Here is a 72,089-nt window from a genome sequence, read left to right on the forward strand (position 1 = left end):
TTTTGGCCTTAAATGATCACATATAGACATGGATGTGTTTTCACAATTGTGTTTTTGAGAAAGACACTAAACTCTTGGTTATTCCAGGGAAACGGGATAATGTACAATAAACAGCCCATCATTATTGGAAAACAAATTCCAACATTTGATCCCAGACATGAAGCATAAATGGACATAAATAAATGAAGTTGAGTTGAAATAACTTCATAACGCAAGAAGAAAAAGAGCATACAAGAGACACAAAAATATCAAAGTTATAGGAAATCACTTGCTAGTATTAATGCATAGAATAATGTTAAACGTTGAATGTTGCAATTGACCTGTTTAGTTGCTTTGACATATGGACCCTGCGATCTGCACTGGATGAAGGCTCTTCCACCCAAACACTGGTAGAAATTCCCATGTTCAAAAACACAACAATAACATTAGTTCTGGGAAGTGTGCTTATCGTTTGCGTAGAGTTCTCTGATTAGGGCGCTAAATGGGAATCAGACGATTTTTAGACTAAACAGGAGTTTACACTGAACATTATCTCTGGCTTTCTTACTGATGTTTTTGTCCTTCCAGGATCTTAATTAAAGCTGCACTGCTGAAATGTTGACGTAATGTAGGCTGACTAGCACTGCCCATAATATCAGTGCCAGTACCAAATCATTGCTTTGGGTCAGACATAAAGCATGTTCAGTGCCTTGACTTCCTCGTTGTGTCACTGTCAGCTTAGGTCTTACTGACGCTAGGGCTGTGATATATCATGACTCTGTCTTCACGCCAAGGCTTGTCAGCAGCTCATCAGTCCGCGGCGTCACCCCTAAATGAAGCCGCAGGTGTTGCTGTTCCTTTTAATATTGGCTTGAAGGACTGAGTCATGGCTCATTCAGCAGCTGAGGGGACTGTGTGACCAAGTTTGAGCTTCACTGATTTGTGCATGTCAAGGAGATTTCATATTAGATTATTTAAATGAATGTATATTTCACTCCACATAGAAAAAAAAAAATCTATTGCAACTTCTGTTTAATGCTGACTTCATTGGGGTCATGTTAATGAATTTATGCACACGGGCAAACAGGCAAACAGCCTTAGTGGTTATAATCATGTGCTACTAATAGAAAGGGATGCTCTTAGACAGAGTGACCCAGAAACTGCAGAGTTGATATCACACTCTTGCTGTCTCAACAGTGCTCACTTGAGCCACTTAACCTTTGCCAGGAAGGATTCCCCCCACCATCTGCTGAAATCATTTTCTGTTCCTGTGCATCATGATATATCAGTGTAGGCATTACAGCACAAGTCAAGGTTAGCTGAAAAGATATTTCCTCTTGTGAAAAGTGTTTTTGCTCCGCTCACTGTAAACAACATTCCGATCTCATCCAGAGGCAGCATGGGAGGAGTGTGTCTGCTGCTTTTGCTATACAGGCCAATAGAAGCGTTCAGCAGCACACAGCACAGAAAATCAGAAAACATATCTGTGTACATTTCTGCAGCTCGTGCTGAGCCATGAGGTTATTTTGATCACATCGCACATGAAATCTGGCACAATGTGTCAATGGATGAGAAACAACACTTCCCCAGTGATGTAATAATGTGAGCCTGCAGTGCAGCAACCAAAATGTTTTTGTTTTTTTAATCTACTAATTGAATGTAACACGTATGCTAAGATTACCTTGTTTTGAAAAATGAACACTAAATGTGATGTTCTGGACAAATCCCATTTCCCTATTTTTAATCAGTTTCTCTGCCTTGTTTCGGTTCTCTGTGCCTGAATTTGTTGAGACAGCTATTTAAAATTAACAACATGTAATGTGACCTTCAGTTCCCCTTTTAAAACATTCAACAACTTTAGGGTTGCTGTGCAGAACAGATTTTGACATACTGTTGGTTTTTACTCACAAAACTTTTTTTACACTCATTTTAAAAATGTATATAAATATATATTACTCCATTACTCCAGGCTTCAGTGTCACATAATCCTTCAGAAATCATTTGAATATGCTGATTTGCTGCTCAAGGAACATTTGTTGAACAAAGATGTTGATCCAGGAACATGTACTTGGTGAAATCACATTCATCCATATGACACATTATAAGCCTTTTCTAATACTTATAGGTAGTGCTTTACTAACTGTGACCCACAAGACACCAGAAAGTTCAGTACATCTCTGCTTGTATACAAATAAATTAGATTTAGAAATAAGGAGCTGTTGGAGTGTCCAGGTTTAGATTTGCTCTCTCCGTGTTTATGTCTTACCCAATCTTCACAAGCCCAAGACATTGCCACGGTCCATAAAAGGGCTGACACCTGCATTTTACACAGAACAGGGAAGAGTCAAGACACATCAGCCAACAGGGGATGCTGGCATGAATTCACAGCGTGATCACAGCATGCTCAAGCTATGAGGTGGAGCGTGATCAGAGTCAACCACCAATCAGAAGTCAGAGACATTTCAGCTACAGTTGAGACTGAGTGTACACAAATATAGGGGAAGTAATGTTCTCAGCCTCAAGCCAGGGAAGGATGACGTGGGTGGGGGAAAAAAACTGCAACTTGGCTGAACGAAGTGAGGAAATGGAACATTTAGAGGAATCTGTGGGGGTATCCACATGTGCATGGGTCAAAAGAGCGACCTCATAAATAGAGTTTGACTTCTGCCTGCTCTTTACATTTTTTGGAATTTAGCATAATGTTTGTCCTCTAAAATCATTGATGTTTGATAGTTCAGAAAAAATAAATAGTATTTATAAAATATTTAATACAATAGATTTTATTATATTATTTTTATTGTATTGTATGATTTTTTATAGTGTATGATGTAAAGTCAGTGCCTCAATTTCACACAGTAGTTCATCATAAATTAATATGAACATGATAACTAACATATGACAACCACAAAGGGACATTTAGAACATTATATGTAATTTATTCTTTGCTAGCCACTTGGATTGATGATACTTTATCTAATGCTGTGAAAGTTTTACATTTTTGTAAGTGTTGAAATACTTTGAATGAATTGCAGGAATTAAACTGCACACCATGATAGTTGTAAGCCAGAGGAACAGTCAGTTTCAGCTGAAGCTTATATACATAAGCACAACAGAACATATCGCTTTATCACACATAATGATGTTGGAAAAGAACAAACATTTGGGATTCCTTCTTCAAAATAAGATTCATATTAGAATCTGACCTTCTAATCTGTACTGACTGTTCTAATTGTACTATATTGGTTAGAAAATGCAGTAGCCAAACAGAAAAAAAGGGTGTGTGAGAGAGAAACCAAAAGATAAAGAAGGAAGACAAAAAATACAGGAAATCCCGAGCATGCATTAGGTGGATGAAAGCTTGCAAAACACTGGGTTCAACCAATGACATGCATGATTATGTATGTTTAGCCAATCAAAGGAAGGCACAGTTATGCAGCCAGACAAGAAAGTTGATGTCATGGGCTTGGAAATTTTGAACCTGAACACATGTAACTTTATAGCGGGACTTTTTGATCACAGCAAGTTAAGTGAAAATGAGTTGTCTCTGAAGAGTACTCAGAATTCCCATCTAAGTTTAGTCATCGTTTGCGACAGGCTGGAGCATAGCAGATCAAATTAAACTGAAATTGTGGTTGAAATTGTTTATTCTGTCTATCAACCCTGACTCACTTAACCTCAGATTCTGCTTCTGAGCTCAGAGAGTTGGCATTAGTACAAATTATTTCCCCTTTTCCTCGAAACCATTTCATGCATGTGAACAGTGGAGCTGTTTTTGTTTTTTTGTTACTGTAGTACTGCCAAGTAAGCCCAGAGTTCAGGCATACCAGAGGCGTTTTGTGTTGGGAGGCTGGGAAAGCCATATCTGGCCTCTGTATGCTACACTGTAAAAAAAATTCCGTAGTTTTTACGGAAAAAAACTGGCAGCTGGGGTTACCAGAACAATTCCGTAAAATATACAACAAAACAGTAATTGCTTTTACCGAATAACATGTACATTTTACAGTTTAAACCAGCATATAACACACTGGAGTTCTGTTATATTTACTGGTTTAAACTGTAAAATGTACGTGCTATTCTGAACAACATGTCAATTTTACAGTATAATCCAGTAAATATAACAGTAAATTTCAGTAATATGATATAAAGTTAATTTACCGTCCTATTGAAGTATTAATATCTGTTTTGTACACTGATAACCACCAATCACAGCAGTGATGAGAGTCACATGATCAATCAAAGCTCATCACAAGCAGTTCTTCCACAAGAAAGTTAATACTAATATATATAGAAGCTGCACAGTGTCATTCACACAAACATTAAACACCATCATGGTAACACATGAAATTTTAAAAATGCAATAAACATTAATTTAACAACATTAAATGTAACATAAACCCCTAATGTACATAACTGATTAGAAAAAACGAAGAAAACTATGAAGAAACAAACATAGTTATTTCAACAAAAATACATCAAATGTGAAGTGTCACAGGGAATTGTGGGAATGTCAATTTACGGTTTTTCACTGTAAATTATACAATGAGTTGTTTTTTCACTTTCAAAAACTGTAAATTTAACGGTATGTTACAGTAAAATTACATTAAATGTACCGTTAGATCTATCACAGTTATTTACCGTATATAGTACAGAAACTTTCTGTTAACCAATTAACAGTTTTTCACTGTAGCATTTTTACAGTCTTTTACCGTTAAAATTACGATCATTTTTTACAGTGTACCGAAATGAACACGGATTGTTTTTAGGATTTTTCAGTTTACCGTTTGGACTACACAATGCACCTAATGCTTGGTTTATGACAATAACTATACTCAAATTCTCCCTAATTGTCCCCAAATCCCTGTGAATGTTTTTAGTCTGGATTAAACTTATTACAATGATCTGCTCTAGATTTAACCAGATAACCTTTTTCAAAAGCATTTTATTGTTTTAGGTCAGTCCTGAGCTAATGCTAATGTATAAAAGTTATAAGAGATAAGATGGCAGACTCTAAATACTATATGCTATGTGGTCAAAATATTAGAGTGTATATGTAATATGATGATTACACATACCGAATGACATGTAACACATTAACACGGTAACCACAACATTAGTTTTTCTTTGAAAGTTCAATCTATCAGCTTAGTAAATGGGAGTGTACATTCTCTGAAATCTAACGCAATTTAAGAATGACCAGTGTAATAAAGTTTTTATTGTATCTGAGGAATTCATGACTTAAACAACTAGGCTACTTATTTCCATTTTCATAAATGAAGGAGTTTTTACATTGCAGCTGACTAATTTCTCCCTGATTGGCTGGAAGGCACATATTGCCTTCATATCCTTATTAGTTTGCACATGGATGGTTACTCTGTACTCATGTTTAGTTCCAGCCCATAGTTCACACTTGCTGGTGATGAATTATTAATGCAGTGGTTAGGTTTAGTCAGAATCTTAGGAAAGAGAATACTGGTGTGACATTACATGATGACGCACTAGCACAGTGAAACTACACCAGCTATGGGAAGCAGGTATAAAAATAGCTTCAAATATCATTTACTGATTGGAAATATATTTTTTGACATCTATATAATTAATTGACAGATTAATTAGCCTGAGAGGCATTCTTCAGTTTAGTTAAACTATATTACTAAATTAAATATATACATTAGTCAATGTTATCAACTAAAATACCAAATACCCAAACTAGTTAAAAACCATACTATTTAGAGGGGTGTTTTTAGCTAGAAACTAGAAATCTATAGCTTTAGCTAGAAGGCTATAGCTAGAGTTAACTCATGGTAACTCTTATAAAATGTGTGGACAGAGAGAGGGAGAGAGAAACATCCTAATCTCACATGTCAGATACATGATTTTGTATATGTGTATCTTATATGTTATGTTACGCTTTTATCCAAAACATTTTACAGTGCATTTTAAGGCTTGCATTTGATCAGTATGTTCCGTGTTTTCTGGTGACTGAATCCACGAATGTCAGTTTACTGGTGTCATGCTCTACCAGTTAAGCTGCAGAAACAGGTTACTGAACTGGATATGTTTCACCTTCAGTGAAGAACAAGCAGCAGTTAATCATGCATGTTGCTTCCAATCAAGTGTAGTCAATCAGTATTTTACATGACAGAATAAAGAGAATACAATAAAATAGGCCAAGTGATAAAAGGTACATTTACAGTAAATTCATTTAATTGAAAACATAAAACTGAAAAAGCAGCAGTAGATCACCAAAAAATGTAAATTCTGCAATCATTTCCTCAACCATCTTTCTGTCATTCCAAACCCATATGACATTTGTTTTTCCCCCACAGTGGAATACATAACTGGAGCTTTACGACACAAAATCACCATAAAAGTACTCTTCTGAATCCATATGATAGTTTTGTGTGAGAAACTGAATGTAAGTATTTAATGATATGGTATTTGCTGAACTGTCTTTACATTTTGTCTTTGGATCAGGGGTGCAGAGTTTAGCAGGCTTTCGGAATTGGACATTTTTCATACTGTCCATACTGTCATTCAGTAAAAAAAAAAAATTATAATAATAATTAAGGAAATAATATCACAACATAAAATTCAGCATAATTTTCAAAATACAATTTTCAAAATGTGACGTGGACATGTTTTTGTGATGGTCCCCCTTGTAGTATTGAGATGCCTGTGTATACAAGTTTTAAAAGGGAAAATGGTGTGTTGTGATTTATGCTTAAAATGGGCACCATACATGTAAGGATTTGGTCTAAATGTCAGCGTTCCTATGTTTCATTGTGTTTTTTCCCTGTGACCCAGTTTAAACTTTGCCGCATTCATGGAGAGGGTGCTGGTGCTGGTGAACAACAACTCCCTGTTCACCATTGGCTTGGCAGAGGACCACACCAGCCCCACTCCACATCCAGAGACCTGTCATCCGTCGACGACTGGCACAATGGAGATAAGAGAGTCCACCACAGGCAAGGGAGACCTGCCTGCCACGATCGACGAGCCTAATCCAACAGAGAGGACAGGAGAGGACATCGACCTGGAGCCTGCGCCCCTCAGAGAGTCTGACCAAGTTGCGTGAGTCGGAAGCTCACTCCTCGGAAGCTCCAGTCCAGTGCCAGTGATGGGCTCTTCGGCTCGTCTGCTACACCTGGGTCTCCATCTCCTGTAGCTGCATCTCCATCGGTGTCGTCTGCTAAATAATAGACAATTACTTGTTAACTAATAATAAATTGTTACATTTGATTTTATTCTGACTACTTTTATTACGTTGTATCCATTGTTTCCGCAAATCTGTGTCAGGTTAGTAACAGACTAAAGTCCAGTTTTGAGTGGAGCATAGGGCACGCCAACTAATGTACTTATACTGTAAAGGCTAATAAAGAGAATTTCCGTTTAGGACAACAGAATTTTGCTCGACCAAACTAAATAGAGTGAGCCTTACCTCTGTTTTCTGTCAGGACCACTATCATCAAATACGATTGACAGTTAGCATACAGTTAGGATTGGCGGTATGGTTCTGTTCTGGGCAAGAACTCCCTGCGCATGCAGCCTAGCATGGATAAGAGCAGGGAGAGCAGCAATAACCCCCCTTAGGGTAAACAGAACAGAACCAACATGAATGTATTGCAGACATCATTAATTCAAGATTTTAAAGTACAAATGAGAATTTAGTCTGATTCAAAGGGGAATCAGAATCAAATCCTGACTGCACGAGAGGAGGAGCTGGGGATGGAGGAGGGTAACTACTGAGAAACATGATAGATGTTGATAATACTGAAGGAGCTTATGTATACAGTGATAGGCGTCATATTCCTATAGGTAGACGTGGATCAGCTGAGAGTCAGCTGATGCCAGCTTGACTAACGTGACCTGCCAGAACTGACGCTACGTTTGATTATTGTAATATTACCCTAGCTAGTGTACATGGAGAACCATGAAATAACTAAACCAAAACTACTATCAGAGAAAGTAATGTTGGTCAGCCTATATCTATAGCAAGATTCATGACCTCTGACTAGAGATAGAGTTGCTTTAATTCAAGTGTATACATATCTATGGAAACTAAACAAAATACGTTTAGAGAGAGTAAGCATGAGAGCAGGCCTCTAAATAATAGTCAATTACATCTGTCCAGTGACCAAGACTCGCGAGTTTGTGATTGTGGGGTCCGCGTTAAACGGCCGCCGCAAGACCCTTAGCGACATTGAATGAACGAGTAAAATACGAGTAAAGAGTAAAATGGAATAATCAAATGTTTAGATAAATTATCATATAAATGACCAATAACTAATTGGCATTCCAACCTACATTCAAGGTCACGATAAAATGGAGTCAGATAAAAGTAAATTGGAATTAAATTACTTACGGAAATGACCGAACGTGAAGTAATCCTTCACCTGCTTATCGCAAACTGTCGTTGGGCCGATTGGGTGGACCTTACACCTTCTTTCCCCTGTGGAACTCATTTGTACAATCTAAAGCAGGGTTTATCAAACTCGGTCCTGGAGGGTCACTGTCCTGCACAGTTTAGCTCCAACCCTGATCAAACACACCTAGCTGTGAGTTTCTAGTGATCCTGAAGACATTGTTTAGCTTGCTCAGGTGTGTTTGATCAGGGTTGGAGCTAAACTGTGCAGGACAGTGGCCCTCCAGGACCGAGTTTGAGAAACCCTGATCTAAAGCACTTTTTTAAGTTTTACCAATGCATTACTCACTTTCCATACCTTTAGCAATATTCTAAACAAATAGAGTCCAAACAAGATGGAAAAAGATCGAACTGTCATGCATTCATTCATTTGTACATTAACAGCTGAATTTGTGTAAGATGTTGCACTACAAATATAATAGCTGTCACTGAGAATACTTATTCCTCTAAATAAGTATGAAATGGATGTGTGTAGTTTACATCAGTTTTACGGTTTCCAAACATAGTTTGGAATGGATTGGATGGATCATTGTAGCCTCCCTTTGTTTCAGCCATTGCTCTTGCATCCAAAAAGTCCTAAAGAATTTTTATGCAGTTATCTTCAACCAGGGATTAGTCTCATGATGAATGCAGGGCAGAAACTGTCTGTGGACCAATGAGAAGTCCTGTCCTTCCCGTGCTTGAGGTGTCTGTCAGTTGTCCTAGCATCCTTATCTGATGGTGTTGGACCGCCAAGTCCACCTAGATCCAATCAAAATGTAGCAAACCTTTCTCCACTGTTGCAGTAAGAGAGGGCCCTGCAATAAAACTGGAATGTGCGGTTCCATGTGGTAGAACGTATTCACGTAACAAGGTCAGCGTTCTTTGTTTCTCATATGATGTGCATCACATGCTTGTATACAGAAGCTCCAATAAAGCATTATGCTATGATGAGGAGCTACAAACAAGCAGAGGAAAAAGAACAGCCGGCATTCCATTACCGAACAGGAATATGAGATGAGTTTCCATTACTGTAGGACAATGGAGAATCACCTTTGTTCCACATGGCTTGATGCCAAGCTTGCATAATATGACATCAAGACAGAGATGCCAACCTTGCAATGTCCCTACCCGCTCAGCACCTGACTCTACATCTAAAACGTAAAAAAAATATGCCACTTATGTTTTTTTTATATAACAAAAATTGACCCCTCACAGGCCTTTCAGGACTGTATTTGGAAAGGTGGGATATAAAGAGAAAAGAAGCTAAAACAGAGGGTGAAAAGAGGTGCTGCAGCAATGTACATAAATAATGGGTTTTTAAATCATGTATATATCCAGACTCCAAAAATAAAATTATGAACTTGTAAATGAGCATAATATCTGTCAATAATACTAACATCATTGTTTGTTTGTTTTGAACAGACAAGTGTGCAGTCAGTTTACTATGTCTATAAAGATCAATATACAGTCTATAAATATCTCTTGTACTATTCCCAGACTGGCTGGCATGGCATGCTAATGATGGAAACAAAACAAACAAGCATTGAACTGTATCAGACAGACGTCTGAGCTGTCCTGGGTGACAGGTGACAGAACTCATGAGTCGTTTGTTGCACAATTTATTTTTGAGCTCTCTAATGGAACATTGTTCAAACAGGCGCATATGACGTTCAGCGCTAAAAAGTCTGAGCGTCTGATGATAAACATATTGTGTACATACATCATTAGTTATAATTAAATTACGGGAAGTCCTTTGCGTGAAACTGTTGAAGAGGCTGTGTATTTATAAGGCAGAAAAGAATGAAAAGTCAAGTGGGGTGCTGTTACTGTTTAGGAAATGACTTGATTTTCCCACTCATGAATGGCAGATTAAGGATTGGCTAAGAAGCAGTAAGAATTAGGGGAAAGGTGAACGGAAGAGAGCAATTTTTGAGGCTGTCACATGTGACTTCCTGTTTTTAGAAGCAGTGTCATACAGCAAGCTCGGGTTTCTTATGATGGACTGACTGGAGTAATATACACCATTCAAAATAAAGGTTCTTTATGGGTATTTCTCCACACAGTTACTTTAAGTTATTTTAAGAACTGTTCACTGAAAGGTTCTTTTGGGAACCAAAAAAAATGGTTCTTCTTCTGCATCGCTGTGAAAAAAACCCTTTTGGAACCTTTCTTTTTAAGAGTGTGTAGGGGATAATTTGAGGATGTAATCATAAATTGATGACTTGATGATTTTTAGTAGTGTGGTGCTTACCCATGCAAAACTCAATGCAATGGCAACGTCTTGGGTGCTTTTCAAGCCATTTCTATGCAATTAAGTTTTTAAAAATGTTTTAGGTACGTTGCTTGGGTGTTATGGGTGGTTAATAATCAATCAACAGAGCGCTTTCCTTTGTCCCTTCACAAAAGTCCAATCACGTAAACATCTTCTGTGAGCATGATTTGAGGTATCTCTCATGCCTGTAGTTAACTGATAAGACTCTCTGTGGAAAGGAGGTGGAGGACCAAATGTCCCCACAAGGATATTAATACCAGTAAATTTTGACCTAGTGGGGACTTTCTTTTTGGTCAGCTTATAATTCGCACTAATTGATGTTTTTTTGAAAATGTAAAAATGCAGAAAGTTTTTTGTGATTGGTTTTGGGGTAGGGTTCGGGTTAGTGGATAGAAGATACAGTTTGTACAGTATATAAATCATTACGTCTACGGAAAGTACCCATAAAACCAGGAAACCGAGTGTGCGTGTGCATGTGTGTATGTGCGTGTGTGTTTGCGTGCGTGTGCGTGTGTGTGTGCTGCGTGCGTGCGTGCGTGTGTGTGTGTGCTGCGCCGTTTATGTGCTCGCCCTAAAGTTTCGAAGAAGGGCAGAACTAATTTTCCATTCTCAGTTTGGCTTAATGACTCCATGAATAGCATTTCCATTATGGGAAATGGACGGAGCAACAATGCTGGTAAGTAAAGAGAAAAAATGAGAAAAAATGGATAAGAGACTGTGTGTGTACAAAACATTTAGGCTGATTAGTTTAGGCTACATCAAAGATATTCTCCTAAATCTCCAGCATATTTGACAAGAGAAAATACGCCTGTCCAGTTTGGCCATAACAAATCATCACTGTCTGCAACCCAGTGCTGCATTTCCAAGAATTGACAATGACACAAGAGAAGGTCCCTCCATGAGGAAACATATTTACCCCTGTACCCCTGACTATACAGAACATTTAACCATGCATGTGCTAACCAGCCAAGAGAGAGCCAATAATACTAGCTAGACAAAGAATAGAAAGAAATGGGTATGGTCAAATATTCTGAAATATATTTGATACTTAAGCATACTAAAATCTGATTCATTCATTTAATTATTATTTAATGTATTTCTATTTATTTAATTTTATTTACAAATTAATTACATACAATGATTTCTAAGTAAATAAAATTAAATAAGATTATTCCATTTAATATACATTTATGAAATACATTTGAATGAATAAATAATATACATTAAGAATAAGAATAATGATTTTTTTTTTATTCTTATTTAATTTATTGATTAATGTTTTTTGCTAATGTAAGCATCACTATTAGCTCCTAGGAATTTGAACAAACATAACTCATCAACTATTTGTGCTACTCACATTTTCTTTAAAAATAAATCTATAGTTTATGTATATGTCATGATTCCTGTCTTGTGTTCCCCTTGTCTTGTGTGGACTTGTTATTTCCTGTTCTGTGCCATGTTTTGTAGTCCTTTGTAGTCTTTCTTGTTTATTAGTCTCCCCAGGTGTTTCTTATTAACCACGCCCCCTTGTTACTTAGTTAAGCTTGTTTGTCTCTGTGTATTTATAGCCCTTGTGTTTCACTTGTTACCTTGTCAGTTGTTGTACATGTAGGGGTGCTTCTAGTTCGGTCCTTCTCATGGTTTTGTTTCTTTGTCCTTCGTGCTCTTTATTATTTGTACTACGTGTTTCTTCATTAAAACCTTGCTAATAGATCCTCGCTTTCTCCGGCACACTAGAGTATATAGGTTAAGCAAGTGACATTTCTCAGGTATAGAAAAATCTATAACCTCTGGCTGAATACTAGAGACTGAGTGCTAATGGTTTTGACATGTCTGGTCTGTAACCAACTGTATGCTTCAGGCAGTGTGAAACTATATGAATCTATTAATCCATAGTAAGCACACCAGTAATCCTGAACTGAAACTGTCTCATGGCTCTACAATTTTATTCAAGGCAAGTTTAAAAGGTTAATGTGCTGATCTGGTGTTAAAGATAATGATAATCTATAAAAACGTATAGTTTTAAAAAGTATAAGCGGCTTTTATTTACATTTTTAGAGGTGAAACTGCTGGTTTGAGAAAGAGCAGAGGAAGAGATTGTTATCACCAGTAGATGAACTTTCACATTGTTTAAAAGATTCTGAAAAACTTTTCCAAATGCTTCTTACGGTCATTGACTTCTTATTTGTGAAGCTTTAAATGGCAAGAAAGGGCTTGTTTCCTCCCAGAGGTCAAGAAAATATTTGTTTGAAGTCAGAGGTCAAGAGTGTCTGACCTGTCTGTCTAAATATTCCCACTGAACTATTTTCAGGCATGAAACAATTGATCTGTTTGCTTTTCGGCAATAGGTGCAAATCTACATCAAAAGTGAAAGCCCCCAGAACTGTGCTTAATTGTATTAAATGTGAACTTGTAGTGTACTTCAAATCTTCAAAGTATATTTTTAACTATACATGCAGATAATTTAATACTAATGAAATAAAAGGCCAAGAAATTTGCTTTCAGTGAGATTTTTCTGTTTTGGGCGCAGTACCAAACTTTTCCACTATTACATCCAGACTCCATTGGTGACCATATAATGACTCTTTCATTTCCATATATGGTTTGAGTGATCTGAACCATATATTTCCATAATTTTCATACTATTTATCAAGTAGACAGAAGTAATATGGGCAGTTTGACAGTATTTGATTTGAATTCAACCTCCTTTTACACATAAAAGACATGCAGAAAGAACGTGTGTTAGGCCTAATAGCTCACAGACGCATTATAAATTGAGAATCTGTCATTTGTTCTTTATATTTATATTAATATCTTTAATATCTTATATTTAAATCTTTTTATATCTTTATATTATATCTTTTTCTCTATCTCTATCAGTTTGTGAAATTACAGCAGAAAATTATCTTAAATGTAATTCTGTTCCCTTCATAGTTTTCATTTAACAAATATTCCAGCTCATAAAATAATTTTCTTTATTATAATTAGCCTATAAAATTTATTGAAATGTATTAGCTTCTAATTTAAAACAATAGGCTACTAAATGTTAAATAAAAGGAATTTTTAATTTTCAGAGGAACAGATTTATGTTAGGACAGTCATCCACAACCTCAAATAAGGAGATAATAGAGGATTCGGTAACACTTTATTTTACAGTGTCCTTGTTACATATGTTACATGTACTTACCATAGTAATAACAGTAAATTATGCATAATTACATGCAACTATCCCTCAACCAAACCCTAATCCTATAGTAAGCTTGTCTGCTTAATATTACTCAGTACTTACATAGCCTATATAAATACACTGTAACAATGACACCTTAAAATAAAGTGTAACCGAGGATTCTATTAAAAAAAAGTGCTAAGAGAAATTCAAGTTGAAAGGAAATATTCAGTGACTGAAAATTGCTAAAACAAATTTTACTATGCATGTAAATTAAAATCTGAACAAATTATGGGCTAAAGTAGGCCTACATAAATGCGTGCTGTCTGAGAGAGCGAGACAGCGAGAAACATATTTGCCTAACATATCATACAAGGTTTAAATAAACATATTAAGTAGAAATATGTATGATCGCGTAAAATCTTATAATCACTTGACACGCACTCATTGCGTAGTGATTTGGTTTGTGAGGGCTTTAATTTGCTGTCTATCCCTTGGCCCAGCTGTTATCCAGTAGGCCTAAACGGCACAAGGATTGAATGGGTCTGCCGAATATTTTTTCTTATTAAGCGGTAGAATTCGTTATTCATTTTGAAGCCATTATCCGTTTCCGAATTAGGAATTTGGGTCCGTAGAAACAGTGAATCTTCAATGTTTTCACGTAGGCTGTAGGCCACTGAGCACGTAGCACATGTACCTCTGCTCCTGAGGCTGTTTCAGAGGTGTAGTTTTAGAAAATAATGCTAAGCATTTCCCAAAAGGCATGTGAAAGGCATCCAGCATATAATTGAACACAAGACGTGCCTTGTCTGGTCTGCCTGGTCACCTGGTCATTATGCATGGGCAATTATCAATGACACCTATACCTCCCCATGTGTTTAGCACATCTGTTTGGCTGGTCATGGTATATCAAGATCACAGTCCCATATACCCTTGTGAAAAAGAAGTAAAATGAAAATGAAATAATATATTTTAAAATAATGCTTGAATGTGAACTGAATGTTTTCAGATCCTTAATGTATGTTAATTTAAAATGTATTATAGTTGACATTTATATTGAATGAAATCAGCTGAACTTTAGAGTGCTTTTTGACCCACCTAAGAATGATTTTTTACTTAAGTGTGTTAAGAAACAGTCATGAAACTGTACTTTCTTTAAGTGCACTTAAAATGAAAATGCTGTCATCATTTACTCACCCTCAAGTTCTAAACCTGTATGAATTTCTTTCTTCTGCTGAACACAAAAGAAGGTATTTTGAAGAATGTCAGTAACCAAACAGTTGATGGACCCCAGTGACTTCCACAGTAGTAGTATTTTTTCATTCATTCATTGGGGTCCATCAACAGCACCAGCTCCTAAAAATAATACTAACTTCTGTGAAATTTGTGGACTTCAAAGTCAAAATCTCAAACACTTGGTACATCCACTTGTCCTTGATGAGGCTGTGCTATGTACTGCATCTGCAACGTACAACAATATATTATGCAATTCAGAAAAGAACAAATAAACATCTCTGAAATAACCTAATGTCAGTTACACAATCTGGGGGGAAAAAACACACTGTTGTTTGCATTCAAGAGTGTACCAAAATACAAGAAACACTGGATTTGTCAGTTTAACCATGTCTAGACAAGAGATTTCTCCTGTCAAACCAGCGTATGGGTAATATGGGCTGAATTAATCTGCTGGGAACCACATATTTTATACAGATATAAGAGAGGAAGATTTAGATTTAATATTAGTATTAAAGCAGCCATGTTGGGAGAGGGATTGCAGATTGGGCAAGTGCATTAAAAATGACAGGGTTTTCCTGAGGTAGATGAACAGAAAGCATACGAAGGAGAGGACAGAGAGGGGCTCATTCAGCAAGTGTTTTGCACAAGATAAACAGTTTTGCCCTTATCGCTTATTGCTCTGCGACAGCAGGGCACGTCTCAACAAATGCTTCATGCGCATTAGAAAGAGAGCAGCACAAAAATGACGTTAATGACTTGACCCCTCTCCAACTCTACAAGACTGTAAGAAAAACTGCTTAAGCAAAGAAAAACAAGGTATGAAGGCTGGATCTGATTCATGTGATAAAAAATTGTGCAGGGTGTCTACTTGGAATCAAATTTGGATCAAATTTAAAACATTTTTCAAAATTCAGACCAACAGTGTTGAGTGTTTTGCCATTTTTCTCGCAAGAGAATGTAAACTACATACAAATTAATTATCACAAATAAAAACACCAACATTATGGGTAATTTAGATGTGTTTTACCAGTACCAGGGTCCTTGAATCCCAAGCAACATCCCTGGTTTTATTGAATAAGCCTCGTTTTCTGTCATCGATCAGATCCTGGTGTTTGCCTTGAACAAACATGAACATCCATGTCTGTTTACCTTGCATTGATTCAAAATTCACTTTTGGTCTCCTGTTTCCACATTTAAAGGGAAAGTTCACCCAAAAAATTTAAATTCTGTCACCATTTACTCACCCTCAAGTTGTTTCAAACCTGTATACATTTCTTTGCTCGGCTGAACACAAAGGAAGATATTTGAAAGAATGTTGGTAACCAAACAGATCTTGTGCCCCATTGACTTCCATAGAAGGAAAACAATATGGTAGTCAATGGGACCCGAGATCTGCTTGGTTAGAAAGATCTTCCTTTTTGTGTACAGCAGAACAAAGACATTTATACAGACTTGGAACAATCTGAGAGTAAACAATGACAGTATTTTGTATTTTTGGGTGAACTATGCCTTTAAATCTTCTCTTTAGCCAAGCACTGAAAATAAACAATGACCTGTGACCGCGAAACGATGGATTTTCTATCAGCAGAATTGTTTTTGATTGGAGAAAGAGAGCTTTTAAGGGTTTGTGTAATGTGTTGCTATCTTCTCCATCTGACACAGTCTTTATCAGTAAAAAATGAATTTTTGCATGTGATAAACCTCCACCACAATGCTAATGCCAAATAGATGTTTGAATGGTCAATTACTGGCCCAAGTCAAGAGCTCACTAACGTGTTCTGACATACGGGTCTCTAGATAGACCTTCAACGCAAGTACATGGGATTGTTTTGCTCGTTTGATGAGCTAGGCGGAAATCACAAGTTTGATTGTTTAGAAAATAAAACTTCCACTCAATAAGTCACACGATTTGAGGTGTGATTAATGCCCATAGCACAAACTGGACGGGTTTTAAAGTTTAATACTTCAAAAAGCCTCGGGACTACAGATGAAAATTAGCATTTATGCTCTAATCTGGCTCATTTACAGTCTGTACAGAAGATTGTTCATTAATGTGCACTGTCCCGAATAAATAAATAAAATCCCAATTTCCTAAGAATACACCACTAATTAATCATCTGTTACAATAAGCATTTGATCTCTGATATTGATTCGTAAAATGTCTCTTACAGCCTGTTTGTGGTTTTATTTTATGAATACTTCAACTGAACAAAAGAACACAGAAATTATTATATCATCTTAAAAGTTTTATTGAAAATGCTCATACAAAAAAAACACTTTAATTTAGATACAAAAAGGATACTTTGCACGATTTATAATAACAGTAACAGTCATCTTACACTCTATAAGAAACAAAACAACACACAGACACACACGAGAAGTTAAGGAAGATATTCACAAGTGAATATGTTGATCAAAATGTCTTCAGGATATGTCTACACACAGTGCAGGTCTCGCATATGAACATGGTCAGGGCTTGAAGTCCAAACAGACCCTAATTTTGGCACTTGAAGTATTAATTTCTTTTTTGGCCTAATGTTCAAGTCCACAGCGGAAGAGGCAACATCAGTGGAGCCCTTTCTTAGGACGAGGTTTTGAACGCATTACAGTACAGAATCTTGAATTAAACATGCAATGCCTGATCCCTCAGCGAACAATTTTGGAAGACAAGAGAAAATCAAAACGAAAAACAAAGGAAATCTCCCTGCGAGTAAGTTATACAGTAACTTGCATCCATAAAAAGTGCATTCAAATGAAAAACAAAACACTGGTTCATTACAGACTGACACTGCATGATTTTCCTTGATGAAAATATCGATATACTACATTTCTTCTTTACATTTCAGTTACTTAGAATAATATATCTGCCTAGCACATTGGCTTCATAACCAACATTAAAAAAACCCAATAAAAAACCCCAAATGCATTTCTACAAATTAAATCTTTCATCCCCACAAAAAAAACATTGGGTTGTAATGGAATGATAACAAAAATAAGCTGATTGCTATTGAATGATATGTTGGGGACTATTGGAAAGTACAAGAACACCAATGGGGAAAGTCTATGTGTGCTTAAATGGCTATAATGCGGCACAATCAGTTTGCACCTCAGGCAGTAATCTCGAATCGCCAAACAGTCTGTGCGCCCTCTTTCAGACTCTGAAACAGCATCAAAAGTATGACAGAAACATGTTTAACTTAAATGATGCATTATATAAGATGGCTGTCAGCAATGCAGGCACGAGTGAGCTCGGACTTCACTCCTTTTTCCTCTGAACTTCGACTAGCTCATCCTGCAGAGGGGCCACTCGGGTCCCAAAATCCTCCGCTCCATCTTCACTCTCATACATCCATACGACACTTCTCAAACCACTCTGATCCGCATGGTGAAAGCCCGGAGTGCTTAAAGTGGGAAAAAACCCTTTTATGATGGGCATTCAGTTCAGTTCTAGAGCTGTTGGGTAGGTTCAGCAGACAGGAAGCATGCGGGCATTTCCGTTGAATTCCTCCTCCACCTAAACGACAGAAAAACAAGAAATTAGATCAGTTTTTATGTTGATATTCAATAGCGACTGGTATTCATATTGTATACACTAAAGGTGCAATCACATTAGTACTATTTTGGTAAAATTTCGATGGTTGGTCAGCACCATGTTGCCACGTGACCAACTAAACCATGAGCAAAATCTGCATTGAGAACTTCTCCGCCCTCATGTCAAACTCCCAAACGTGCAAATTCTTATTGAAATTTCACCAAGCAAAGGTAAATGTGACCACACCTTTGGCGAATATACTTTACACTCACCTCAGAATAAGTGGGGAGTGGGGGGAACTGGAATTGGGGTGCGTTCATGAAGATGGGACTGTCTCCTCCATCATAGTCATCCAATAGAGGTGTAAGAGGTTGATCTAGGCTGCAGTCACGTCTAATGTCACAGTAGCTTGGTGGGGCGGATGACGGCATTCGCAGGGACACCCAGCTCGCCGACGCTGTGCTGACTGAACCATCCTGGCTGCTCATACTGTTGGTGCGGCTACCAAAGCCATTGTAGGGAACGGTCCCAATAACCAGAGGCAACTCCAGAATCAACTTATCACTGCCAGGGATGTGCATATAAATCTGTAGATAAAGGAGAACAAAGAGATTTCAATAAGTGCCTACTTAGTAGATGAAAAACACAACATCATGCAACTACAGTAACTGCAATATGCAAAAAAACAAACAAAAAAAAAACACCTCACCATGAGCGCATATTCCACTCGAATGATGTGGCAGCCTAAGATGGAGGGCTTGATCTTAGGCACACGAATGCTCTTCCCTTGCCAGGCATCGCACATGCCGGAGATGATATGGTTGCCACGCACTGAGGAGAGTTTTTGCCTGAAGACTTTGGTGCGGTTATTGGCCTGGTAGGTGTGCTTGGCGATGATCGCCGCTTTTGGTACCACGATGCGAGAGCAGGTGTTCTCAAATTTGGCATCAATGCAGATCTCTTCGCCCTCGCAGAAGCCACGCCTGTCAATCTTGGCGTTCAGAGAAACCTGGCCATCGGGGATGAACATGCAGGTGACCTTCTTCTCCTTCATGCCTCCAGTAGGGGCCTGGTGATTTATGAAAAAAAAAAAAAAGATTAACTTGATTAACAGAACAGCAGCCTCTAGAATTTGGATAAGCCCAACCAAAAATTATGAAATTTGGCCTAAATCTCATCTGTTTTGATATCAGTCTAATAAAAGATATTAATATGAGGAACTCACCAGCAAGTCTGGAGTGTTGACATCCAAGGGCTCTTCAACTTCAAAGTGTTTCTTACACTCAAGGGCGGGCTGAGAGGGTCTTTCCATCAGGGCCTTCACAAAGTATTGAACAAACCCAAATTTGCCCTTGTAGGAAGACACCAGTTGCCTGTTGGGAAAATTACATTTGTATTAACTTACAGGCAAATGTGACTTAAACGGAAATGAATGCCTAGAGCTTGCCAATTAGAATGCTTACCCTTGTTGAGGAAGCTCAAAGCCAAAGGAGTATTCGTATTTGTTGCCAGGACGGAGAACAACCGAACCATCTGTGTCTGTGAGAAGCAAAGATAAGTATATTAGTTTTGGACAGTTTCAAGAGATCTTCAACAAATGAGACAAAACAAACCCACTAAAAACTTTAGCAAAGGAATCCCCTCATTATGAATCTTACTTTGCTTTCAGTTAGGAGCTATTGTTTATATGTTTTGCATTTGACATGACATTTAGGACCACTTTCAACAGTGTAATTATAGAAGATCAGTACAATGTAAAACATATGCTTGTAAACAATAAGTTTATTGTATCAAATGTTTCACTTAAATGGTAGCACTTTATTTTACAGACCTATTATCCATGTACATACTGTAGCTGGGTAATTCTAGGTCCTAACCCTGTCACTGAGCCTATCCTTTAAACCTAACCTTAACTTATGTTACCTTAAATTACCCAGTACTTTCTTAGGAAAGTACACTGTAAGTACACGTACTGTAAAATAAAGTGCAATCACTTAAATGTTAGTACACAGGCTAGTAGTTGAAGACAAAGTGTTAACGACTTATTTTAGAATATACAGTATTTCACAATGAACTGCCACATTTCAACATCAGCATCATCCCAGCAAATGCATCTACCAGAGCAAAGTAAACATTAAAAGCAAGATAAACCGTTTTAAATCACCTGCTGGATGGTCGTCCAAGTAGACAACCTCTTCATACTTCAGATAGTCAATTTCTTCACGGCATCTCTGTTTCCCTTTCGCGTACTCCACTTTAGCGCATCCAACTCCCACGACCCTCATGGCCATCACCTTGGTCACCTCCGAAACCTCCACCAAGATCTTCCCAGCCACTTTATCTCCACTGCAGTAAAATGTTTTGGATGGATCGTTGAAAACGATCTCAAAGGCCTTGACTCTTTTTGTCATCGCTACCATAGTGATTTACAAGCTAAAAAGAAGAAGGAAGATACGCGTCTCTAAGCAAATAAAAGTTGGTAAATCAGCCAGATATTTAGTAGTCCTTCAAAAGTGCATCCAGTCTTCAGTCCAAACGAATTAAAGTTTGGTAGGGAATGAATTGCAGACAATTAGTGATTTATGCAAATTCAAAATTCACACTGCTGGCTCGCATGGTTAGTATAGAAGCTTTGTGCACGCTGGGCTAGGCTAGGGTTTTATACTCAGACACTTCTGCCAGTGACTCACTAGACTTGTTTACCATTTCAGCTGTTCATGTGGAAGTGGAATGCACTGGATGGCTCAGCGCATGCACAAAGCTCCCATTGGTCGAAATTAGGTGTTTATGTCGTCACTGGCCAATCAGCGGCCAGAAGCGGCGCGTGGACACCTCGTGGCTGAGAGCGCCGAGCGAGTGCACAGCAGCTGCGGGAAGGGAGGAGGTACTGAGGAGGAGGAGTTGAACCTGATGATGAGACGTCTCTGAACAATGCAGTGATGTTGCGAGGGCATGCCCAACTATTTGGAGAACCAATGATAAATTCAACTGAAACCTTAAATGTGAGCTACGTGCAACGTTTGGTTGTTGATGAGTACCAGGACACAGGGAGGAGAGAGAAAAAAGGCGGTTTTCCCTTGAAAAAATAAAATAAAATTGGGTGTGTTGAAGGAAACTGATGCCCCTGCTGGTACAAACTAGGTTAACATCCAATGAATAAAAGGCACTTGACTATGTTTACAGAATTAGGGCTGAATATGTATGTGGTTACGCATTCAGCACATTTTTGTAGGATTTATTATGCATTTGTCCTGTGTGAACAATTGAATGCACTTTTACACTTATCAAAATGTTTGTCATAGGTCCTAGACGAAGTAAGTGCACCCCTACCTTTGCCTTGGGAGAGAGATTCTGCAGGGTTTTGATACATACTACTGTATATGATATGACATGGCATCACAGAGGGGACTAGCACACTCTTGTGAATGTAAGAACTTTTTTTTTTTAAATAAAAATAACACAGATTACATTTCTTGAGTTTTTTCTTTATTTACATTTTTGTAAAAAATAATTATAAAAACGTGCCATGTGTTATCTTTAGATCACAAAAGGCAATTGCATACATACAGCACCTGGAGCCTGGACCTCTAAACACCATAGCTAAACACATGTAGGGATTACTCTGACTCCATCTAGTGTTCAAAGAAATATAGGCTACTACAATATTAGAATGTTTTTCTAAAACTTTTGAGAAGCAAATCTTAATTTATTTATTTTTCAGATAAATACTGTTTTTTTTCTTCTTGTTGTTTTTCTCCAGAATATGGATTTGATGTGTAACTTGCAGAATAAACTGTGAAACACATTGACCCAATAGACCATTTAAGCATGCCATAAAAATGAGAATGTGATGTTTGTTGGGTAGTTGATCCGCTGCTGCCACAGAGAACAACAGCGCCTCCTACTGGAACAAGAGATCAAGAGATTTTTGGGTTGAATGAAACATTGGCTCCCTCTGCTTTTCATCCTCGTTTATAGCACAATCAACAGAAGGCATCCTTGTTTTTTTGGAAACATTACTATTTTTTAATGTTTGATTGTTTTTCAGCACATTAGAATCATTTCTGAAGGATCATGTGACACTGAAGACTGGAGTAATGATGCAGAAAATTCAGCTTTGCATCAAATAAATGATAAAGTAGCCTATATTAAAACAGAAAACCATTATTTTTAATTGCAATAATATTTTACAATATTACTGTTTTTTTCCCCCTGTATTTTTGATCAAATAAATGCAGGCTTGATGAGCATATAAGACTTCTTTCAAAAACATTAAAAATAGTAATGTTTAATGGTGTATATACTCCAATGATAATCTTTCTGTATGTGTCCATTCCATTTTAAAAATGTATTCTCAAAACTTATCCAGTGTTTCAGGGCATATTAATGAGCCAGCTGTGCTTTCAAATTCAGGAAACTAAAAACTAAAAATAAATAATACTACTAATAATTACTTGACGCTCTATAATGTGGTGTGATAAAAATCTACTATTACATTTTACATTACAACATGCAAGTAATGTCAATCTTTTGAATAAATCTTTCATGTTTGCAAACCACCGTTGAAATGTTTGTAATAATTATATCATTAAAAGGTTGAGGTATAATTGTCACATGTAGCCTGCAGTCTATTGAATATTAGTGTCACTTTGCCGTTTTATAGTAATAAGCAAGGAGTGTTTTAGCGTACTCCTTTAATAAGTAGTTGAAAAGATATCATACAAAATACATAATTTTAATAGAAACATGGGTACCACCATAGACTGGGAAAAAAGGGTACCACCAGAGACGGCTCTGGTACCACACAACAGTTGCCAGTAGGAACCACAGAGCGCAGTACTTCCAGGTGAAAAGTCACTCAAATATGGCTGCTCCCTTGGAGTTGTTCTGTTGGAAAGGCGACTATGGATTACCTTCAGTAGATATCGACTGTTTAACTGTGCTGGTAAGAAAAACACATCGGTTGGTTGGTTATCACATTAGTTTATGTTTTATGCTTTGCGGTATTTGTAATAAATGTGATGTAAGTTAGTGTGTCGGTTGTCAGGAAAGATGGGAGGTGACTTCCAGCACGCGTTATTGATGGTGCCAAAATCGCACACACATATCTATGGGTTCAGTCTTCAAACTCTCATATGTCAAACCGTTGTATTTCTGATAATGTACTGAGCGGTCGTCCTTTTGGTTCAGTGGATGGGGTACGTCAATTAGCCTACAGTAATTTAAAGGTATAGTTCACCCAAAAATGAAAAATTATGTCATCATTTTCTCACCCTCAAGTTGTTCTAAACCTGTATAAATTTCTTTCTTCTGCTGAACACTAAAGAAGATATTTTGAAGAATGTTGGCAAACCAAACAGTTGATGGACCCCATTGACTTCCATAGATTTTTCCCATACTGTTTGGTTACCCATATTCTTCAAAATATCTTCTTTTGTGTTCAGTAACAATAAGTTTAACAACAACTTGAGGGTGAGTAAATGACAGAATTTTCAACTTTTCAACTCACTATTTAAAGCATCATTAAATGAGATGTATTTTTTCCTAAAGTTACACCCCTCCCAGAGATGCTGGGTTTTCAGATCTACTATATAACTTCCATTGTTTTACTAGAAAGAACGAAGACATCAATAATAGTGTGAAGTGGCTCTATTATCACTTGTCTTTGTTTGTGTATACTACTCATTGTGGATGACAGTAGAGAAAGACAGGATTATCTGCCTGTCCGCCACAGCTGTCTAAACAACCAACAGTTTGTGTATGCTAGGGAGTGAAGGGTCCCTTAGTGTAGATATCCAAACTCGCCAAACACAAAAACAAACAGTGTAATCGAGAGGTTCTCATGTTTCTCGGCAATGACAAAAAAAAACTTTTATGTTACTTCAGGATAAGGATAATAACTGAAACTTTTCAACATGAATGGACATGCAGTGATCCAGCTATTTATTCAGTCTGAGTTTATTTTTGACCGTGTAACTTTGAAATAACTTCAATGAGTGTTTCACTAGGAATCGATTGCTTTTATGTAACTAGGGAATTATACAAATCAGGTAATGGCACAAATGTAGTCAGTACAGTAAGAAAGACAGTATAAAAGCCTAAACACCTGTCTAAAGCCTAAACACTCTCAATAATTAAGCCGTTTGGATTTTCTGAGCAATATGATGTCATATTGCTCAGGCTCCGCCCACAACCGCTGACGGACTGTCCCGTATTAGCATATTTCCACCCTGTATACTGTCCTATAATATAATCCTATAATGTAGAGCTGCTTGATTCTGGATAAATTGAGGATCACAATTGTTTTTAAATAGAGATTCTCCCAAGATAGACAACTCAACACAATAACATGCACTGACCTATTTTTTCATTATTGAAGAATCAGCATTTTTGTACAAATTTCTTGAATGAATGATTATTTGACAAATGCATTTTTCTAACAGTCACTTGGTGCACATACTGGTGTAACAATTAATGTAATGATACAATCTTTATTTGAAGCATCAAGGTACTTTCAAAAGATGATTTAGCCTTTTTTTTTTTTTTTTTTTTTGATGGCTACCGTTAGACATCCCTGTTTTATATCCAAACTTTTATCCCAGTACTTCTGAGAGGGGTCAGCCCTATGTTCTCACAGCCCTATGTTCCCACAGCCCTATGTTCCCACGGCCCTATGTTCCCACATTTCTAAGAAATCTTTTTTTACTGAAAATTTTGAAAATTAGGCCCTATGTTCCCACAACCATATGTTCCCACAGCCCTATGTTCCCCACAGTCCTATGTTCTCTCATTTAACTATGTCCCCTATGAAGGGTAGGTTTTAGTGCTTGTGCTGGTACAGGGATAGCCCAATTACATCCCAGACAAGTCTCCCTCCTGTGAGGGGTAGGTATGTTAGGGTTAGGGTTAGGGCTGTGGGAACATAGACATGCTCCCCTTCTGAGATTATTTGAATTACTGTATTATTTTATTATTTAATTATTGGATAAACTTGATACAGTCAGTCATATATTATATTAGGATATGCAATGGTAGAGCCTTTTTGTAAACATTTACGTATCACGTACAGCGTTTGTCCGATCAGTGACACTGATACCGCAAATATGCAAATAACTTATTTGAAATAAGAATGTTAACCCAGGGTTTAGGAATGTACAGTGAGCAATGTGAAACATGAAGGAAGATAACCCAGGATTCCGGTTACCTGGGGTTTAGAATAACCCAGGGATAACTATTTTTAGTGTGAAAAGTTTCACTTTTTTTTTGGTCTTCATTAGTCATAGTTTCTGAAAAACATGAATTTTTTTGCTCTGTGGTAGAAATGATATAGGCAGCAGAGGTTTTTGCAATGGTGACGACTTTCCTCTTTTGTCTAGCCTAAACATTCTCATGGAGAACGGGGTGGTTTATGGTTTCTATGTCTACAGAAAAGTCATCACAGAGGCTCGAGTCTCCAGTTGCTCTTATGTTGAGTAGATTAAAGCTATATAAGCAGATGCTGGGAAAGGGAGCTATATTTATTGAAAAATGTGGATGGATCACTATCACAAAATTGCTTTGGTTCAATTGGTTAGATAAAACAATGTGTAAAAAAGGCCAAAAAATCATCTGGATTTAGATTTAAAGCAGGGGTGAGTTCAGTCAATGCGCTGGTACTGCTTTTTCTTATTTTCTGAAGTTTGACACATTCATTTATGCATTTGTCAGACGTTTTTATCATAAGCGTTTTGTATTGCATTGAATATAGCCTATGCTTTTTTTCATTAGTTCATGCATTTCCTGGGAATCAAACCCATGATATTGGCGTTAATAGCGCCATGCTCTACTGTTTGAGCTACAGGAACACTTAAGTGTCTAGTTAATATAAATAATATTTTCCAGTGAAATTGGGTCTTTTTTTATTGGCCTGAACAAGTCCAACCCGATCTCATGAGAAAACATAGGCTAACTTCTATGTTTAAAAAATAAGCATGAAGGTCCACCCCTAAACCTAACCCTCAGTCGGACGTAAGCAGTTTGTACGGATGCGTACAAATGAGATTATAGGAATTCACGACCAATTCACCAAAACTTAAAATAGTGTCAAATTCCTATGATAGGTTGTTGACAAGTCTTTTACAGGGATGGGTCACAATAGTTGACTAGCTGACTACCAATAAAACTCTAAAACATGCTTTGAGACCGCTGTACTTGATGTACCAAAATGACTAAAAGTGAAACTCAATAAAACATTTTTTTTTTAAATATAGGCATAAGACATTAAAAATTAATAATAATTAATTAATTATTAATAAAAAAATATATATTAATACAAATTATTGATACACACAGACAGACTTGAAAACTTGAAATGAGTTCACACATTGATACTGAATAGAACATCATTTTTTTTAACGTCCGTGAAGTAGTTAAAAGAAGCATTTATTTAGAGAGTAGGCTAGACGATTTCAAAAGCACCCTTTCGAGCTGCTCAGACCGCAACATAAATGTGCAGTCGATGTTAGAAAAACATGAATGAAGGTTTTAAGACCAGTAGCACATGGATAGGGGCAGCTGGCTTGTGTGTGAGATTGAAAAACATAAGCATTACTTTAACTGCATCCAGACGTTTCTCAGGGCACTTCTCAGGTTACCAGCTGGGCTTGCAGCCATTCAACTCGTAATCTTAAAGATGTTGTATTAATGTGAGCCTGTTTATTACTGCTTTAATTTTTTACTGTGTCCCATGATCTCATCTTGTATTTTGGATACATGATTCATTTCTGTTACAAACATGCTATTATACTCACTCTCTTAGTTTTCCATAAACAAAGAAAACATAACTCTATGAATTATTTTCCTGTTAAATGCCTTCTCAGCACAGCAGTCAAGAGCCACAAACCACACTGGAATTTACAGAGCGGCAGCGCTGTTGTTTGATGTTCTTTAGTAGTACATTCGTGATGGGTTGGAAATAAAAGAGATCAGGTCTCTCTCATCTGATCTTTCCTACTTACCTTCGTCTATGTTCGGGTGACTTTCATAAATTCCACTAAGTGTGAGAGCTATGATTGGCGTCTTCATGTTCAATTTAATACAGCTGACTGCAAAATGTTGTTTACTATCCGGACTTGGAGTGAGTCCAGAATTTGATCTCCCCATTGGCAAACATAAAACCCTCCCAGGCACTAACTCAAGTCAGCACATTTTTGGACGGCACAATTAGTGACTTACCCGTTGAGCCCCCACAGAAATGTCTCAATAGCAATGTAGCAATGCTGTGATGATCCAGCCCTACTATTACTCATCCGTGTGAAATTTTAACTCCTTTGAGGAGTAATGACAGACTTTTTATTTTTATTATAAATTAACATAACTTTTTTTTTCCAAGTATATATATTTTTTCTTCATAAAATGCATAGCTCTAGTCTTATGCTGAATGGTCATTACAGCGTTCCACCTGTGCCATTATTCATATTATATTAGGGTCAATGACATGACTTTCATTTTTATGCTCAATACATTAAAAATGCAATTCACACACCAAGGTTATTGTAGTAAACTAAATCTAAAGCCATTGAAAAACTGTGTTATTGAAATGAAATAAACATTATCTGAGACCAAATATAATTAAACAGAATTAAACTTATTTTGTCAACTAGCTGTCAAGGCAACACTTCTCATTTTCTCTCATTTTCATTGTTTAACTTTAATAACACAAAAAATAAAACTGAAATAGAAATTAATGAAAACTATATAGACAATTAAAAAAAAATACAAAAACACAACAAAAATAATAAAACTTTTAACTAAAATGAAAAATATAAAAATTAAAAACTAATTCAGAATATTAATAAAAACTATTATAGTATCTCAATGGTACTAAAATAGCACTGATTCACACATAAAATTTCTTTTTTTTTCTTTATTTTAAAGCGAAGATTAAACAAATGTTAGGATTTTATATATATATATATATATATATATATATATATATAATATATATATATATATATATATATATATATATATATATATATATATATATGTATATGTGTAAAATTTTTTTTTATTTTTTTTTTTAAGGCCAAAAAGTACAGAAAAAGACTTTTACTAAAAAACATGTTCATATATTGCCTATAATGTTATTATTATTATTATTATAGCCATAGCATCTTGTATGTTTATATGAACAATTTTAACAATGTTTGACTTGTTTGATTGCTTCTCCAGGGTCCAGATACTTTACAAATGGTTGTCATACTTTGTAAGAACTACTCATGTTTATATGAAAAACTGGATCAATTATTGGAATTTTACTTCCAGAACTCAACTGTTGCACTCCATTGTTTTATTTGCATCTTGGGAATAAATAACTGAGTTTATTCCATGTTTTCTCTTTCTCTTTTTTTCTATTAAGGCCTATGCCAAGTTTGCTGGAGCTCCTCTCAAAGTTCACAAAATCACCAACCCATGGAGAAGTCCTACAGGTGAGTTTACCACTGCAGTGCAGAAACCTAAATTCTGCCAGAATTATGGTTCAGTGGTCATCTGATACATCAAGCTTCAAAAGTGAGCTACTGCCAAGGGCTGAAGACTGAATGACAGCTTGTATGATGGAACCTTAGAGTGACCCAAACTGAAAGAGGGTGTAATGAGCTGAGTTCAACAGGTCATAGGTCAATGTGTCAAGCCTCCACTGACTTCTAGAACCCTGTGTGGAGTGTGTTTGATCTGAATACACGTGCACTTAAGGCAGTGTGTGAAATATTTCTAAAATTTTCTGCTGCAGGGGTTAACATGCGAGTTGTTTCCTCCTCCAACAGGTACTCTGCCTGCTCTGAAGACTAGGGAAGAAGGAAGCATCTCCCAACCCAGTAAGATCATCATTCATCTCCGGAAACAGGTGAACGACCCCCCCTCAACCCTCAGAGGCTAACAACCTTTGGGGGCAAGATGAACTCTCTCTCTCTCTCTCTCTCACACACACACACACACACACACACACACACTCTCTCTCAACAGGTGAGGATTAGACTCTAAAGCTTCTCAGCATCTAAATCAAGATCTGCATCCTCAGAAAACAGGTGAAGGATTTTCCTTAAACCAGTTTATGAGCAGATGCTAAGTAGATTGTGAAAGGGTGTTGAGTGATGTAAAGACAGCTGTTCTGAAGCTCTTTTAAAAGGAAGTTGTTAATGATAGTAAATATATTTAAAATATTAAAATATTCTATTTCAATTATTTTTTTGTTCTATTGAACTTTATGAAGAAAAAATGAAGAAAAAAAGTCAGTTTCCACAAAAATATTTAGCAGCACAATTGTTTTCAATATTAATAAAAAGACTTAAGCAGCAAATCAGCATATTGAACAATTTTTGAAGAATCATATGACACTAAACTGGAATAATGGTGGCTTAAAATTCAGCTTTGCCAGCACAAAAACATATTACATTTTACAGTATATTCAAATAGGGAACTGTTATTTAAAATTGTAATACTATTTGTTTTTTCTGTATTTATATCAAATATATTCATCCTTGGTGAGCATTGGAGAAAAACATCTTACTAATCTCAAATGATACTGCATAATTCATTACTGCTAGTTTATGTAGAGAAAAACCTAGAATAATAAGTCGATCCACTGACGGTCTTCTTTCATAATATAACACCAACCGATTTTTTACACTATTGAATATCTGTATGCTAATGATACATAAAATTCAAAAGATTGTTACCTGACATACAAATGGAAATCCACCCAGAAATCGCAGTAAAATTATTATTGTACAATCCTAATGGAACATTTGCAGGATATTTTAAAAGAGTACGACAGTATTCTTGACTTTGTTGGTCATATTGGTTGTTGTAGCTGTCATGAGACTGAGAGCGTTTTCCCAATAACAGCTTCTGGTTTGTGTATTAAAGGCATGAGCATAAGCGTTTATGGCTTGTTAGTGGTGAACTAAGAGCATTCACAGCATGTCCGAGTTACTCCCATGAAAGAACTCTGGAAATTGACTAATTTTATTGCTTAACCTTTCCCATTATTATATCCATTAATCCTTGAGAGAGTATTTTTTGGCAATGTAGTAGACATTCAGAGATGTCTAAACACATCATGGTCAGTTACATTCACTGCTAACATTCACATTAACAACTGCTGGCATACTGCAGCTGCTGCTTTGATTGTTAGTCACTGCTTATTTCACCCTTACAGTAGATGAAGAACGCAATGCAATCCAAATGTGATGAGTGCTTTTGAAAGTTGCAGTTAAATAATTGTCTGTATCTTGTTTCAGAAGTACAATGCAGACTATGACCTATCAGCAAAGGAGGGTGCCGATACGCTTGCCTTTGTCTCTCTACTGGAGGAGAAACTGCTACCTGCACTGGTGAGGAGTGAGCAGCAAAAGACAAGGGCGTTTTCACACCTGTTAGTGAACCTGGCGCGTTTTCTCCCTTAGTTCAGTTCGTTTAGGCATATATGAACATGGCCACATCCGCACCGAAGAAATCGGTCTGAGATAGGCTGCGTTTATCAAAAGTGTCGTGAGCTAAGTTGATCGTAGAGCGCATTGGTGGCAATGGTTCTACTATCAACTTTGGCTTATGATGCTTTTGAGAAACGCAGCCGTGGTCTCGGCCCACTTAAAAAAACTAAAACTGGAGTGGTTAGCTTGTGGAAAGAAAGCAATCCGACCCAACAGACCAACGAACCAGGCTGTATCACAAATTGTTTACGAGTAATTACATAAGTTGCATAAAAAGCAGCAGTGTTTGTATTGCTAATGCCACTCGAAATGAATCGTGGGTTAACCTAGAGCAAAGACGAAGTGAAAAGCCTAATTTAAATTTGGTCGGATGAACAACTGTCCAAAACGCACGGAAACACAGAAGTTTAAAAGAGATGTGCTTTAATCGCTCCGTGGAACAGTGTCGTGCGTAGGCTAAAAAAACTTTGTCAACAATACATACATAAAAGTTTGAGATTCACTTCGCAAGATTGGGAGTTTAGAAATGCTGCCTTGAGATAGCAAACCAAACCATGAAGAAATTGCAACATTGTAACTATTTGAACCAAGCAAACGATCTACAGGTCTGAAAACTCCCTAAAACAGATAAAAAAACATATTCAAAGCCCTTATATTGTATCCAGTATTTTCTGTTCATTACAAAGCTATTTCTCTTTGTACAGTCATTTGTACTCTCTGCATGATGACACCGTTCAAATGCTAATGTTTGATCTTTCACTGTCCCCCTGCGGACATCCGTCATGTTTACTGATGCGCCGCACATCCTGTTTTTCCCTTTAAAACTGTAAAACGGAGACATTAACAGTCTTAGTGGAACTTAATTGGAGTTATGAGAAACTTCATATGTCTCTGAACCATTCTGTCTGGGTAGGTCTACACACTGTGGATAGATTCGAAAAACTATGTGGATGTTACACGGGGCTGGTATGCAGAAAACATCCCCTTCCCTCTCAACTTCCTGCTACCCAACCGCATGCACAGCCAGCAGCTGGAGAAGTTGAGACTCGTGAGGGGAGACGCAGTCCTGGAGCCCGGTGAACAGCTGGAGAAAGAGGTGAGATGGGAGGAACAAAGAACTAAAATCTTCAGCGTGTTACAATGTTCTCCTTCCGTGATTTAAAATTTTAATTTAAAGGAAATGCTTTGAAGAAATATGTGACATGAAAAAACATACAATCTACACTACTGTTCTAAAGTTTGGGATCAAGTAAGATTTAAAAAATAAAAAATTAAGAAATGAATGGGTTAGTTCACCCAAAAATGAAAATTCTGTCATTAATTACTCACCTTCATGTCATTCCAAACCCATAAGACTTTCGTTCATCTTCGGAACACAAATAAAGGTATTTTACTGTTATTTTACCATTGATAGCCTATGCAACTACCACTTTCAAGCCCCAGAAAGGTAGTAAAGCCATCATAAAATTATCTCTAAAGCGTGTTGATGAGAGCACCATGACGTATGCGGGTTGTGTTGACCTGAGAGCAGATGTTGTTGCGTGAACGTGCGTTAATATTTTGTAAATAAAGTGGTAAATTAGGTTTTTTGGCTTGTTTTTCACAAACAAAGCACTCGCGTTGCTTCATAAAATTGAGGTTAAACCACTGGAGTCATATGGATTACTTTAATTATGTCTTTACTACCTTTCTGGGGCTTGAAATGAGTAGTCCCGTAGGTCATAAATGGAGGGACAGAAAGCTCTCAGAGCTTTCCGAAAGCAATTTAAGCGTTGTTTTAGGTGACTAGTCTGTAACAGGTTAGACAACCTTTTTAAAAAGCTTTCACTATTTAAGTGTAGTTTAACGCTAATCGATACAATAAAGGTGTAATCTGCTAAAGTAAAATCTCATCCAAATTCATGTCATTAAGGCCTGGTTTCACAGACAGGGCTTAGATCAAGCCAGGATTAGGCCTTCGTTTTAATTAGGACATGCAAGTGGCTTTTATAAACATTACTGGTGTCTATCTTGAGACAAAACAATGGCACTGACATATTTTAAGATATGACAGTGCAAGTTGCTTTCAGTTAAACCAGCTCAAACATGCATTTTAGTCTGAGACTATGCTTAAGCCTTGTCTGTGAAACCAGGGGGAAGACATTCTTTTACCTTATCTCAATATAAGCTGCTACATTCACACCATGAGAATTTCTATATGTGGGCTTTGTTTTTGACAGTCTCTTGGTGGTCTACATTTGTTTCAAAGACACTCCTGAGTCCTGGACCATTCTGCAGGATCTCCGTCATATGTTTACACAACATAGAAAGAATTGGGTCAGATGACTCATTGCCATGGCAACATGTCTTCATGTTATCACTGCTTTGTTGGGTTTAGAGGAAGGCTTTGGAAAAGAGTGTGATTAATTTTGAGTTATGAGCAAAGACAGATGTACATGTCCTTTTTTACAAAAACATTGACAGCAGTTTTGATTGATCAACTTAATCTTTGTGTTTGTGTTTCTGCTCTGTAGCTTTATCGTGACGCATTTGAATGTATGACCCTCCTATCGCAGAGACTGGGCTCACTAAAATTCTTCTTTGGAGACTCGTAAGCAACACCAATTGTGTGTAATTGCATAATTTGTGCATGTATGTGTTTGTGTGAGAACGTGCGTATGTGACCATGATGTTTCATGTGCTTCCAGTCCCTCGTCGCTGGATGCGTACGTGTTTGCACACCTGGCTCCTCTGTTGAAGATCAAACTGCCTAATGGAAAGCTTCAGCAGCATCTCAACTCTCTGAACAATCTGCAGCAGTACTGCTCCACCATCCTAGAACTCTACTTCCCCTCTGATGCACGAGGTGGATATTGCTGTATTATATTTTGTTAAAGATTTTGATCTTGGTAGTAAGTAGTATCATTATTTTTATTAGTAGTAGTAGTTAATAAATATTATGAAGCTAATACAAATAATAATACCAAAAATATTAAATTATTATTTAATGTAATGTTTAAATTAAATGATTAATAATGCATTATTATTATTATTATTATTATCAATAATATTATTATTAGTAGTGGTAGGAGGACTAGAAGTAGGCATAATACTAATATTATGTATATTATATTAATGTAATAAGTATTACTATTATTAACAACAACAACTATAATAATTAATAATTTAATGTAAAATTTTAAGTTAATAATGATAAATTATAATAATCATATGAATATTAAATTAAGGAAAGTTTTTGGTATTATTCATATAATATTCACATGATTATTAATACATTTTATTATTATTAATTTAAATTAGCCTTAGAAATTAAATTATTATTTTTTATAATTATTATAATTACTATTATTATTATTATTATTAGTAGTAGTAGTAGTAGTAGTAGTAGTAGGCCTAATATAAACATTGTTATATTAATTTAATAAGTATTATTAATAACAACAACAATACTACTACTACTACTAATGATGAAAATATAAATTATAAAAATAATTCAAACTATTATACCTATAATAATTCTAACATTTAAATTATTAATAATACAAATTATTATTAATTATCATATGAATATTATATGAATAATATTACGAATAAGTATTATTATTCATAATAATAATAATAATAATGCTGATATTAAAACTTAATCATTTAATTTTAAAAAGGTTAATTTAAATTGATAAAAAAATCATATTATTATTATTATTAGTAGTAGTAGTAGTAGTAGTAGTAGTAGTAGTAGTAGTAGTAGTATGAATATTATATAAATAATAATACCAAAAAAGTTCATTTAGTTTAATGTAATGCTTTATTATTATTACTAATCAATGAATATTTTAACTTATTTTAATAAGGTTCTAAAAACATTGATGTAAATCTAATGTAAACTAAATGAAGTAAAATTAGATCTGAGCCTCCTTTCATGACCGCTGATAGTGTAAATGCAGAGAACTGGGTTCTTTTTATTTCTGGTCACTTTATGGTCTATTTAAAGGGGTCTGAGTTTGGTTCAGTTATAGAGGACTCAAATAACCCTTGACATTTTTGCTGAAACTAACTTAATTAAACTTCACCTCCCCCCCCCTTTTCAGAGGCACCAGGTCACAAGATTCATGTTCAACCTCATAGCGGCGACTTCGACAATGAGCCCCACAAGCGCCGTAACCAGATTCTTTCTGTTTTGTTCGCTGTGGGAGCCATGCTGGGTTACGCCATCTTCACTGGGATTGTTAAGATCAAGCGTGAGCAGCCACAGCTGAACAACTCTAGCCATGATGACGAGGATGAAGAAGACGAGGACTAAATGCAAAAGGAAAAGTGGGATGGGTGCCACTAGGGACAAGTGGCGCACATTCTAGCTCACCAGCCATTGAGAGCAGAGCTGCACATACTATTACCTCAGTTCTTTTTACATCATGCACAAGTGTGCTCTGCCAGAATCGCTCACTTGATGTAGCCTCAAGCGAGCCCTATATTGGTGCTTTTCCTTTTATTTTAATTATTGTTAATATAATTGTTATACTTGTGATTCTTCAGTGGTCTGTAATTTTGTCAGGTCTCACACAGGCAGGAATTTTAACTTGTTTTTTAGGTCATTAAAAGATATCTCACAGTTTTATCTCCTGGTCTGCATTCACGTAAACATGCCACTTCAAATAACTCTCAACCTGGGAAATATTAAGCACGTTTACATGTATGATCTTAACCCGATTATGTTAAGTCGACAATGCATGTGGTCATGTAAAGTCTTTTACCCTTTTTCCTTTATCGGAGTAAGGTTATAAACGGCTTTAGCATAAACCGATCGAGATTTTTACCCCATATCCTGATTTCGCCTGGCATGTAAACACATTAACCTGGTTCTGTCGGCCTATTGAAGTGCATATATGTGATATGTAGCTGGAAAGTGTTCTTACTGCGGATTTAAGCACATCCAGACAGAGCGAGCGTTTCATGATGGGGAGGAGGAAATGCATCACTAAACTAGACTCTTTCTTTTTCCAAGAAATTATAAAAATGTGTTCTCATCCCATGCAGCCGAAGTAGAAGAGTCAAAATACTGCTTATTTATTAAGCATCACATCTCACATAACAAATGGAATACTCAGGGCCCTATTTTAACGATCTAAGCACATGGTCTAAAGTGCATGGGCCAAGTGCACTTAGGGCGTGTCCGAATCCACTTTTGCTAGTTTAACGCATAGACTGTAAAAAAAATATGGACGTAGTGTCCGTGATGTCACCCGTAGATTTCTGAAGACCGTTTTTGAAGCCTAAAGTGGGCGTGGCCGACCGTCGCCATCTTGGTTACGCGTCACTCCCGAATTTATTTATTTTTACAGTCAGACAATTAGCTGAGGTAACGTGATGGCTAACAAACAGCAGACAAATGGCTAATGATGACTAATGACTGCAGCGGGAATCCACCTGTCACTCAAAAGTGGACACCCTTAATTATGCAGAACTTTAAGGCTTAATATAATGTAAACGGATGAGTTATAAAAAAATTCACCCACTGAACGTTTCTCACGCGAGGAAACAGATCTGCTCATGCGTGAACTTAAAGCGCGCAAACTGACCATCTACTGGACAAAGTGTATGTGCGTTGTGCACCCGCCTATAGGCGCATATTACTAACGCGCTCTTTAAATAAAAAAAAATTGCGCTATTGATTTTAGACCAGGTTTCATTTGGTCAATGGCGCAGTCTATTTCAGTTGCCTCAAAATAGCAACGCGCCAACAATGCGCCTGAACACACCTCGTTTTCAGACCAGCACACCCATGAGCGCACAAATGGGCGCAAATGCATTTGCTATTTAAACAACGTGGCGCAGGACGTGAAAATGATAACTGCGTTGGGCTGAAACTAGCAAAAAACACTTGCGTCTTGCATGGCGCTGCATTGGGTCTGGTGTATGATGGGGCCCTCAGAGTCAGATACACTAATGATTAGGTTTAGCGGGGAATAACCTGATTTTTGAATAAAATCTTGTAAACGTGGTTTACTTGCATTACAGGGTTATTAGTTTGCATGTTAACGGGGACAACAGGTTAATTCAATAAACTGATTTTTGGGAGTTATCGGTGTATTGGTGAGTTTTAAACACATTAATATGAGCAAATCGGTCTATGCTCCATTTTAACTGTACAACGTAGCAATCTGTATGCTCGTATACTGTACATCATACATCATCGTGGAAACTGACTGTTACCAGCTCTGAAATTAGATATACAGAAGAAAGGTTGTTAACATTAACAGCTGCATTGTAATGCTTCATCACTTATTTTTACGCTCTAAATGTTACATTTATATGGTGCAATGCCCTAATATGCTGTCCTGCAGACTAAACATACTGTCAAACTATTAACATTTCCAACACATTGCAGAGTAAGCTTGTCAGAGACTTCTTATCTTAAACCAACCATCTTGGAGCTCTTTGACCACTCAAGATGCTAAGCTTTATAAATCAGCCAGATTTTAGAGCTCCCCAGAGAACTGCTGACGAGAACTTTATTATTATATGCCAAACACTGCAGTTAAGTTGGAGTCTGTGGCCATTATACAGCTGGTCTTCTCCATCCCAATCTCTCACCGGAAACCCAAAGCACAGTGGGCTCATCCGTTTTGTTGCTCTGAGGCCAGACCTACGCTGTACCTCACAGGGTTAAACCTTCTCAAAGTTCCTACAAAAGTATTTTACTGTCTTTAGTATTTAACGTATTTAAAGTATTTAACTTGTGCAACTGTGTAATCATGAAAGGATTCCACATTTAATGACACAATGTTTTGTTTAAAACAAATACAGGCTGCTATGCATTTTCTGTATAATGCTGGTCCATAAATAATAATAAAAAAAATCAACATAAGTGTACTTTGAAGCAGCGTTTAATGGTTATAACAACAAAGTAGACAGTTTTAAGGGCGTTTGTTTTTTGAATTCTTTCAGCATTAAGTATTAAGTCATCATCGGTTGAGATTAACATAGAATGTAGATGGTTGTTTACACAGCTTGTGTTAAACTTTATCATTTGTTTTATGATCTTCAAACATATCTTGATCAAAATTCTTTCAGTAGTCTTGTTCCAATTATGCTGCTGTTTAGCATCAGGTCAAAGATTTAGTTGAAAATTTCTGCCTCCTACTTCCCATGGGATTTGAGGTGTTTGTTTTTTAAATGTAATGTGAGAGTGTTTCAAATCCCAGTTTGGTTAAACCAGTCCATTGCAAAGAGTGCCATAGGGTTTGCGTTTGAAACTATTTTTGACACGATCATAAAGTGATAATCCATAGAATCTCAAAGGCTGTTCTGAAAATAGTGCACTACACTATTTTCAACAAAAAATAAAAAAAACTTTTGATCTGTTTTAGCGTTTATTTACCAAAAAACAGCGTTTTGGGGGTCCTGAAAGCGCAAACATTTGAAAACAGGTTTCAAAGTGCAAGTTTTTTGAAACGTTATCGTTATCGTTGCTACAAAAACACGAAATCGTAAAAAATATGACGTCATGCGCATCATGTGTGCAGTCAATAGGCGTGGTTTCTTTTTTTCAACAGCATTGCCACATGAAAAACACAACCTTTCCATTTTTAGTACATCATTGTTGTGTAAAAACGCACGTGGCATGTGTTTTAACAAAAGATAACATTTCAAGCAGTTGCTGCTTATGAACATGTTCATAATCATAGTTAATGTGATGAACTAGACTTGTTGTAGTGACTAATAGGACACCACCAGAGTACATCCATCATGAAAAAAGTTAGCTGAGCATAATTTGTTCAGTTGTGACTTCGTTTTGTTATACAATGAAATGATGCTCTCATTTTACATGTGACAAGACACATTTGCCTCTGGCCCATACCCGAAGATAAAAGGTCTGTGGATCTTAAAATGCAGTGGTTTTGCTCGGTTTTCTGGGCCCTTTGTACCGTTTGCATTGAGCCCTTATATCTACATATTTGTGTGTTTTAAATATATATATATATATGTTATAATACAAAATCAACGTGTAGACTAACCAAAGTTGTTGTTGTGTGTTTTTTGGTAAAAGCGCCAAACAAACGCTCGCGGAAGTAGCCATAGCAACAGTGAACTACACTAGCGCTTTCCGCTAGTTTCCGGCTGCCAGAGCAGACACATGTGGCAAAAACATTTAAAAAGCACTTATGTCATTTATCATAACTAAACAAGTTTTTTTTTCTCTCTCTCTCTCTCTAAATTAAGACAAACGAAGACAGTGAGCTTCGAATTCCGCCCTCAAAAAATTATCAAACTTGTCGTAGCTTTAATTTGCACTCTGTCGTCTATGCTTTATGTATGTTGAACCCCAACTCAAATATCTATTTGTAGTTCACCGAAACAAAAACTTTCATAGATTTTCATTTGCACGATGAAATGAGACGAGCTCAGTGCGGTAAGCTGAAGTCGCAGCGGGAGAGACCCGCAATAAATACTTGTAAGTTGATTGACAAGGCTCGTTATCTCTCCCCCTGCCGTCCTACAGCTCAACTTCTGTTTCTCATTTGGGATAGAAAGTGTTGAGCGCCGCAGAGTCTCAGAGGACCCGCAGAGTCAGACTCACCCGGCACCCGCTCAGACACTTTGAACCCCGGGCCGTTCAGGTCACAGCGACTCTCCGGTCAGCGGGTTTATGTGATGTTATGAAGATCTTGGGCGCTTTGAGCTGTTCGTGTCTTTGGGAAACAGGACTTTAAACTGGAATATATTCGAATCGTTTTATTAAACAATATTGGCTGGACTTTGTTTAAGAGGATGGAATTGAGGAAAATTGTGTCAAACCTGCTTGTCCTGTATGTTGCGTTTGGCCACTTCTCCGAATCATCGGAAATTAAAGGTGGGTTTTTTATACATCTTAAAATGTAATATAAACACTAATTTGTGTGGGGGGTTTCTTCCATTGGACTTGGATCCTGATTATTTTCCCCCCACTGTGTTCAATGTGAAAATAACAAGTGATGGTGCACGTTCAGTGCTATAAAACTTTCACATTCATGAAGGGTTCAGCTGGTTAGTTGCACTGTTAAACCGTTAATTCCTCATTTAAAACTGTTCTTTATTGGCTCACTTAATGCTTCCCCCTAGTGACCCAGTCCTATAGTGGCCAGACAATGTCCTCAAACAATGAGGTAATATCATGCAAATAAGTGGAAGCTACCCAGTACAAACTCTGACTGTAATAAATTACATTTCTATTGAGGGGCAACCTTTTGCCCCTTATAATTGCCCCCATTTTCATTTTCCTTCTTTGTCTTTGTGGCATATTGTTTAAAAGCTCTAGTTTATTTCTGCAATGTTCTGCATTATAGTACATTCTGCTTTGAATAAAAGTGTCTGCTAAATGCATTTATTTTAAATGGAAAATGTAATTATTAATAAAATCAACTCAGTTGAACAACCAATAATTGGTTTTCACAGGATTGTTCATTTATTTACATTTATTAATTTCTAGCATTTAACGATTTATTTGTAATAAACACTTTAAGTAGGCTATTAAAAAAAAGTGTTGTTTATTGAATTATGTTTTTTAATCCATGAGTGCAGAGTCTGGTCATATTGTGACCGTTGCAGTGTGAACAGCTGAAAGTCTGTACATTTTGACAATGAACCTGATTTGAATAATTTCGATTGCAGCTGTATATATTTTCCAAACTCTTCGGTGTTGTCTATACAGCCTATATGGAGTTGCATCATTATTTGAATGGATCAATAATTTGTTGCATGCCAGTCTATTATTTTGGTCTCAGGCATTTCAGGCTTACCTGCCCCTAAATGTTTTGGTGCACCTGCACCCATAATGACTGACCAAAAGCATTTAGGTCATTTTACATATTGGTCAGACACCACTCACTTACTCAATCTCATACAAGTGCTTACTTGTGTGCACAGGTTTTCATTCAATATTTACAGCTGACTGTAAGCGTGTAATGGGTGCTACTCTGCAGTGGTACGACCCGTACCAGTCTAAAATAGTCTGAATATAAACACTTATTATAGAAGTTGTGATTCAGGATAAGAGAAAAACATGGTTTGTAAAATAGATTCTTGATGGATTAAAAGGTGTCTGTTTTCATGACAGATTTATTCAAACTTATTTTACATTTTCAACTTACTTTAGTCTGTATTGTTGCTGTCTGAACATGAAAAAGGACTGCAAAGTTACAAAGTCCACTCCAAAGGGAGTTATTCTTTGTATCAGTAAGCACTGTTTCTGAACACCCTGAAATGCCTCGATTATAGTCTTGAGTTTTCTTCTGGGAATATCCACGTCACAATATTCCTCATTTAAATAATTCCTAGGCATACGCAATTTTTTTTATTTAAAAATGGACAAGGCCTGATTGATTTGTGTTAGCAGTGTGGCCCTGTCCCAAATGGCTCACTTCATGTGCACTTGCGGTCTTTTGAACTTACGATTTCTGCAGTGTGCACGTTTCCGTTAAAGGTGAACTAAGTAACTTTTTTACCTTAACTGAACAGCTTCGGAGTCATTGGAATGGTTATATTACTTATTTCGGGTTGAATGGTGGTCGTTTCGCACCCCCCTGGTGCCCGTGAGCGAATCCGCACTTGCAAGTTTGAGCCGGCGGGCCGCCGGGTCAGGAAGTATCGCGTGATATCAGGTCTCGCGATGTAAACAATTGCCTTACGGCCAAAAGAAATCTGCTAAAATGCTGTCATTATTGCGCTCCCTCACGCTGTTCGAACCCGAATGAAGAAGACGTTTTAAAGAATGTCCCGTCTGCTTTGATGTCGTTGATCTACTAGCCATGGTGTCTGAGAATCGCCAAAGAGTTTTTACAACAGTGTTGTCAAATATCTATTCCGAAGCTGTGGGGGGAGCTCTAGAGAGAAACCTGCGAGCAAAAAGCGAGAATACAGCGAAGAAATCCAGAAATCCTGAGCCCTGCTTTAAGTTCGCAAGACCAAAGACTATCGATATAGGAAAACGGTTCACTCCTATTACTTATGACTTGGTGAAACTGCAACGCGCAATATGGCGTAATACATCCCACCTTCTAAGTAAAAGAGCCAATCGCTGATTGGTTAAGTCATTGCGTCACTGCAGCTGCCATAAGAAGCTCCGGTTCCCATAGAAACCTGAGACTCGCGCTTAGGAATGCACATGCGCATTGGCTGGTCTAGCCTGAAAAATTCGCTTTTTTTAAACACTATTTGAGTAATAAGAAACAACATTTATGGGACAGTTCATGAAAGATTTTGTTGCAAGTAGTTTTTGAGATTTCAGGATTCCCCCTCTCAAATAGATAGGACTTGGTCTTGGATGCCTTGCTGCCATGAGGCGTTGCAAATATGGCTGCAGAGTGAACAGACTTCCTTGAAAGGGACTTTGACAAGACCAGGGTGTCCCATTTGTCATTTTAGGTTTCAGAAGGGGGCTCTTTTTGGTCGTTATGCGCCTTCGATGCACACTTTTACCGAGCACACAAGCCTGCGAGCTCCGCAAAAGACTTCTACCTGTCAGTCAAAGCAGCATTACTTCACAAAAGTGTGACCTCGGAGGAAGATCGCGAGGGCTTAGGGTTACATTTGGAACAGGGCCCTATGTTGAAAAAAAGATAAACAGCACATCTCCGCTTCCTTCCATTGTATAGGGGAATGAAGCCAAAATATCCCAGAAACGGTTGTTGCTGATTACGTCAATCGGAGCCTGAGTCTTTGCAGTAGTGATCCTGAGGTGAACTTGTGGTATCAAGGTCCTGCCCATACTCCCGCAGACACTGCTGTCAATCATGACGTTACACCCCATTATCAAATAACTAACTGAATCCAAACTTATTGCTAAAACAAACACCTGAACATACGTCTGTGTGATAAGAACTACCTAAAATGACAGAAACCATTTTTGGGAAAAAAAAATGGACGTGTAATTGGATTTTTTAGTTTGACTCTTGTCCCATTCAATTACATGGAGAGGGTAGGGTTTATGGCCTAGACTGCTTCCAGCCACCAGGGGGCGATCAAAATGCTTTGGCTTCACTTTTCAGGTAGTGCGCGGCATAGATATCATATAATAAAGGCTAGATGTCTCGTCCGCGCTGCTGGCCAATGGAGGTTGACATCCGCACATGGCGGCCATCTTGCCACAGGGAGCTCGCTCACTCGTAACATTGTGTTTTAATGGTGCATGTACTTTTAAATAGCCATAACTTGCTCAATTTTCTACTGATTTTCAAACTGTTTGGTTTGTTATAAACGTCAGAGATGTAGTTATGACACTGCATACATATGAATAATTATAACAATGGACTTCCATATGAAAGAATTATAGCCACGTTAATAACGTTTGTAAGAAACCAAACTGTTTGTAAATCCATCAAGATTTCAGCGAGATAAGAGGATTTGTGTGCGTGCTGATCACTCACCTTAATTCACAGCTTCCCTGTGACAAGATGGCCGCCGGTGATGCCATTCGAGACTCCGCCTTAAGACATCTAGCCGTATATGGATATCTATGGTGTGCGGTACACTTGGGTGTAGAAAGTTGCGTTTTGGTAAGGGGCGTAACATTTCCAAACACGCTATGACCAATCACAACACACTGGTCCATCTGACCAATAAGAGCCCTTTGTCCTTTTCGGAAGGAGGGGCTTCATAGAGGCAGAAACTAAACAGAGTGTTACTGATGGACTGGGCAGAGAGTGTGCTGCAACAATGTCAAAATATGTGACAAATAATGTGTCTTTTGAACATTCAAGCATTAAAACCTATTCTAGTAGACCCCAAAAACAAAATCAAGACTGAAAAGGGACCTAAAATGTCCTCTTTAAATAATGAATATAACAGGTTGAATAAAAATATAATGAATATGTATAGTGCTTATATTCAACAAAATGATCTGTGCATAATACCTGCCTGAAGCAAACAAATCTCTTAAAATCTGTTCTGTCTCTCTCTCAGTGATAAATATTTTGGAGCTCCGTGATCCACGTCAGACAGCTGCAGCTATAGAGAATCTTTCTGGATCTCTGCAGACAGTGGGAGATCTGTACATCACCTCCACCTTCATGCTGCCACCCAAACTCGGCGGCGTTTTGTTCGGCCTCTATGATAAGGAGGACAACAAGAAGTACCTGGAGATTGCTGCTGTAGGCAAGATCAACAAAAGTGCGTGCTTTTTCCAAATACCTTTGCAAACATTCCCCCAAATGTCATTTGTGTTTCAAAAGGTTCTCAATAGTTTAAATAAGTCTTTGTTTATGATTCCTGTCATTGGAAAGATCAATTCTCCTTTCTCTCCTCAGTACTGGTGCGATACTTGCGCTCTGATGGAAAAGCTCATGCTGTCAATTTACAAAATCCTGTCCTCGCTGAGGGACGCACCCAATCACTTATTCTCAGAATGGGTGGACTTAGACGGAGTCACATAAACCTAGAGCTTTATGTAAACTGTCGATTGGTCGACTCTGCTCAGGGCCTCCCTTCCTTTGTCGGGCTTCCATCTGAGGCAGAATCTGTGGATGTTCGCACCGGACAGAAGTCTTATGCCAGGATACAGGTGATTAATTTAGGTCAACAATTAATTAACATTTTTTGTTATGTTTTGCAGTCTGTGTGAATCAAAGTAACTGTTCAGAAAACTTAAAGGTAAAAATTACAATTTTGTCATTTACTCAAATGCATGTTGTACCAAACCCATAAGACTCTTTTCATTTTCGAAAACACAAATGAAGATATTTTTAATAAAACCTGAGAGATTTCTGTCCCTTCAAGTCCACGCAACCAAAACTCGGATGCATAAACATGTGGCATTGTAAAGATAATTCATATGAATTGTCCTCTGAAGAGACACAATCGCTTTATACAGTATGATGAACAGATTTATTTTAGGCTTTTATTCATATTCAGAAGACTTGGGTTAAACTGCTCGATTCATATATGAATTGCACTTTATAGTATATTTTTTGCTTTGTTAATGCATACAAATTTTGTAAAAGGATGAGAGGATAACAATTTAATTTGTGTTTCGAAGATGAATGAAAGTAAGTTTGAAGATGGTGATGGTGAGTAAATGATGATAGATTTTTTTTTTTTTTTGGTGAACTTATCCTTTAAAGGAGCACACATAATGCACAGCTCATAAATGATATTTCAAATTGTGTGGTTTGTGCTTTTTAAGTGACTTAAATACTGCTCTGACGCATATTTTATACATTTTCCTGTGTGCACAGGAGTGAAGGTCAGTGTGTTAAATGGTAAAGTCTGGAAGAAGAGGGATAAGGATACATGTGTAAATATGCTTGTAATGAGTATGTTTCATATATATATGTGTTGTATACATTTTAGGGCTCAGTAGAGTCTGTCAAACTGGCTCTCGGAGGCTCTCTGGCTACAGCTGGTCTTCTCATTGACTGTCCATTTCAAGGAGATTCAGCTATAAACAATGCAGGTAATGACTTCTTACAGTATCATAGGGACTTTAACTATGTGGTAACTTACAAGACATCTTAAAAAATACACAATTTACAGCAGAGCACACTGGGCACTCAATGTCCAACAGTGCACTCAATTCATCCTTTCATTTACACTGTGACAAATAAACTATAAATAATATAACCACCTATATCATGTGACAGCACTAAAGCATGCTACTTTTTGTCAGACCTTTATCAATACATACTATAATGTTTTTAAGACAATTATTTTAAATAGTAGGTAGAGTAGGTTAAATATGGTATGGTTTAACCTAATAGTAGGTTAAATATGGTATAAGGTACATACTGCACATTATACCATAGGCGGTATAGTATTCCATTATCAAGTCATCATACTGCCCTCTTGTGGCAATGCAGAAATTATGACCATTATAGATAGACCATTTGGGAGCAGACGTCACAATTACATCACTTGCACCTGCATGTGCATTATGGTGGCAGAAAAACAGTGGTAACAATTGGAGATAACTGGCAAAATCCACAGAATAAGAATTTTTATATTTATTGTACCGTAGGATGTCATATGTATAGAATATATAGGATGTCATATGTATAGATGTATAGAATTCCGTCGTCAAATACGCCCTTTAAAACTATACAAAGACATTTATGTTACAAGCCACAGACTGGACTGGTGAAATTATTATTAAAGGGTCTACTATTAAAGCATGAATAAGTCTACATAATTTTCACATATGCAGTTCAAATGGGACACAATGTATTGGGCCTACAGTTAAAGGTACAATATGTACGATTTTTGTAATAAAATATCCAAAAATCACTTGCACAGTGTGATATATTTCCTGCAGTTGTGTACTTACAATATCCCAAAAGTTCCCAAAGATTTTTAATTTCAGAGAAATTCCTATTTTAAATAATGACTCACTTGTCAATAACGTTCACTTGTCACCTGTCAATGACGTAATATCCACGTTATCCCTGGTTTCCGCTCGTACTGCCATAGTAACCATGGCGACAGACATGGACAACTGCGTTACGTCTAGCGGTACGCTCACACTGTTGTTGTTTCGTTCAAACATTATGGACCATGGCAAGCAGACTTTGGGACAAAAGGAGAACTAAAACAAGGATCAATATCAGTGTGGCGTTTTCGAAATGTACGTTTCGAAACGTCCACGACTAACTTCGACTTGACAGAGGGGTTGACACAGCGCTCTTGCATGTACTTTATTAGACAGGTGAGCAAATGTACATAAAACTAATCAATGTTATATAGCTCAACATGATGAAATGTTAGAGAATATGATCAGTATGTTATTCTAATATTGATCTAGCTTACTGCTAGTCTCATACAGCCAACAAACTAACACATAAATAACATTATAACTTTCAACACACTAAAATGCAGTTTAGTGTGATAGTGTAGATCAAGTGAAACAATACTGTGTTACCTCACAAGTTTCATTCGTCTAATAAACTGACCTGTGTGAGTAGCAATTCTGCACTTCCGTGTAGTTCGGTAGAATGAAATGTCCTTATTCCTTTATATCCGCGGGACTCGCGTGTAGCGCTGATATCTGTCTCTCATTAGCAATCGCGCCATGCTTCATACCACAGTCATGTTAAAAACATCAATGTATTCACTCATCCATAAACATTATTAGATCCATCAGCATGACGACAAGTTCCATTATTCCACTTATGCGTCATCAACCTACGCCTTTGTTATTGTAAGAGGTTAGCGACCCCTAGCGGTGAAAAACATTACATATTGTAGCCTTAAAGCATGAAATTATATTATAAACCTATAACATTTTACATAGATAACATTTAAACATATTTTTTTTTCATCTCACAAATTCCATGGGGAAAAAAGTTAGAATTGTGGGATATAAATACGCAATTCTGAGGAAAAAAGGCAAAATATGATTTTTCCTCTCATAATTGTGAGATATAAACTCAAAATTACCTTTTTATTTTTTTTATTCTGTGGCTTTCATAGACTTATCACTGTAGAACTGTCATTATCTGACACCAGGCAGGCTCCGCCCACAAAAAAATGAATCGCTGTTTGCAAATACCTAAAATGGTCTATATATATATATATATATATATATATATATATGGATATGTGTATATGTAGAATGTGATATACACTACTGTTCAAAAGTTTGTGGTCAGTAAGATTTTGTTGAAAGAAATTAATAATTTTATTCAGCAAGGATGCTTTAACTTAATCAAAAGTGTCAGTAAAGGCATTTATAATTTTATGATTTTAATTGAATGAATTTCAAATTAAAATAAACGGTGTTCTTTTAGACATTCAATTCATCAAAAAATCCTGAAAAAAATGTAAACAGTTTCCACAAAAATATTAAGCAGCACAACAGTTTTTAACATTGATAATATTAAGCTGAAAATTCAGCTTTGACATCTCAGGAATAAAATACATTTTAAAATATATTCAAATAGAAAAATATAAATTGTAAGAAAATTTTTACTGTAATTTTGTGAGCATGAAATATACACATTACAATTTTTAAAAATCGTTAAAAAAGTAACATTACACAGCACATATTTTTAATTTAAGATTTTTAAATAAAAAAACAACATTAACAAAAATTACAGACTTCAAAATATTTGTCTGTATATTATTTTGTTTTAGAACAACATTTGTTTTATATTTATAAAATGTTGATGCTGTTTCTCTACAGTAGCCAGTGACATCAACGCCATCCTTGGTAAATATCAAATATTATCAAATCATGTGAATGTACTATCACAATTGAATTATCTCCATGCCTGTAATGCTTTTCTGTGATACTAAAATACCCTCTCATATGGCCAGGTGATCACACCAAAGCTCTGATTGGACAGCTGATAATCTTTAACCAGATCATGGGAGAGCTGAGAGAGGATATCAGAGAACAGGTATTGTATTGCACATTTCTGTTTTTAATTGGGGTATGGGATTTTATCAAATCAAATTCTCTCTGCTTTTCTGTGTTTTTAGACTAAAGAGATGTCTCTCATAAGAAACACCATCCTTGAATGTCAAGTGTGTGGTAAGTGGTGGAGAAAAAGCAGGGAGGATAATGGATCTGGATAATGGATCTGATAATGGATCTATTAGGTTTTGTTAAAACATGTCTGAAGATTGTCATGGTATTAACCTTATTTTTTCAACACGGAAGTAAGCTGTTTTCTGTGAATATGTGAGGCTTCCAATTCCTTAGCCGTTATAGGGAAATAACGAAAATAATATCAAAGTGCAGTAAATGGTAAAACTATTTGCACTACAAACCAGTGGGTTTATAATTTTGACAATACATTAAAATAATGTAGTAAGAAATAACCAGTTTGCAATATCAAGCAGCATAAAAAGCTGTTTTGTACAGCTAATAATAACTGGAAGCGGATGACACCAGAAGCCAAGACACATGAAGAAATTTACAATTTATGAAATTTACAAATGGCCGTGCCCGTTCTTTCATGAAAAATAAGGTGGAGAGAGGTAACCTGTATGTTGCTCTCTCTCTGTTTATCAGGATTCCATGAGCCTCAATCACGGTGTCATCCTAACCCCTGCTATAACGGCGTAAGCTGCATGGAGAGTTTGACGTACCCAGGATATCAATGTGGCCCCTGCCCAGAGGGCATGACAGGCAACGGAACACACTGCCAGGACATTGATGAGGTTCCTGCTAATATCGCATAGTTTATTATTATAATTATTAATGTTTGCTAAGGCATCAAGTATTTTTTATATTGCTCCAAAAATACCAGAGTCATACACTTAGAAGGACACTTATTACTTATTAATACCTACTACAGAAATAATATACACAAGGGAGGATAATCAACAAAACAGGGAACAGGTGTGTAACTTAATTAACAACCATGGAAACTAACAATGACCAGGAACACAGGCAAAACGAGAAGAGCGAAAACAAAATAAAAACACTGTTGGAAAGTTTTCTTTCATCGAAGCAGAGACCAGGAGACGTTGGGATCGCGTTCAAACAAAGTTATTCTTTATTGAGCGCGGCTGTGGTTCGTCCAACATTATCTGACTAAGGGAACTTTACATGGGTTGCGTTCAGCCCCGACAAAACGTTGCACAACGTTTTTTTAAACAGAAACGGTGATGCGTTGAACACACTGTTCTGATGACGCAAGAGTTGCAACTATGGCAGCTGAGGCGGCCATTCTTTGTGTTCTTTGTGAAGAATTTTCGGAGCCTGATGAAGTCGGTATAAATATGTGTTTAATACTACAAAATATGCCCGATGTTACAGTTACTGCACTTGCCGCCCAGAACAAAAGAGAACGTCCCAATCGAGTGAAGGGATTGCTGAAACTGAAGCACACATCTTACCTAATTCAGACTAAAACACATCTATTTAGCCTCACATACTGACTTTATTTGTAGTTCATACTGTTTTAATACCCTGTATTTTCTTTATCATTTTTAGGAAAAGCACTTAATTACCATTGTTTATTTCTATACCAAATGTCATACACTTGCAATGAAGCTAAAAATATAAACAACTACATCATTATGTTGATATCCTATATTTTTACAATAAAACTTACGACAAACATGTCTTCTAATATCCTCAGTTGTTTCGTATACCGAGCTGCATCGAACACATTTGTAAATTACTTTCCTTGAACCCATTGTGCGAGTTCACTTTAATACCGCGTGCTTTATATACATGTTGCTGCTGATTGGACTGCAGTTCTGACACACCCACCAAACAAGAGAAAACGTTCTCAAACCCCGTTGCACACCGGTGCACGCCGTTTCCAGGAAACATGACCGGTGTTCGATTGTGTTCGATGCAACCCGGAAACCGTAGCAAAACGTTGCACACCGTTTTGAACTTGAACGTGCCCATGGTTTCTTTATAGGCATTTCAGTGGGCTGTCCTTAAAGGTGCTGAACTTACACACAGCCTTTAGGGATGACTGCTGAATCTAATCATCTAAAGACAATAGAGGCAATTACCCCCAACTGAGATAATGGTACCCCCCAAATTGTATAAACACATGGTCACGAGAACTAAGACTAGGTAAACATTCACACATAGTTCAACTCTTAGTAGAAAGATCAAAGACTAACAAAACCCTTTCAAAGGAAACTGTTAAATCTAATCAGTAAATGGATGCCCTCATGTTCACCTTGAATGCCCAATACAGTATAGTTCACCTTAGTTTTTTATGTGATGTTATGTAAGGAAGTAGGATCAGCAGGTCTAAAACATATTCTTAAATTTGTAACCCTACAACACCATGAAACTAAACATTACTAAACATAACTCTGACAAAACACCCACCTCCCAGAAGGTGCATCATTGTGCATATGAGGAAGGGTGGCGGCTCTGGAGGTGGTCGAAAAGCTGGAGACAGACGGACACTAGGAGGTGGACCCCCCGGTGGAGCCAGGATAGCTGGAGACCCAGGCAAAGGAGGAGAGGCTGAGTGACACCATAGGTAGTGGAGGCCAAGGTGGAACCGTGGTGACGAGCGGGCAGAAGGAGCCAGGGTGCCGGAGGATTGAGGCAGAGCCGGTGGGACTGAGGCCCAAGGTGGAGCTGAAGGTAAGGAGGAGATGGACAGAGCTGAAGGGGTGGAGGGACAAGGTCCAGCGACAGTCCTGTGGCGTAGGCAGTGATGACTGACCAAGGCGGAGCCGGAGTGACGAGGGAGCCCGGTGAAGCCGTGAGGACGATGGTCCCAGGTGGAGCCGAGGGGGTGATAACCAAGATGGAGCCGACTGGTCAACGGGCCGAGGTGGAGTGACGGCCTTGGCAGCCTAAGGCGGAACCAGGGGATCCACGTGCCAAGGCGGAGTTGGAGGCTTTGGGGAATAACCACTTTCCTCACAAACATTTACAGAAGCCAGACACATCTCACCCTCAGTATCTGGAGTATGGTCAGGGTTCCAATCCATGCCCTCGTACTCCACGAGGACACCCACTGGGACGGACGGTGTTGCTTGCTCACGCAACTGGTCAGACTCCGGGATGAAGTTGGGCTCAGGTGTCAACTCTGGCTCACCCGTGAGGCAGACAGTCAACAGCGAATTGTTATTAGCCAGCTCCCACTCCACAAATTTGGCAAAAATGTCCCTCGAGGACCATATTTGCGCAGTTGAGCCAAAAAAACTGGGAGAACTGAGGGCTTAAATACACAAGGGAGGATAATCAACAGAACAGGGAACAGGTGTGTAACTTAATTAACAACTATAGAATCTAACAATGACCAGGAACTGGGAAAACTAAACCAAAACACCATGAAACTAAACATGACTTAACATAATATTGTAATATTAATATAATAATAATATATAAAAAATGTACACTCTTTAAGTACTCTTAAGTGGACTTTTATTTCATTGATGTTATATTATGACGTATATATATATATTCTTTTTCACAAGGGTATCTAGAGATCAGAATACTGTAGAAACTTGGGGGTTGGTCAATTTGACTTTGGCCAGTAAGTAAGCAGCTAGCAACCACATAGCCACACTCATCAAGTCATGACATCTTGGTAAATACATAGCATATTGAGATATTTCATTTGTGCTGCAGCAGAAAATGGAAGTTACAGTTTTAACATTTTTTTCTTTTTTCTCTCTCAATATCTCCCTTTGTTATAGTGTACTGCTCAGCCCTGTTTCTCTGCAGAGTTGTGTGTGAACACAGCTAAAGGCTTCACCTGTGAACCCTGTCCCGTAGGATTCACCGGTACAACACTCAGGGGGGTTGGTTTGGAGTTTGCCAAGAGCCACAAGCAGGTAAAAATGTGTCAAAAATCCAATTACAACCAAAAATAGTGAGGATAACAAAATGTAAAGATATGGCCTATTCAGACCTCAGTATTTTTTATTTCACTGACCAGACATTATGTCTGCGATTAGCTTTACTGTTTAATGTTCTTGGTGTGAACAGGCTTTTACCGTGAGAATATTGTTAATTTTTTTCAGGAATGTGTTGATATTGATGAGTGTGCTGAGCACTCAAGTGCCTGTGTGCCCAACTCAGTCTGTATAAATACAGTGGTGAGTAAACTCTCAAAATTTGCACTTTAAATAAGTTAACACCAGAATTCGCAAGTCAAACAGAGTAGCCATAATTGGTGAAACATAAACGTACCACTGTCAAACTGACTTCTCTCTTTTCATAGGGATCATTCAAGTGTGGCCAGTGTAAAGCAGGATTTGTGGGTAATCAGACTGCTGGCTGTTTTGCAAGGAGGACGTGTGAAACTCTGGGCTATAACCCCTGTGATGTAAATGCACACTGTGCGATGGGCCGCAATAATGACATTTCCTGCTTGGTGAGAATCTAGAAATTAATTTTCCTACCTGGAAATTCTGAATCTAAAATCTTCATTTGTAATTAAAGCACATGCTGCTCTTAAGTGAGATGACAAATTCTTTAATGTTTTGGATTACTTCTTTGCTTATTTTAACTCAAAAAGCCAGAATTGTCCAAATGGCTGATCCTTCTCTTCATTTTGTGTCCCGCAGTGTAACGTTGGCTGGGCAGGTAATGGGAACATTTGTGGTCCAGACTCAGACATTGATGGTTACCCTGATGAACCACTTCCATGCATTGACAATGACCAACACTGCAGAGCGGTACATACTCATTCACAAAGAATAAATTGCACCCACTGATAGTTCTTTAAATTGCTCATCTGCCTTGTTTAATCACCCAATTCACTAAATAAATTAATCATCAGAAGACAAACACTTGTGCTGAATAAAATATCCATGCCGAATTGCACTGGCCAGATCATAATGTCTAAAATACTGAGAAACACTGGTTATAGCACTCTTCTTTATCAATTGATGAATTACTACCATCTTGATTGATACAAAGTGTACAAAATCTTGTTTAAACAAAATTACATTGGCCATCAGAGTATTACTTAATTTAACATGCTTATTGCATCGCAACACCAGTCCAAATATCACCTGGTTAAATTAGCCGAAACTGTATTGAATTTTCCACATTCTGTCCAATTCATTGTTTTCCACCCTGTGAACAGATTTCTGCTTAACATCTCTGTTGTGATTTTTTGATCATGCTTTTTGGTATAATATGTGTATTAATAATTTGAACATCCCTGTGCAGGATAACTGTGCGAATACCCCAAACTCTGGACAAGAAGATACAGATGGAGATGGGATTGGTGATCAATGTGATGAGGATGCAGATGGAGATGGAATCAAAAATGTTGAGGTTTCTGATCAAGTGGCTAAGAATTGTTGAAATATTGAGCAATAATTGGATACCACACCAGTTTCATATTGGCTGATGTCCTGATGTTTTTTTTTTTTTTAAACCAATTGTCTGTAGGACAGATCCTAAGCAGTAGCTATTCTAATTGCATGTTTCTAGGACAACTGTCGTCTAGTGCCCAATAAGGACCAGCAGAACTCTGACACAGATTCGTATGGCGATGCTTGCGACAACTGCCCTAACGTTCCCAATGGAGATCAGCTTGATACGGATGGCAATGGCAAAGGAGATATCTGTGACAATGATATTGATGGAGATGGTACTGGCCTACTCACTTTTAACTGTTCTGTAGTTTTACAGCATTGTACAACATCATCTACTCCTGCCACTGTATTCTCTGCGCAGGCATCCCTAACGTTTTGGATAACTGTCCTAAGATACCCAATCCCATGCAGACAGACCGAGACGGAGATGGTGTGGGTGACGCGTGTGACAGCTGTCCTGAGGTCAACGATCCTTTGCAGGTTTGACAAAGGGATCAATATAATGGTAAAAGGAAGGGAAGAAGGGGCACCATCCAGAGATGAAGCTGAAGATTCTTCATCTCAGGTTGAGATGTCTAAAAAATGGAGGCAGAGATACAGCTGAGATAGTGGGGACATTAGGCCGGAATGACGTAAAACTGTCTATCATTTGTGCAGAATCATAGAAGTAGTGTGCTTTTATGTTAGTGCCCAGTGAGGTTGTGTATATCGAGAAGAGTAGAGGTCCAAGCACTGAACCTTGAGGCACCCCAGGGTTTTTTTAGGTTACCTGACAAAATATTTTGCATAAATTGTTTACTGCTCATTGCTCACCCATTGCTTTAATTTAACTCTGCTCATTTGAGCAGTCAGATTAAAATGTTTCATTTTCAATAGCCAAATTCCACAACATGACTACTTAAGCAAACTTGTATCATATTCCTAAAACTAGATTAAAAATGAACATGATCAACCCATCACTTTTTCAGAACTGTTGATAACTACGGAAACAGTAGCTTATGTTAGGGTTAACTTCTGTTAATTTACAAGAGGTGAGCGCTTCAATGACATTAGTTGAATGTATCAACATTTCTTCCATAATTATTAAAGAGGCAGATAAATAATAAATAAAATGAAATTAGTTAGATTTTGTGAACAAATAGTGGCACCTAATCCACTGAAGGCAATGGAGCAGGGACTATGGCCACCCTGCTTTTTAAATATGAATGCAATGATTAATTCTCATATTTTGCTTTTTTGCAGTCAGATATGGATAACGATTTGGTGGGAGATGTGTGTGATACAAACAAGGACATGTAAGTACTTGTGTTGATAAATTTTTATTTTAACCAAGAACAGGGGATTTTTACAGTTCTCTTAAAGTGTAATAGTTGTTTTAAGTTTGTTTTCTTTTTGTATAAGTCCGTTTCAATTTCTTATGTGGTATAATTCATCACTCAGAAAAATCAGTTTAAAGACTTACTGAAAATTATTCTCTGTGTGTAGGGATGATGATGGATATCAGGACACGAGGGATAACTGCCCTGAAGTGCCCAACAGTTCTCAGCTGGACTCGGATAATGACGGCATTGGGGACGAGTGTGATGATGATGATGATAACGATGGAATTCCAGATATCCTCCCCCCTGGTCCAGATAACTGCAGACTTGTTCCCAACCCCAGTCAAAAAGACACTGATGGTCTGATTCTTAATTCTGTATTTTGTAAAAGCATACTACACTTACTGTTTCTGCAGTATATATTCAGTGGACAGTATGTCAATTTTAAATTTCATACTATTTTTGCCAGAATGTGCAGTAACAGAGCACAAAATACTATATTCCACAATGCTGTCTATTCAACTTGGCTTTCTATTTCCAATGTGACGAAGGAACTCAAAGTAATATCAACCACAACTTTAAACATATTTGCTTGACTGGAGGTCATAATGTTTTATTGGAGTGGGACATTTTACACAAAATTTGATTTTTTATTTCTGAGATGATATCTGGACCAACACTCACTGAACTAAACTTCTAAAGTAATGAGATTATGTGACAACAATATAGTATAGTATAACATTTAAAAAAACAACATGTGCTGTTTCACAGATGTTACAGATTGTAAAAATATGATGCAGTAACCAGTATGCTAGTATTCTTTTCCAAAGATACCTGTCACATATATACTTATTGTCTTATTGACACAGTCTAGAAATTAACATATTTGTTTTGTACCTTCTCTCCTTTCAGCCAATGGAGTTGGTGACATGTGTGAGACAGACTTCGACAACGATAAGGTGAATGACTTATTGGATGCGTGCCCTGAAAGTTCTGAGGTCACTATGACAGATTTCAGGGCGTTCCAGACAGTCATTCTTGACCCTGAAGGAGATGCTCAGATCGACCCCAATTGGCTGGTACTAAATAAGGTGATCTTTGATTAAAATGGCTTTTATTTGATCAGCTAGTCTCTGAGCTTTTCCTATATTGTTGTGCTTATTGTAGACAAAGTCTTTGAAGTATTATAAAAACAACTTTGGTGTTTTTTAGGGAATGGAGATTGTGCAGACCATGAATAGCGACCCTGGTTTGGCTGTGGGTATGTACACTGAACAAAAATTTGTGTAAGGTTTAGGCCTACTTTATAACAATTTATACTCAGAAATTACTTGTAAAAGTCACAAATAATTAAAAAGAAATGGCAAGTAATACATTTGAAGTATAAAGACTGAAATAGTATTTTCTAGTAAAACATTGTTTTAACATGTTTTAATAGTGTACATAAAACTCTTTTACATTTTCGTACAGCCATAAAATCACAGTTGGTGTTTTGTGACTTTTACAGTTCATTTACTTCACTTTCAACAGATTCATTGACATTTCTGTGTCTCAACAACTATTAACCTCTTTATTTTTTTTATTTAGGTTACACAGCTTTTAATGGTGTTGATTATGAGGGCACGATCCATGTGAACACGGCCACTGATGATGATTACGTGGGCTTCATCTTTGGCTATCAGGACTCTTCCAGCTTCTATGTGGTGATGTGGAAACAGACAGAACAGACATACTGGCAGAATTTACCCTTTAAAGCCTCAGCTCAGCCTGGACTACAGCTTAAGGTAAAGTCAATTTAGAATATGCATTAAAATTAGGGCTGTCAATTGATATGTAACTGAATTATGCACCCCTTACAAAAAAAGAAGTTTAAGTGTGCTCCTAGTATACTTCTTTTAAACTAAAAATAAAAATGTCAGTCTACTTTTTATGTACTTCTCAGAAATATACTTAAAATTACACTTAAGTATACTTGAATTCGAAATGTCTAAGTATATTTGGCCTATACTTGTACTCAATCTTTTGATCGAGATGTACTTAAAAGTATAATTAAGTATTCTAAGTATACTTGGATTGTAGTTGTGTTTACTCTTTTGATTGAGTAACCTATTAATTAGTATTTTCTGATAGTTATACATTGTTTAAAAAATATTGTTTTAAAAAGAGAACAGATATGTAACTAATTCTGAGTATTTAAAATTTTTTGTCCACTGGTAGTGTACATAGGAATTGACTTCAAATTTAGTACAGTGAAAAGTATTTTTATATAAAAAGTATAAAAATGAATAGCTAAATAGAAATATAGTAGTATACTTAAAGTGTAAAAATTATATAGTAAATAGTAAACTATATGTATGATGTTAAGTTCACTTAAAGATAGAAGTATACTTGTGGTATAAAACTACGAATAAACTAAAACTAAGAAATGTGCTACAAGTATTTGACTAGTAAATCAGTACACCTATAAGTTCACTTGTAGTATAGTTTCAGTATAAATGAAAAACGCAGTTGTAAACTAGTTGTGCACTCAAAGTTTACTACTGTTACACTTAAAGTATGCTTAAAAGTATACTTTTATACACTAAAAAGTGGGTCAATTTGGTCCCAAGTAGTATTGAAATAGTACACTTACAAGGATACTACTAGTACATTGATATTAGTATAATACATAAAGTAGCCTATACTTCAAAATATACTTGAACTTTACGTAAGTATACTTAAAGAAGTAAGGAACCTGATATGCAGATTAATGTTAATGAATTAATTGAATGTGAATATTTGCTGAGAAAAGCAAAGCAAATGTAGTACTTTATTGTGGCAGTTGAATACACAAAAATTCACCAGTGTTGCATTTTTACGAATGTGAGAAAGGAATGTGGAGGGAGAAAGGAGAACATTTGGGACATAATGTAGGCCTGATTCAAAAATTATTAAAAAATTTGGCAACAGTAAGATTTTTTTTAATTAAAAAAAAACAAAAAAAACTCTTATGCTCACCAAGGCAATATTTATTTAATTAAAAAATACGGTAAAATATATTATTATTGTGAAATGTTTTCTATCTGAATATATTTTAAAATGTAATTTACAGTATTCCTGTGATGGCAAAGCTGAGTTTTCAGAACCATTCCTCCAGTATTCAGTGTTACATTCTTGCTCCTTCAGAAATCATTCTAATATTCTGATTTGCTGCTCAAGAAACATTTATTATTATCGATGTTGAAAACAGTTGTGCTGCCTATTTTTTTTTTTTTTTTCAGGATTCTTTGATGAATAGAAAGTTCAAAAGAACAGCATTTATTTGATTTAATGCGTCCTTGCTAATTAAAAGTATTAATTTCTTTTTTAAAAATCTCACTGACTGGAAACTTTTAAACAGTAGTGCATATCATGTTTAAATGCTTTTTATTAACATTACTCAGAAATGTCTCTGTCTCTTTTTACCTCACTCTTCCAGGCAGTGAAGTCTCGTACCGGCCCTGGTGAGTATTTGCGTAATGCCCTGTGGCACACAGGAGACACATCAGGGGAAGTTACTTTGCTTTGGAAGGACCCAAGAAATGTAGGTTGGAAGGACAGAACGTCCTATCGCTGGCACCTCAGTCACCGCCCACAGGTGGGCTACATAAGGTGAGAGCTGATCTGATTTAACTTTAAGAGATACACAAAACATTTTTATATGAATGAGGACTCACACAATCGTATCTCTTACTATTAGAACTTGAAATATTTAGTTTTGTAGAGTCTGACTGGGTTCTTTATATCTATGGGACAGATTAAGACTGTATGAAGGTACAGCCCTGGTGGCCGATTCAGGAGTCGTGATAGACACCACTATGAGAGGAGGGCGGTTGGGCGTCTTCTGCTTCTCCCAGGAGAACGTCATATGGTCTAATCTCGGCTATAGATGCAATGGTAAGTAACATGATGTGAGATGCATTCTAAATGGAATCTCAGTATCTGAGGGTCAATTTGAAAATTATAGGCTATATATAGAAATATAAAATCGGAATTGTAATGGTTCAGTGTACTGTGAGCTTCAAATTGAAAGCATGTACATCTCGATACAGTGTTTTAGTCTCAGAGTGGCTTTTTTTCTTCTGGTATTTTGCACAGATTCCATACCAGATGACTTTATGCTGTACCAAAAGCAGATGAATCTGAGGACATAAGCATCGCGCTGCATCCCCTCATCATGTCTACCTGTGTGTTTGTGTATATGTGTGTGTTCAGAGAGGTAGGAGGAGATCATGATTAAAATTAGTTTTTTATATTGTGAAATTTTGAAGGGTAGAAATATTGTCAATCAAAATGATACACTACACTGCACAAGTTTGCATCGTGCGTCATCATGTATGCTTGAAATATGAGTGTGGTATCTGTGTGCTATTTGGATGAGAATCAGCAAACCTTAAAATGCAAAGCTAATGGAATAAATGTCCTTAAGTTTTAAAAGCTATTAATAAGGTTGTAAATTAAAAAACTAAATAGGTTGACTGTGAATTTGGCGTCTTGCAAAAAAATGCTAATAAAAATATCCTTATGTAGTTAAACTACATTTACATACATTTAAAAATACACACAGTTGTGTTTCATTATAAAACCCCATAATGTGTTATTAAATTCAGTAATTGTGCTTTTCTAATGGTTTTCCTCACCAGTTTTTCATCCAAAGAGGCTGTGATTGTGAGGTTATTTTGTCCATTTCAGCACCACGGACAGTGATCTATGTACTTGTTATTCAGTGTGCTGCAAGAATTTAGTGAAGAAAATGAATAAGGACATTTACAAAACTGCATAACAGGTGTATTTGTATGATTTATCCCAGACATAAGCCATTCGGTATTGGTTTGGTGTGAGATTGGAAGCCATGGCAGTATAAGCAAGACAAGGGCACGCCAGCAATAAGCTAAACAAATTCACTGATCTAGTGTTTTACATTTCAAACATATTAACAGAAATAAAATAAATCTAAGCCAGACATCTGTACTGTTATGATTTATGCACTTTAAATCATGCTATCCAGTGTATTAATGTAATATTGATGTGTGTCGGTTGGAATAGGCCTGGTTTCACAGACAGTTCTTAGATTAATCCAGGATTAGGCTTTAGTTCAATTAGGACATTTAAGTATCTTTAATAAATGTGCTTTAGAAAAAAACATTACTGGTGTGCTTCTTGAGACAAAACAGTAGTGCTGGTATATTTTAAGATTGTCAGTGCAAGTTTTTTTCAGGTAAAACAGCTCAAACGTGCATTTTAGTCTGGGACTAGACTAAAGTCTTGTCTGTGAAACAGGGGACAGGGTTCTGGTTCCTAAATGGAAGCTGTCACAAAATGTAACATCTCACCTCTCGACCCACACTCGTTGATATTATATTGATTAAAACCTGTCAAGGTGTGGACATGAGTGATATTTCAAACATTCATGTAAAAATATAAATTAACTCCATAGTTAAAAATGTTATGAGAATAATTTAGCATAAAAAAAGAAAGAAAGTAAAGTAATGTTATATCATAGAGATACAAACCAGTTATTTTGATAGAATAGATCAAAGTGTGGATTTGAAAATCATGCTTTTCCCCGTTATGGTTGAATCACGGAAGCTACACCAGTTACTTTGCCAAGAGTTCTCGTTTATTATTTTTATTCATGTATCAGACATACAAGAGAAACAGGCATAGAAGAATAAGGCTACATGAGAGGTGGTCTTCATTTCAAATTTCTCTGTTCCCCACTTCTCTATCCCCTCACCCCATCATGCCAGCTGTGTATGGTTTCTCTGTGTTTCTCCTTTTTCTCACCCCGTCATGCCTGTTTCCCTGAGTCAGTACAGTAAGGATTGAGCTTATATACACCACTCTGGGACTTACAACTTCCTTGTAAGGTAGCAAAACACGTTGCTTATGTTTAAAAAGGAACGTATACCTCATGCTTACACATGGTACATGCCATGACATGGTCACTATTCATGTCCACTATCAGTCAGTCTCACTCAAATGTGCTGTAGTGTTGAAGGACTGTAATTGCAGTATCTCCATTTTCAAAGTTACTATTATTTACCCCATTACCAACATACTCTGACTTCACAAAATACATAAATGAAAATAATGAATAAAGGAAAATAATGCTAAACAATAATATTAAACAGTACATTTTTAGTCTTCAAGAAGCCTTTGATAAATTATGCTGCCTGTCTTTTGCCTCGTTCTGTCACACAGTGGATGCAGCAAAAACGAAAATAGCCATTTTAGGACTTAAAAAAAAAAATCAATGTTCAGATCAACCAGTATGTGTTCTTCTGTGTTTGATTATTAAAATATTCCATTTGTCCCTGTACAAATGTTTCTTGCAATACTAGCAAGAGTTTTTTTTAATGCAAAACTCATGCAAGGTTTTTATCTCCTTTAGATTTTCAACCAATGAAAGAGAAACTTGATCACATGCTGAATGAGGTTAATCTTAGAAATTGGGTCATGTGGAACATTTTTGCTCTATTTAGTCTATGTAAACATTTCTATATTATAACTGGGTTGCCGTTTGACTCAGATCACTTGATTTATGGGTCTGATGTCACTGAGACAGGAGAAAAAACAAGAGCGTAACTTTCTTATTTCTGATTCAGATATTCAGATATTGCTGTATGTTTATGATGTACAAATTTATAATACAAATTTAAACAAAAGTGGGAGAGCATGTTCTGGCCATTTTGAGACATTTAAATGTTTCAACTGAATAAGCATCTAGGTTTTCCCCTACATACATTTATTCAATACTTAGCATTTATAAAAAGGAATTTTAATATAACCTATGTATTTCATATTATTGCGATATTCAGCCATCACAATAGCATAGAACATACTACAGTGTAATTTTAATGCCCTTCTTTCTCCTCTTTCACTTATTCACATAGTCATTCATGCTCTATCACTTTTGGTCAAACAGGCTTGAACTGCATAAATTACAGTAATACAGGCTTTTCTGAATGAGTGTCCCAGATTTAGAAAAAAGGGTCACATAGTATGCATTAAATTCACCCTAGCATTATGTGCCTTGAAACAAATATTCTGTTATTGCTAAATAAATGGAACAACACTCCTAGGTGTGTTTATGTGACAGCAATTGACATTTAGAATGATCTATTGCAATAATTCCTTAAAATGAGTTTGTTTTAGCTACTATTTGTAAGTGGTGAAACCCTTTTCCTTTACATATTTGCCAAGTCAATCATTCAAATGTTTGGCCATGGTATATGATGTCAGATGTAATTTCTTTTATATCTCATTCTGTAGAGCAGAGAAAGCAGTGTCTGCTACCAGTGGAGTTCAAATCCAAGTCAGTCTATAGACGTTTAGGCTTTCTTGCTTTTGACCAGTAGAGGGCAGCATATACCTGAATGTAAAATATAACAGTGTCGAAAACAAACAAATCTCTGGCAGTCTGTTTGTTACTCACTTGATTTCACTGTCTTTGAGATTGCAAATTCAGTGGTCACAAGTCACTATTCATGTCCACTATCAGTCAGTCTCACTCAAATGTGCTGTAGTGTTGAAGGACTGGAATCGCAATATCTCCATTTCCAAAGTTACTAGCTCTACTATTTATCTGTGTAAGAAAGGTCACGCAGATGACTGTATAGTCGTGTATGCGCACCTCTGATGCATATTGATGTGCTCTAACGCACCCTTGAGCGCACGCAATGAGTAGCGCTCTGCTTCTGCGCAGATTCACGGACGATTCTGAAGCAGATGTGTGACAGGACGACGCGGCTGAGATTATTCCCCATTTGGAGAGTGTTTAGATAATATTGTGTGCGTCACTGCTGAATAGTAAGTGTTTTTGTCTTCATCTGCTATTTAGTGATTAAGATAATCGTGTTTGTGTGTTATATTTTGATATTTATCACTAATGTCTGACTGACGCGATGCTAGTTATGGTACTAATCACCTCGTTTATTGTCATTACTCTCCATGTATATTTACGTTATGCATTCAGTGCAGATATTATTAATCTATATTGTGGATTATATTGTTTTATACTTTGAATCCTTTAAGTAGTTATTTACAATATTATCCGTAACATGTTTTACTGCTACTCACGTTTCTGTACACGTGACACCACCTAGCGGCAGTTCGTATGCATCTGACTGTTAATGGTAATTGCATCGGTTACTGTTTTAGTATTGAATGTATGAATAGTTAATTCATATGCTGTTATTCATATGTTATTTGTTTCCATTTAGAACCACACATACACTCATCTAAATGCAGAATGGAAGACTGTATGCCCATGTCTACTGCAACAATTCATTAAACACCATTCATTCAGATCTTGGTCTGGTTTATGTGTTCTGACCGACACCCGAGAGTGATTACCACACTAAAGTAGTTCCAGCAATAGTATAAAATACAGTCCTTATAAGTCTCCCCAACAAATGGTCCTTCGAGCCGGATGTGTGGTAATTTCTCTCTAGAAGATGGATGATAGATTTTCAACCAGACCTAAGCGTCAGACTTATCCGCCACGCCGTTATGACGAGTATGAGATGGGGTACGTGCTGCCACCACGACATCCATCTGAATTAAGAATCAGTAGGCATGGGCAAGAAGAGGAGTTATATTCGTATGAGGAGGGAGCCGCCAAGATGACACCCTCTCCTTTCAGCGACCATCAGACACTGAGGGATGCTGGCTATACAAAAGAAGACCCATATGCTGAATTGAGACAGCGTACTTACAGACCTGGTCCTGAGAGTCAGCTAGCTGAACAGTACCCAAAAAGAGCACATCCTGAAAGGAGTAGAGAATCAGCTCCACGTGTCTGGTCTACGACACTGCAAAATCTGTCTCCAGCCTCTCAAGCAGACCCTTTACATAGCAGTGAAGAGCAGTTTAGTGCCACCTTAGCAGAAATCCGACAGACTAGATCGGAGCTGAAGTTACTCGCCGAGACGGTGCGCAGTCTTCAGCAGACCCCTCAACTAGCTATAACACACTCTCATTCCAGTACATCGGACCCATTTATGCCTGCTCAATTCCCTACCTCCCCCCTAGACCACAGATATGTGCCTCCTCCTTGTGCAGAGCTCAACAGGGATGAAGTCAGCGAATGCGACGAAGACTGGCCTGACCCTCCCCCCTGGCCAGAGCCAGAGGAGCTACGGTCTGTTGGCGATGCTCCCATCATGGGCATTCTGGAGAAGATGATGAGTGAACTGCAAGTATTAAAGCAAGTTGCCAGCCATCCAAGTAGACCTCTTGCAGTTCCATCAGCGAGTCTTCCTGTCATTGATTCCAGACCTTCAGATCCTCAGACAAGTAGAATGCATCTGGGTCGTTCAAGTCAAAGACAAAGCCTTCATCCTCAGCCACCTCTCAGAGTCGGTCCAGCTTATGAGTCAGAGCAGTACGAGAGTAACCTTCAAGGTGAGCATGCAGCAATCTCCCAGCCGTATCTGCAGAGGTTCGATCAGCCAAGAACCCCACTTGATCTTCGGCACCAGGCTGTCCCACTCTCTGAGCCGACATACCGAGGTCCAATGCCAACGATCCCCCATTTCAGTCACAGAGACCCCAGCGAGTTTGCTAGATTGAAGATAGCTTTGGAGAATTTACTACCCCCAGATGGGACAGAGCTGTTTAAATACCAAATTCTAGTGGATCACTTGAAGCTGGAAGAGGCAAGGCTGATAGCAGATTCGTATCTGAACTCCCCCACACCTTACAGCAATACCATGGCTGCTCTTAACCAGAAGTTCGGCCAACCCCATCAGATGGCATTGAACAAAATAGCCAGTGTTATGGACTTGCCTGATATTCGACGCGGTGATCAAGCTGCCTTCGAGAAGTTCGCCCTACAGATCCAGGCACTCGTGGGTATGCTTAAATCCCTTGGCTCCCAAGGAGAGATAGAGCTACAGTGTGGATCTCACGTAGCTCGCCTGTTGAGTAAGTTACCGCCAGAGATGAGAGCTGAATTCCGGCGCAGCAAGGTCCATCATCCAGGAATAACCTATACCCTGACTGACTTTTCTGAGTGGCTGCAATATGAGTCCTGGTGTCAGGAATATGATGGTTCGTCGCAGGTGAAGATCCCCAGGGAGAGACAAGGGCCTAGACTGGAACATCGCCAGAAGAAGTGGACCACCACCGTCTTGCATGGAGCCAGAGAGGCGACGGAGAGAGAAATTTCACCAATGCCTGCGAATATCCCTGCCAAGAACAGAATTAAGTCTTACTGCCCATTCTGTAACAACTCAGATCACTTCTTGAGCCAATGCACAGAGGTTATAAAACTGACAAAGAACCAATTATCAGAGTGGATCCGTACAAATAAAAGGTGCTGGCGATGCGCTAGAAACCACCAAGCTGCGCAGTGCAACCTGCGGAAACCCTGCAGCATTTGTCAAGGTAAACACTTACCAGTACTGCACGAAGTTAATTCCATGACACCTAAGACTGTGATCAAGACAACCAAAGAGGAGAGCTGTCTGGTGAATACACCTTCGGACGTTCTGTATGTGGACAGACCAGTAGATGGCAGTCGTGTGCTATTAAAGGTTATTAAAGTATTACTCCACCATGGCAAGCACACCCTGAGCACATATGCCATCCTGGACGATGGCTCAGAACGGACTATGCTCCTACCGGCTGCAGCACGCCACCTGGGCCTCCGAGGGGAGCCAGAAGACCTTGCTCTGCGGACTATACGTCATGACATTCAAATCCTTCACGGGTCTATGGTGTCATTCCGTATTTCACCTGCCGAAAAGCCTCAGCACAGCTTCCTCATCACTGGTGCCTTCACCGCAGAACAACTGGGTCTTGCACTTCACTCTTACCCCATGGACAAATTGCAGAAGAAGTACAAGCACCTTGTTGGCCTTCCAATACAGTCATTCGAGCAGGTTCAGCCCTTGCTGCTCATTGGAGCTGACCACCCTCACTTAATTACACCAATCAAGCCAGTAAGGTTAGGACCCCCTGGAGGACCTGCAGCTCTTAAGACACGTTTAGGATGGACATTGCAGGGTCCCACTAGACTTGTCGAGCAGTCCATTCACCCGCAGCAGTGTTTGTTGACCTCCACCATTCCCCAAATGGCAGAGCTCTTCAGGAATGTCGAGAAACTGTGGCAAGTTGACGTACTTCCCTTCAGGAACGAAAAGGAGGTCACCAGGTCTCGACAAGACCAATATGCTGTTAACATGCTTGAATCGAAGACTACCCGAGTTGAGGTGGACGGAGTCTTACGTTATGCCACCCCTCTGCTTAGGCGTAAAGATATGCCGCAGTTCCAAGCCTCAAAGGAAATGGTAATCCCCAGCCTCCGGAACACTGAACGGTGCCTCGCTAAACACCCAGATCGAGCCAAGGCGTACAGTGCTGAAATTCAGAAACTGACCCAGGCAGGAACTGTCAAGAAGTTGAGTTCCCATGAATTGACACAGTCAGGGGAATCATGGTATATCCCACATCACATGGTGACCCACAACAATAAGAACCGAATTGTGTTCAATTGTTCTTATCAGTGCCGAGGTCTGAACCTAAACGAGTGGCTGTTACCTGGTCCCACCTTAGGACCTTCACTTTTAGGAGTGCTGTTGCGGTTCCGGGAACACACCGTAGCCATAAGTGGTGATGTGAAAGCCATGTTCCACCAGGTCCGCCTGCTCCCTGAAGATCGTCCCCTTCTGAGATTTGTCTGGCGGGACATGGAAGTAGACCGAAGTCCATCAGTGTTTGAGTGGCAAGTCCTGCCCTTCGGTACCACGTGTAGCCCGTGCTGTGCCACCTATGCCATGCAGCACCACGTTATCAGTCATAGCCAGCCAGAGGATGATGTGAGGTTTTCTATTGAGAGATGCTTTTACGTTGATAATTGTCTGCAGAGCCTCTCCTCCCCTGACCAAGCCCGAACACTGGTAGATAAGCTAAGGGAGCTTCTAGCCTCTGGTGGATTTGAACTCCGCCAATGGGCCAGCAATAAGCCAGAGGTCATCAGCCATCTACCTAAAGAAGCCCGATCAGACAGTCTAGAACTTTGGTTTGCTCACGACCGAACAGATAATCCTGAATCCGCTCTGGGTCTCAGCTGGCATTGTTCCACAGACACACTGAGGTACAAACATCGACCAGTGAATTATGATGCTCCTACCATGCGGAACATCTACAAGGTTTTAGCCAGTCAGTATGACCCCCTCGGGTTTATTCTGCCGTATACCACTCGTGCCAAAATACTAGTGAGACAGCTTTGGGACAAACACAGGGACTGGGACGATCCCCTACTGCCCCATGATTTGCTGCAAGCTTGGAGAGACTGGGAGGGAGAGTTACAAGTCCTGCCAAGAATCTCCTTTCCCCGAGCATATGTACCTCCTGCCATGGATGAGAGAAACATCACTCATGAGATACATGTGTTTTGCGATGCTTCGGAGCAAGCATATGGAGCTGTCGCTTACCTGAGGGCAGTAGACAGTCAAAATCAGCCTCATCTCTCCTTTGTTGTGGCCCGTTCAAGGATTGCACCTAAACGACTGCATTCAATGCCCAGATTGGAGCTTTGTGCTGCTCTCACAGGAGCTCAACTCAGTAGGTTGATGGAGCAAGAACTTACCCTGCCAATAAGCCAGATTACCCTCTGGACTGATTCAACTACGGTCTTATCCTGGTTACAATCTGAGTCGTGCCGGTTTAAGGTATTTGTTGGCACCCGAGTGGCGGAAATACAGGAGCTCACCGATCGACATTCATGGCGATATGTTGACTCTGTGAATAATCCTGCGGATGATCTCACTAGAGGTAAGAAGCTAGAGGAGCTGGTTAAGCCTAACCGTTGGAGCCATGGACCACCATTTCTCCTCCAAAGCCCAGATAAATGGCCAACCCTGCCAGCAACAGTAGTTGAGGAGTGCCATTCAGAAATTCGCAAGTCTGTATTCTGTGGAGTCGCGACCATACCTGATGAAGAGCAGCACATACCCAATGTGCATCAGTACACCACTTGGAAGGAACTGTTAGAGGCCACAGTGCAGACGCTTCACGGGGCGGCAGGTCAGAGTGGGAACCCTAATGCTGACAACTACCGTACAGCTGAGATTCTTATCCTGAGAGGGGCACAACTGGATAGCTTTGCAGAGGAGTTCAGACTACTGCAAAATGGGAAACCAGTCCAACGAAGTAGCCGTTTACTTTCCCTGTCTCCAGAGCTGGACGAAACAGATGGTCTCATTAAGGTCGGGGGCAGATTGCGGCAATCTGAAGACTTAGACCTGGCTGCTATGCATCCTATCATCTTGGATCATTGCCATCCCACCACTAAGCTTCTGATTCAAGACTATGATACCCGGCTTTGCCACCCTGGCCCTGAGAGAGTGTTTGCAGAGATCCGTCGTAAGTTTTGGATCTTACGAGGTCGAGAGGCAGTTCGACGGTATCAACATACTTGCACAGAGTGTCGTAGATGGAAAGCAAGCCCTCAAGTTCCTAAGATGTCAGACCTACCTGTAGCACGCCTACGCCTGTATAAGCCAGCATTCTACTCGACAGGCATGGATTGCTTTGGGCCCTTTATAGTGAAGGTGGGTAGGAGAACTGAGAAGAGGTGGGGAATTATCTTCAAGTGCCTTACAACAAGGTGTGTACATCTAGAGATCCTTACCAATCTGGATACTGACTCCTTTTTGATGGCCTTGAGGAGGTTCATCGCCAGGCGAGGAACACCAGCCGAGTTGTTCTCTGACCAGGGAACAAACTTCCGTGGAGGAGAAAGAGAGATGCGGGAGGCCCTTGCAGAATTATCCCCAGAACTCAGACTCCAGCTTGCCAAACACAAGATAAAGTTTCACTTTAACCCACCTGGTGCACCCCACTTCGGCGGAGCTTGGGAGAGGGAAATCCGCTCAGTGAAAACTGCACTGTACCGAGTGGTAGGCAGTCAAGCTGTTACAGAGGAAGTGCTACATACTGTTCTCCTGGAAGTGGAAGGCATGTTGAATGCTAAACCATTGGGATATGTGTCCTCCAACCCTAAGGACCTTGATCCGGTGACACCCAATGTTCTGCTGATGGGGCGGCGGGACGGGTCCCTGCCCCAAGTTGTCTATCCTAAATCTGAGCTTCTGAGCAGACGCCGCTGGAGGCATTCCCAAATTCTGGCTGACCAGTTTTGGTCTAGTTTCATTAAGAACTATCTCCCGAACCTGCAAACCCGCCAGAAATGGAATGCCAACCCTACGGAAATGACCCTAGGATCAGTGGTACTGATGATGGACCCTCAACTGCCCAGAGCATGTTGGCCGGTTGGTCTTGTCACCAAAGTTTACCCAAGTGCAGATGGACACATAAGGACAGTGGATGTAAGGATAAACAACAGAACTTACACTAGACCTGTAGCCAGATTGATAGTTCTACCAGAGGTTCCAGATGAAGATGATAACTAAGCCCTTATGCCTGTTCCCGGATACTGGACTGATCACCTATTCAGAAACAAATGTGCTGCACACATTTGGGGGCGGCTGTAAGAAAGGTCACGCAGATGACTGTATAGTCGTGTATGCGCACCTCTGATGCATATTGATGTGCTCTAACGCACCCTTGAGCGCACGCAATGAGTAGCGCTCTGCTTCTGCGCAGATTCACGGACGATTCTGAAGCAGATGTGTGACAGGACGACGCGGCTGAGATTATTCCCCATTTGGAGAGTGTTTAGATAATATTGTGTGCGTCACTGCTGAATAGTAAGTGTTTTTGTCTTCATCTGCTATTTAGTGATTAAGATAATCGTGTTTGTGTGTTATATTTTGATATTTATCACTAATGTCTGACTGACGCGATGCTAGTTATGGTACTAATCACCTCGTTTATTGTCATTACTCTCCATGTATATTTACGTTATGCATTCAGTGCAGATATTATTAATCTATATTGTGGATTATATTGTTTTATACTTTGAATCCTTTAAGTAGTTATTTACAATATTATCCGTAACATGTTTTACTGCTACTCACGTTTCTGTACACGTGACACCACCTAGCGGCAGTTCGTATGCATCTGACTGTTAATGGTAATTGCATCGGTTACTGTTTTAGTATTGAATGTATGAATAGTTAATTCATATGCTGTTATTCATATGTTATTTGTTTCCATTTAGAACCACACATACACTCATCTAAATGCAGAATGGAAGACTGTATGCCCATGTCTACTGCAACAATTCATTAAACACCATTCATTCAGATCTTGGTCTGGTTTATGTGTTCTGACCGACACCCGAGAGTGATTACCACACTAAAGTAGTTCCAGCAATAGTATAAAATACAGTCCTTATAAGTCTCCCCAACAATCTGTCTACCTTTTTGAAAAGGAAGTAAAACATTTTTAGTATACCTTTATAAAGAGTACTTATCACGGAAAAATTATATTTTAAAAGATTATACTTAAGTGCAAACTGAATGTAATGTTTTAGAACTTTATTGCATGTTAAGTGCAATTGCATTAAAATTAGGGCTGTCAAAAGATTAATTGCGATTAATCGCATCCAAAATAAAAGTTTGTTTAAATAATATATGTGAGTGTACTGTGTATAATTAAATTTGTATCTAGAAATACACACACATGCATGTATATATTTAAGAAAAAATTTGTTATTTATATATAAAAAAATTATATTTATATATAATATAAATTATATATAAATATATACAGTATATGTGCAAATATTTCTTAAATATATACATGCATGTGTGTGTATTTATATATACAAAATAATTATACACAGTACACACACATATATTATTTAAACACAAACTTTTATTTTGGATGTGATTAATCGCGATTAATCTTTTGACAGCCCTAATTAAAATGTATTAAATTTGTTTTAAATGCAATTATCTAATCTTTAAAGTGCTATTTGACATATTTAAGTTGGACTTAATATTACATCTTTATATGAAATTTCATAATTTGATTGTTTTTAACTATGGTTGAAGTATATGCTTGCCAGCATTTATGGTAAACTAAAATATAATGTCATTTCTACTGAAACGTGTCTGTCATATATATGTTACTTACACATGATGTTGAATTTTAGTACTTTTAAAAATATATTAACTTTGAAAGTGCACAGTCAATACAATTAAGCACACTTTTTTTTTTTTTTTTTTTTTTACAACAGTAGTATCTCTCTCTTGCGTTCTACCGCTCCAACACCAACAGAAGGTGAAATGGCATGACAACAGGTACAGTAGGAAGACTAAAAAAAGACAACAAGAGAGATTTCTTCACAGCTCCTTCATCATTGCAAACTGCACAAATTCCATGCCCATTCAGTGAATAACACAATACATGAAGTGCCATGTGCTGAACCCTGGTCATAAATCCTTCTTAGGCAGAAAAGAATTACTTTCACAGAATTACTTGTTTGCTGAATGGTGAAAATGTCTACTCTGACAAAAAAAACAAACAAAAAAACACTCATGGGCACCTGTTAGCTTGAGTTGTTCCAACTCACTCTTTCTGAGGAACACTTTGTTGTATTTGCTGAGCCGTTTTGTAATCAAGTGATATAACAAAGTTCTTGTGCTACTGTGATCTTATCAGCGCATGCTATGCTGTTATTACTCAACAAGGGGCAATTGTTCTCTCTATGCCGGAAGACGCGAAACCGTAGAAAGATCTTGCATTGAGATATTTGTTCACTTTTATATATGAAAAGCTCACAATTGTAACATACCTTTCAAATAATGATGATACAGTATACAGTAGCCTATATATGTCAGTAAGTAGGTTATAGGCTAAATGGGTCTTGCATTTTAGCTTTAGTGGGCATAGTTCTACACACACACATGTTGGGTTTACATGTTTTATGAAGACATTCCATGATATACATGATTTTTATACTGTACAAACTGTATATTCTATCCCCTAAACCTAACCTACCTGTGTGTGTGTGTGTGTGTGTGTGTGTGTGTGTGT

The 72,089-nt window shown here is 37.9% G+C and overlaps 3 protein-coding genes and 1 long non-coding RNA gene across 5 annotated transcripts; 3 read left to right on the forward strand and 1 right to left on the reverse strand.

Annotated features, from left to right (window-relative positions):
• The first annotated feature begins 2,501 nt into the window (after positions 1-2,501).
• LOC311094191 lies at positions 2,502-6,892 on the forward strand. The gene is made up of 3 exons (XR_014608592.1): positions 2,502-2,555; positions 6,306-6,394; positions 6,784-6,892. It is a non-coding gene; the product is annotated as an uncharacterized lncRNA (long non-coding RNA).
• Positions 6,893-17,282: 10,390 nt separating this feature from the next.
• On the reverse strand, positions 17,283-21,275 carry txnipa (thioredoxin interacting protein a). Its single transcript, XM_084132078.1, has 6 exons — positions 20,754-21,275; positions 20,053-20,128; positions 19,815-19,962; positions 19,299-19,658; positions 18,862-19,176; positions 17,283-18,571 (listed from the first exon to the last, which is right to left on the reverse strand). The coding sequence occupies exons 1-6, from the start codon at positions 21,007-21,009 to the stop codon at positions 18,524-18,526; spliced, it is 1,203 nt and encodes a 400-aa protein (XP_083988204.1). The 5' UTR covers positions 21,010-21,275; the 3' UTR covers positions 17,283-18,523.
• Positions 21,276-23,391: 2,116 nt separating this feature from the next.
• Positions 23,392-60,095, forward strand: thbs3b (thrombospondin 3b). 2 transcript variants are annotated; one of them, XM_084130373.1, is made up of 29 exons: positions 23,392-23,534; positions 28,989-29,058; positions 29,395-29,474; positions 30,871-30,963; positions 31,976-32,158; positions 33,576-33,652; positions 33,750-33,907; positions 43,999-44,205; positions 44,343-44,596; positions 45,385-45,487; positions 48,209-48,235; positions 48,343-48,425; positions 48,508-48,559; positions 49,043-49,191; positions 52,162-52,299; positions 52,489-52,563; positions 52,689-52,841; positions 53,035-53,145; positions 53,645-53,752; positions 53,912-54,071; positions 54,158-54,276; positions 55,039-55,091; positions 55,282-55,475; positions 56,028-56,206; positions 56,328-56,376; positions 56,703-56,899; positions 58,573-58,745; positions 58,891-59,030; positions 59,232-60,095. In XM_084130373.1, exons 1-29 carry the CDS (start codon positions 23,454-23,456, stop codon positions 59,285-59,287), a joined length of 3,522 nt encoding a protein of 1,173 aa, XP_083986499.1. In that variant the 5' UTR covers positions 23,392-23,453; the 3' UTR covers positions 59,288-60,095. The 2 variants fall into 2 exon arrangements, with proteins under 2 accessions (XP_083986499.1, XP_083986498.1); XM_084130372.1 differs by lacking the exons at positions 23,392-23,534; positions 28,989-29,058; positions 29,395-29,474; ... (2 more) ...; positions 33,576-33,652; positions 33,750-33,907 and adding an exon at positions 39,559-39,913.
• Positions 60,096-67,162: 7,067 nt separating this feature from the next.
• Positions 67,163-70,445, forward strand: LOC311094099 (uncharacterized protein). The gene is made up of 2 exons (XM_084131834.1): positions 67,163-69,853; positions 70,267-70,445. Exon 1 carries the CDS (start codon positions 67,274-67,276, stop codon positions 69,554-69,556), a length of 2,283 nt encoding a protein of 760 aa, XP_083987960.1. The 5' UTR covers positions 67,163-67,273; the 3' UTR covers positions 69,557-69,853; positions 70,267-70,445.
• Positions 70,446-72,089: the final 1,644 nt, after the last annotated feature.

This window comes from Abramis brama (genome assembly GCF_963993115.1).
Source record: "Abramis brama genome assembly, chromosome: 12".
Taxonomy (NCBI): domain Eukaryota; kingdom Metazoa; phylum Chordata; class Actinopteri; order Cypriniformes; family Leuciscidae; genus Abramis; species Abramis brama.

Bases quoted from the DNA above. Each gene is read 5' to 3' on its own strand.
- txnipa (XM_084132078.1), bottom strand. From the start codon at position 21,009: ATGGTAGCGATGACAAAAAGAGTCAAGGCCTTTGAGATCGTTTTCAAC. The intron at 19,963-20,052 runs GTAAGCATTCTA...TTTTCCCAACAG, and splicing joins TTTGAGCTTCCTCAACAAGG to GCAACTGGTGTCTTCCTACA. The intron at 18,572-18,861 runs GTGAGTGTAAAG...TCTGTCGTTTAG, and splicing joins CACTCCCCACTTATTCTGAG to GTGGAGGAGGAATTCAACGG.
- thbs3b (XM_084130373.1), top strand. From the start codon at position 23,454: ATGGCTGCTCCCTTGGAGTTGTTCTGTTGGAAAGGCGACTATGGATTA. The intron at 48,236-48,342 runs GTAAATATCAAA...TCATATGGCCAG, and splicing joins TGACATCAACGCCATCCTTG to GTGATCACACCAAAGCTCTG. The intron at 54,277-55,038 runs GTTTGACAAAGG...GCTTTTTTGCAG, and splicing joins AGGTCAACGATCCTTTGCAG to TCAGATATGGATAACGATTT.
- LOC311094099 (XM_084131834.1), top strand. From the start codon at position 67,274: ATGCGGAACATCTACAAGGTTTTAGCCAGTCAGTATGACCCCCTCGGG.